Source organism: Chelon labrosus (genome assembly GCF_963514085.1).
Source record: "Chelon labrosus genome assembly, chromosome: 2".
NCBI lineage: Eukaryota > Metazoa > Chordata > Actinopteri > Mugiliformes > Mugilidae > Chelon > Chelon labrosus.
The window spans coordinates 26,427,780-26,488,727 of NC_140338.1; the positions used below are offsets into that span (position 1 = coordinate 26,427,780).

At 41.0% G+C, this 60,948-nt stretch overlaps 4 protein-coding genes across 4 annotated transcripts; 3 read left to right on the forward strand and 1 right to left on the reverse strand.

Moving 5' to 3' along the window:
* Positions 1 to 27,711: 27,711 nt before the first annotated feature.
* On the forward strand, positions 27,712 to 29,260 carry lbx1b (ladybird homeobox 1b; the record flags this gene model as incomplete). The annotated part of the gene is made up of 2 exons (XM_084556485.1): positions 27,712 to 28,039; positions 28,617 to 29,260. The coding sequence occupies 2 exons, from the start codon at positions 27,712 to 27,714 to the stop codon at positions 29,102 to 29,104; spliced, it is 816 nt and encodes a 271-aa protein (XP_084412611.1). The 3' UTR covers positions 29,105 to 29,260.
* A 5,321-nt stretch (positions 29,261 to 34,581) lies between these two features.
* On the forward strand, positions 34,582 to 39,330 carry cenpk (centromere protein K). Its single transcript, XM_084566208.1, has 10 exons — positions 34,582 to 34,981; positions 35,236 to 35,337; positions 35,451 to 35,507; positions 36,326 to 36,389; positions 36,630 to 36,676; positions 36,775 to 36,857; positions 37,008 to 37,106; positions 37,234 to 37,372; positions 37,459 to 37,512; positions 38,860 to 39,330. The coding sequence occupies exons 1-10, from the start codon at positions 34,979 to 34,981 to the stop codon at positions 39,013 to 39,015; spliced, it is 804 nt and encodes a 267-aa protein (XP_084422334.1). The 5' UTR covers positions 34,582 to 34,978; the 3' UTR covers positions 39,016 to 39,330.
* Positions 39,331 to 39,508: 178 nt separating this feature from the next.
* On the forward strand, positions 39,509 to 48,566 carry LOC311502400 (stromal membrane-associated protein 1-like). Its single transcript, XM_084564607.1, has 10 exons — positions 39,509 to 39,775; positions 40,719 to 40,852; positions 41,575 to 41,660; positions 41,744 to 41,819; positions 41,907 to 41,969; positions 42,089 to 42,164; positions 43,949 to 44,076; positions 45,289 to 45,505; positions 46,689 to 47,026; positions 47,785 to 48,566. Exons 1-10 carry the CDS (start codon positions 39,658 to 39,660, stop codon positions 47,917 to 47,919), a joined length of 1,371 nt encoding a protein of 456 aa, XP_084420733.1. The 5' UTR covers positions 39,509 to 39,657; the 3' UTR covers positions 47,920 to 48,566.
* Positions 48,567 to 55,413: 6,847 nt separating this feature from the next.
* Positions 55,414 to 58,635, reverse strand: LOC311503602 (keratin, type I cytoskeletal 19-like). The gene is made up of 8 exons (XM_084566419.1): positions 58,103 to 58,635; positions 57,664 to 57,746; positions 57,392 to 57,548; positions 57,083 to 57,244; positions 56,796 to 56,921; positions 55,925 to 56,145; positions 55,807 to 55,820; positions 55,414 to 55,704 (listed from the first exon to the last, which is right to left on the reverse strand). Exons 1-8 carry the CDS (start codon positions 58,550 to 58,552, stop codon positions 55,655 to 55,657), a joined length of 1,263 nt encoding a protein of 420 aa, XP_084422545.1. The 5' UTR covers positions 58,553 to 58,635; the 3' UTR covers positions 55,414 to 55,654.
* Positions 58,636 to 60,948: the final 2,313 nt, after the last annotated feature.

The window sequence follows — 60,948 nt, forward strand, 5'->3', positions numbered from 1 at the left end:
ACTGTGTGAGTGCTGTACCTCTGTGGGGAGGTTTCATTGTGGAGTCAGCAGATGAAATTGTAAAACACCTCTGTTTATTTGCTTGCGCGTGAGCTATTAAATCCATTTGTCAAGGCTTAAATGTCAGAAGAAGTTTGTTGTTTGTTTTCGAGGGTAAATGTCTTGAAATATATTACAATCAATGTTCTAATTACGCTCCTAACGTCAAGTTAAATACAGAAACAGAGATCAAAGTGCGTTCTTTCCTCAATAACCGCTGCAACAATGCCAGCTAACATCCCCATTGTCAGCCTCTGTTCTTTGGCACTATCACTTTCCTAAAGATGAGGGTAATTTTCTATGCAAATGTGCCGCCATCATTGTCCCCGCCTCGTTAATCTGGGCCTGGGCTCCTTTGACAAACCCCTCTCTGATTGATGAGGCCCTGACAGCTCCAATGTGTGCGTGCATTTTCACAGATTGACATCATCATTAAGGAGCGAGAGCAGGGCCTGAATCACTGCAGATTTACTCCCCCCATCACCGCCCCCTCCTGCGCACGCACACACACACACACACACACATCCAGCCTTAGCATGCACACGCAAATGTACAAGGGTCGTTGGTTGGGTGCATTCAGGAAAACACACACACACACACAAGCAGAAAAAGCAACACACCATCCGTCTAACAGCTGAGGTTTCCCTTCTGTACCCACAGAGTCAGGCAGGCGGCAGAATGCAAAGCCCTCGCTCATTGGCTGCCTGAATCTGTCATGTTGAAGTTAATTGGTGTAGGCTTTAAGCAAATTTCCAGCAGCAACCCCAGTCACCGCACTACTTGATGGGTGAGCCGCTGTCATATGGCACCTATTGATTCACCCAGGGGATGAGATGATTCCCATAAAGCTCGGTATGTCAGTGTCACCCTCTCAGAGAGCGGCCGATAGCCTCTCTCCTCCCTGTCTGCTGATGTAGATCCAAGACAAGAGTATTTTAAATCATGCTTTATTCATATTCATTCAGTCAGCAGGGGATCCGCAGGCTGGGTTTTTAGTGTTTCAATCGGCTAAAGTCCATTTTGGAGTTCATTTGAAAATGGAAAAATCGTTACCTAATCCTATTGCTTTGGCCCCGAGCTACAACATAAGAAACATGGCGTGTGCTGGCAGAGTAGGAAAAAAAAAAAGGAAAAAAAAAAACGACAAGAGACACAAGCTCTGACTGAGTGGAGGCAGCTGCAGATGAGCAAATAAAGCATTCAATATTTATGTCTGAAATTAAAACCAGATAAAGATGTCACATATTACTGTGTGCCCGCCCTCCTCTCCTCCCTCCCAGGCCTCTGGCCCTGACTCCGGTGCTCACAACTCTCTGCTCTCTCTCTCTCAGCGCGAGTGAAAGAGAAGCATTATTCCTTCCCAGCCCAATGTCTTCAAAGACAGTAATGAATGCAATGCAGTGACCCAGAAAATGGACTTTAGAGAAGGAGAGGGAGAAAAAAAAAGCAATCTTGCGTTTGTGGCGGAGTATTATCACTTTACTCCCCTCCCCTTATCCTCTCCCCTCTCAGGCTGGTGTGTGCGCTTATATATAAATGTGTGCGTGTGTGCACCTGCCATTATGTGCGTCTCTGAGGGCCCGTGTGCCTGAGTGCGTTCATGTGAATTTGCGTCTGCATATATATATGTGTGTGTGTGTTTGAGTGTGTGTGTGAGCTGAAGTCTCCATCAAGAGGGAATGGGCGCGGGCTGACAGGCAGGCCCATTGTGGGGTTAATTAAACACTTCAGGTTTAACACCCCGTCTCTGTCGTTAACCCAAACACTGGCTCATCACTCATTCCCGCCACACTTCAGTTAGAGAGCAGGGGGGGGACAGGAAGGGAGGGGGGACAATGGAGATGTCACAGCGGGTGGGGATGTGGTGGTGGAGGTGGTTGCATGACGTGGAGGCTGTAAGAGACGGTGGAGAGGGTGAAAGTTTGTCTGTTTAGCTAGAAATAATAACATGATTCTTTGTAATCATTAGGATATATTACTAACCAGTAGGTAATTCATCTTGTAGAATATCTTTAAGTGTCTTTGCCAGGCCTCCAGAACAGTTTCAGTTCTCTTTGACACAGTCTTTTGATCATTCTTCCTTCATTTGGTGTTTTGATGATGGTGGTGGAGAGCACATGCAACATAGCGTGTTCAATTAAGTAGAAATCTGATGTCGGTGATCCCAGTCAAACCATTCAGTGAGCCCTTGTGTCTTGTAAGGAAACATCTTCATTTCTAAAAGCCCCCAAAAGCCCATTACTCAATCAGGTTCTTCCAATAATTGATTGGGTCCTACGAGGACACACATAATAGTGTTTTTGCATGAGTCATTTGAATAGTTTGAAGCTCAGAAGCTGAAAAGTTTAGCACATGTGCTGATATTTGTTGTTTCCTCTTGAATCATATAACCTCTGGAACGTTTATTGCTGCTTGTTTTATCATAAATATTTCACCTTCATCCTAAAAGTGTCTGCAACTTTTGTATACTGAGTTTTTTCCCTTAAATTTTCTTCTATTGTTTATGTCCGATATGTCTTTAGACTTCAGTCCAGTAAGGAGACAGAGTTGGATTTGGTGCAGCATTCATGTTCTTTTTCTTTACGTGAAAACAGTAATCATTTCTTATTTGTGACATAGATTTTTAAGAAGAGGTGAAATGCCGCTGTCATGGTTGTTTGTTGCAGTTTTCCCGCAAATTTTAGTTCATGTACAACCCACGAGAACGATATCACACTTCCCCGACGACTTCACTGACTCTGGTCATCTGTGAGGGAAACCGTTTCCGCCTGCAGTGCAATGGATCCTCACACCACTAGATAGCAGTAGTTTACACCACTGACAACTTAACCAGTCCACTCGGTTACTGCGGAGCAGCTGATTGAGCCGCTGGATAAATGAATGAGTGAATAAATGAGAAGATAAATGAGTGAAGGGCTTTAAGAGGTCAGCAGCTACCCTTAAATGAATGCAAAATGAATGAGGCAGAATTAGGTTTGGGTCATTTGATGCATTAGGTTGCTTGTATGCAGCAACAATAAAGGTGCACAAACTTTAATTGTCTCTAATGACATGAGCGGTTTAATAAAGCTCATAGATTACAGATTATTAAATTAGTTTGAAATAAGACGTGTGAAATAACATAGGAATTTCCAACTGCCCTTTATTCCGTTAAAAATAAAATGAAAGATGATGAGGAATAAGAGAATTTCTTATAATACATCATTAATAAATGGCTTTTAATTTTTTTTATTTTGTGGCTTTAGCTATAACCATTATCATTTACTAAGATCAGTTGATGATAAAAACTGATTTGACCGCATTGTGAAAAAACTTATTCCATTGTATTAACTATAGAGTTTTCTGACTTTTTAAAAGTCATGAAATGAGAGATTAAAATATCACTAAAGGTCAACTTGATCAGATATTTATCTGTAACTAGGTTACTGAACTGCAACGAGCCAAATGTAGTTTTAATAAATGGCAACCAATCATATTAATGGTTTGTTGTTAATCTATACTACAGCAGTCATTAATATATATTTATATACTGTACTATTTGTCACAGTTTTTGAATCTGTTTTATGCTACTTAAAAGCTATTTAAACTATGTTAAACATATGAATTCTAATCAATGCCAACACTACTACCGTTAGCAAAGATGCATAAGCTAGCTGCTAGCTCCTTTGTACCACTAAATATAGTATAAAACATGCCTTAGCTAACCAGAAGAAGAACTGAGAAAGTAAAGTGAGGACTGTAAACAAGTCAATTCATCAACGAGCCACATGTCGATGTTTTGACATCTTTGCGCGTAATTTAAAATTAGCCAGGCAGATGTTAGCAGAACAGGTTTATACGTCTAACTCTGGTATTCCCATGGATTCATTAATGATAGAGCAGTTTTCGTCGCCATGTTGTGTCTGTGTAATCGTGGAGGTTTGGTGAGCCCACGCCTGTGATGCAAGCTTTCCATTAGCCATTAGCCCATTAGCCCGTTAGCGCTCAGGCTGTTGGAACAGCTTGAATGTGTGATGCTAATGCTTCAGGGATCCAACCCAAACTGGAGGCTTGGCAAAAGGCCAACCAAGAGGAGCGGCGCAACAACTTCCTTTACCTACCCATAGCCCCTTACTCTCTCATATTATCTCCTCACATCTTTTTTCTCATTGTTCTGTCTTGTTTGCCGGCCCCGAATTCTTATTAGATGCAGGTGCTTTAGCATCTTTAAGCTACACTTTTCATTGCAGGAGCAGCTCAGCTTCATCCCTGTGCCATATGTTAGTAAACAAGACTAATGAACATGTCTATCCAAATGTGGTGGAGACATTTTTCTCCTTCAATTCACTCGCCGGTGCCCACTGCAGTTTATCCCTGGTTTGTTTTCCAAGCATTTCTCATAAAAGTGATTTATCAAAAACACTTAATACCGTACTACCGATGTTTCATCCTGAATGATTCCAAAGGCTGCCGAAGCTGGTGGTTTTTATGGCTCGGGCTGAAAAGGGTACCTCTCGGGGGCATGTTGTGTTTTCTTCTTGTAAAGTAGTAAGACTCACAGACACACACACATACACGTACACTCTTAACCCCATTGGTATTGACTGGGGATGGGCGGCAGGGAAATGTCAGGAGGGATAGAGGTCATTGCCTTCCAAAGGGATAAACACACATTCCACATGACTCCCTGCTGTGTTATCATTTACTGCCCTATCGGACACGTTTTGCCGCCTCTGAATGTATTTATATTTATAAACATATTCTTTATTTATTTTCTCCGAGGCCACTGCGCCGAGGAAATGACACTGAAATCTAACATTTGGAGAGCCATCGCGACTGCCAGGATGCAATTTGTGTTCTATCTCCGTGGAAAAAAGGGGGCCGTGATGCCCCGGGGCGGCCATTTCGTTCCCTGCAGTGACATTTTTAACAGGGTGCCTGCAGGACACGGGGACGCAGCCTGAGCCACGCGCTCCTCGTCACGGCAGACGGCCCGCACGCCGTGCCGTGGACACACTGACTGTCTTTCCGAGGCTCTTTGCCCGGCTCAATATGCTGAACCAAGGTTGGCTTCAAAAGGCTACGGACGCAGCTAAGAATGTCTATGAGTGTAAAGGATTTACAGGTCACTCTGGGTGCATTTTGATCAGATTTCTAAGCGCGGTTATCTTGTGAAAAATACAAATTCGGTGCATGTTTTAATCAAACCACTTCAATTAATCCACTGAAAAAAAAGCAAACACCTCATGTGCCCTTTTCTGATGTCCTTCCTTGTGTTTTCCCGTCTCTGAGCTCCGAGAACGGACCTCCATCAGCAGCCAGGAAACTTTAATGGCCGCTTCTTTTCATTAACAATGATATATACCAGTTTTGTGTGAGTTCCCTGTTCCTGCCTATATTTATCAAAGCAACATTAGGGGTGTATCAGCATCAATTTGCCATCATGAAGCATGGAGGCTGCATTCCACTCATGTGTGACCATTATACTAATGAGGTTAATGGTTCAGCTGTGCTTACCATAAGATGGATGCCCCCCAGTGGAACCTGCCCCTTTGTGTGTGTGTGTTTGTGAGCTTTTTGTGTGCGTGTCTCTGCTTTTGTGGTGTACAGAAGGAAGACGTGAAAAAAGTTTGTGTTCCTTTCAAACCGTGCTCTCCGCCGTGACATTTCTTCTCCGTTTCCTCATGCTTAGTCGCAGCTTTATGTACGCCTCTCTCTCTCTCTCACTCTCTACGTCGTCCAGAATTATCTTTGAACTTTACGAACTAATGCGATGAACTGATGACTTCTTGCAGGCTATTACGAGAGGGCGCATTACTGGTGTCTATTTTTTGCTAATTACAAAATGGTAAAACCAGTGAAGCCTTTTATAAGCTAGGATCCTGTTTATGCCCTGCCACATGCTATTCAGTCTAAAAGTGAAACAACCCTCAGGATTGAGATTGCACCATTTCTTTAACAGATGGGATCCCAGAGCCATCTGTATTGTCTTTTTGTTTGTTTTTTCATCCTGGTATTTAAATGTGTTTAGGCTGAGAAATGCAGTCTACCTGCTAACTCTTCTTCTGCAGCCTTAAACTAACAGGGGACTCTCGGAGATATGAACCTCACAATTCAAACAAAGTGAGTGGAAAGCGATTCAGCTAATAAACACCCTTGTTATTGATTCTAACGCCTTGACATGAACAATTATGAGGGTTCAGATTTGTTTGTTTAAGTGCGTTTCTAATTTAAATTTCTACATCCACAATGGTGTCATGGGCCAATACTTGTCTGCGCACAACCCCAAAACCACAGTATTGCTTCTTAATTAGATTTACAGGATATTAAAAACACAGTAGGTGCTCCTAAACGATGATCATTGGAGACAGCGCTGAAATAGCAGGCTATCATACATCTTTTTTATATTGCTAGTCGAACCGTAACAATATCTGTTTTTGTTTTTATAAATGTATTCAATTACCGGCGCCGATCGCCCAAAATATGAAAAAAGTGTCGAATTAAGAGCGCAAATTTGGCAACGCACGCTGCTGACTATTATCAATTTTATCATCTTCAGAATGGCGCTTTAATGAACAAAAAGAAGTTGGCCTCATTTACTGTTAATGCAGTCAAATGCTTTTTCTCAGTGGGTGCTACCCAATAAGCTGAGGAGAGGAAGGGCATTGGGTCTCTGGAGGGGTACAACTTTAATTGGATGATCTGAAAGGCCTTCTTCCCAATTCCAAATGTAAACAAGGAATGTCATGGCACATCTAACACCAAATGAAGAAACCTCCAGAAAATGCCTCTCGGAAGTTATGTTTTTTTTTCTCCCCTCTATTGTGTGTTTTTCTTGCTTTATTTTTCTTTAATAGCATCCAGGCAACACAAGTGCATGTGAAAATGTAATACTGAAAGAGAACAACTTAAGGCAAAGCTCTGACTACACTGAGCTTAATGTGACAATGTTCTCAGCTGTGGGAGTCTTAAACTTTGTCAAATATGACTTTTGTTGTTGTTTTTTTATCTTTTTGGATAAACAAGTTATTGTAGATAATCTGGAACAGAGATGCATCAGATGAATAATTTCTTTCTTGGGTTTCTTCTAGATTTATTTTGTGTTGTCAAAGATAATGGATAATTGTGAAAAAATGACTATTGTGACTCCTGAACTCAAGAATCCACAAAGATATCTATCTTTATATCAACAAATATATCAATAACAATATCTATCTACCGATATATGTATGTATATATATGTAAAGCAGAAAATTCTAACAACACGTTACTTGATAACTTGGTAACAATGATAACAAAAAAATAAGAATAAGGCTTTTCCAGAACAATCACACATAAACGAATATTTATTTTTTTATTTTCTTTACTCTGAGTTAGAGGTATTTGCTTACTCAAACTTTTTATTTATTTATTTTTTTTTTACTAAGAGAAATGTTATTTATTTGTCCACTTATGTGAAGGCAATGCATAAAGGTAATAAAGTATTAATATTGTTATCATCGTTTTTATTATCAAAAATAAATCTGGTGCTCTTTGCGTTGGTGAGGCCTTGCACTGATCCCCATCCCCACGGGGAAGCAAACCGAACCCAACTGTGGAACCAAAACCGCGAACTGAACCGAACCGTAGGGTTGGTGTATTGTTACACTGCTTACAGTGTATAAACATTTTAACATGAAAGCATAATTATTAGATTTCTTAAGAGAGAATAAAATATATATATATATTATTTTTTTTCATATACAGTATAGTTATGTTGGGTTTCCTACTTCCTTCCTATTATTCATCATGTTACACACTATTGTGTGTTAGTTATTTGAGATTTAAAATGACTTTTGCTTATTCTGCAGAGTTAAAAGTAAAATTAATTAGCAACAGAAAATACACAGCCACAGTCTCTCAGTGGTATTCTCCATGGGGTCAAGACATTTTGAGAACTGAGCAAATTTAAATTATCTCTAATTTACATCACAGTTCAAAATTTCCCATCATGTACTTCTAATTTAGAATTTATTCAAATGTGAATTCTACACCTTGACCATTAATGTACAGCAATATTAGGTGTACCACATGGGACACGGCACGTTGGTCCATTTGAAAACGTCTTCCACATTTTACACAGATTCATGATTTGGCGTGACAGGAATCAAAGAGTCAAAGAGGTGACTAAACCAGTGAACGCACATTACTGTCTCTGTGTTGAAATTCAGAGGTCAGGTCTAAAAATAAATAATTGTTTTGTTGTGGGATGATCCAGCCTCGCAGACTCTTCTCTTGCTTCAAGACTCAGTCTGGAAAGATTACACCTGCTGCAGTGGGACAGCAAGGTAATAATAGAGCTCAAATATAAGCATAAATATACCTACCTCAAATACTGAAATACCATTAACTTTACTTGCTGCATTTGCCTAAATGTGTAGACTAATAAAGAAGGAGCAAAATATCTGTTGGTCTGCAGAAAACACTGGTTACACTGAGGATAACAACAAATGTCTCCTGTGCTGTGGTGTTGCTCTGCTTGTCTGCATATGGGTGATAATATTGGGCCTTTAAGTTTGTTTCCCAGTGCCTCAGCGAATGTGTTGAGGAGCCGAGCTAAAGAGTGCTGAGGCAGTGAGTTAGCTTAGCCGACCCTTGGGCCTTTAAAGCTGCTGAGCACAGCACAGCACTTTGCACACACACACACACGCACACACGCGCATTCACAGCCCTGATAGCACATAAAAAGTTTTCAACCCCTGAAAACACTCGTGTATGCACAGCTTTATCTCAGCTGAGTAATTTAACAAGACTTATATCAACGTCTCAAGGATGTGAAATATGCAATCGACAGACAACCAATTGTACAGGAAAAAAAGTGTTCCATAAAGTTCACGCTGGTGCCTGGTTTATTGGCTCTTTTAGGATCAGTGAAACTCATAGCCAATGGGAGCGCTAGAACACAGACGGCATATTAATTCATCGCTATTCGTTAGGACCTCCGCATGTGCTAAAGATGGTAATCTTAAGTAATTTGTTAGTGCTGCATCGGCGCTTTTGACTTTTTAGAGAGCTACTTGACAGCAGCGTTAGCCCCTGGGCTCCCGTCTTGGAAAAAAACGATGCTCCAATTTGCAATTCATACACATTGGGGGAAATGTTTAATTCCATGGCCGTTATTCAACTCAGTTCATTAATTAAAGAAAAAACGCTACAATTCTCTTCTCTGCTTTCCCGCCATCTTTTTGATGAGCTTTCTTCAGGAGTAATTGAGTCCGTTAATTAGACAGAATTAGGCTCTAATTATTCCAAAGGCCCAGGGCCGGGGGAGAGAAGAAACCAAATGTGCCATATTTCACCGCCTTGCCACTCCAACAGCTCTCACTGAATCCCCTTTAACTCTCTTTGATGTCCCCTACACCGCCGGTTTCACAGGAAATGGATTAGATATCAGGCCTCTTAATTCCACCGCTCTGCTCAACAGGAGAGCTCTTTTGACATTTGTGCTCACTTCTGCCTGATTTCAAGCCGGTGCTGCAGTAAATGCATTTCATTACAATGAGGTGTTTTATTTTCTCCAGCTCAGTCTTTATGTTATATTAAAAGGGACGGGCATCCGTCTTGTTTATGTCCTCCCTCAGCCTCTCAGTCAGCGGCAGTCCTTTGCTATATCACATTTTTACGGCCTTACCTTTAAACGTCTCTTTGTCACGCCGAGCCCCGGATTTAAAGACACCGAATTAATCCTCAGCAGCAATATTCAGATTCTGAGCTCTCTCCGCACATTTCCTATCAGTGCTGTTGTAATGCAGTTTTAAACTGGCATTCAGTGGCATACAAATCACACAAAAAAATAATCTTAAAAACAAAAAAATCACATTATTTGCATCTTCTTGCAAATACAAAGACGAGCAGAGATGAATTGTATTAGTTTTACTTTTACACAACGTGTACTAAATATACAGTATACTATACTACCCTTTGCAGGACATTTTTGTGCAGAAACCTTAAAATATGAGCCTCACACTATTGATTCCCAACATCATAAATCGCAAGATACTAGAAAAACAAGACATAGCAATCTCCACTAACTGCCCCCCTCCTTCCTGCCTTCCTCCTGTGTTAATCTAAGCAATGCTTTATTAATGGTGTAATATTGTCTCCAGTCTCTAACCCATTTAGGGGCCACCAAAACAACCAGGATACAGAGAGAGAGAAAGAGAGACAGAGACAGAGAGAGAGAGGAGCAGCCCCGTACACAGCTGCTCAGCCTGAGTCTCTCATGCAGATGTTGAATTGGACAGACCACCCTGAAGCGCCGGGGCATACAGTACCACATCCTCACCGCCGCCAAACCTGCCGTGATGGATCGGCCTGCTCTCATGCCAACTACGAGAGGCGGCTCGCTCTCATTGGTCCAACTCCAAGCGTTAATGGTTGTTCCCAGATTGTAGCATGAAAAGGCCCTTTAGCTGCTCTCATAAATATGGTAAAGAGGTAAAAAAAAAAAAAAAGGGAGGTTTTCATGCACAAGCTCAGAATGAAACAACTGGAGATGTTGAAAGGGGGAAGAATACCGTGATAATAGCCGCGCTTAAACCTTTGTTTTATAGTAACTTCCGTCAAAAAGGGTACAATTCGATGTCCAAGCATCTGTGAAGCTTGTATATCAGCCTGTTATGGCACTTCTCTGATCCGAGCTTTCTCTTGTGTTCAAGGGTAAAACTGTCGCCCGGTATGAAAACAGCCATAAACCAAGCATTGTTCAGAGGTATTTTCCTCTATTTTCAGATGCCAGATGCTGCAGTGTTATATGAAATGCCCCCGCCGTATTTTTCACAGTGACAGCGCCATAGCTTACTCTAAGGGGACTGGGGTTAGTTTATCCTCAACTGGTGTATTACTCTTTGAATGTCTCTGAGTTAAACTGCTGGTGACAGCTTATCAGTCAATGTAATGCACAATGCCTCCATGTGTGCGGAGCGGGAGAGTAATTCAATATCCCTATATGATTCAAGGCAAAAAGAGGGAAAGAGAGATTTATGCCTCCAATGGTGGCGAGGGACATTAACGTTGGTTGAACTTCCCGCAAGAAAAATCCATCCCAGGCATCAGTCTACAGTTTGTAATTTATTCTAATATTAAATTGTGTTTACCAGCAAAGACAAATGGGAAGCTCAAACACATGCAAATCTGGGGGAGAACTGGAATAGGAAAATAAGGGCTGCAAATAATATTAACTTTTTTTCCTTTCTGTGCAGTTCTTTTGTGGGATTTCTTGGTTTGGTGTATTTCAGAGGTGTTCTTTACTGACAGACAGAACATACAGTTTCTTATTTCTTACCCCCCCCCCCAGTTATTCCACTCTGTTTGTCCAGAGTTTCCATTTGGGATTGTCTTTGTTTTTCCACCTCTGTGAGGCCACGCTCTCTCACAAGTGGCCCGATCTCTGCGTTAGCCATGAAATCCCAGCGCCCTGACCTCCGCCCTGCGACTAAGCCCTTTCCCCAGCACCGGCCCTGACAATAAACATGAGTATCAGGGAGCACACCACTGTGTGTGGAGTCCGCGTGTGTGTGTGATGTGTCGGTGCATGCCTGCACAACTTCGGATTTCTTTGTGTGCGTTTTCTCCGTTGTGCTACGTGTAATCCGATTCAGCACTTTGCAAGTGCGTCCACCAAAAACTGACAGCAGACTGAAAATAGCGCGCGGAGGCCGATCGCACATGCTAACACACAGCACGCCAGACTTCTCCCTCTCTCCCAAACGTGAATTTTTGACATATTCTTTGTCCACGGCACCTCAGAGTTTATGGGCTGGGTCAAGATTGTCCGTCTGGCTGGAACGACCCCGTCCCCTCTCACGATTTCTGACTCTCGTTTGAAAAGCTGCACCTGTTCCACCACATGTATGAACATAAAGGCATGATTATCTATTTATACATGCCATGGCTACATTACTGGTATAGTGGTGTGGCATTAGAAAAGGCAACAGGAGAATTTGTTGATCGGCTTTCTATTATTTGTTAATGATAATGTGTTAGATCTCTCTGTTTCAGTTTCTTTGATAATGAATGAATGCGTTTAAGTAATTTACTGTTTACTACTATTATTAAAGTTACTTAAAAATCCTGGGGCTCTATTAATGGTTGAAACAACTAATCTAATAGGGAGACGGTTTCTTTCTTTTGTGGGAACTCCATTAACTATCAGATGGATTATGGAGTGAGTAAGATTAAGTGACCCTTTTTTTAAATCAAATAATAAACAATAAAAACCACCAGCTCTGCCTTTCTAAATTCCATAATTAAACAATAAAGCTGGTGATATTGTATAGTTTTCTTATCTTTTTTAAAAAAAATCCCATGAAAACACCAACTTCATCACAATATTGGGTATAATCTGCTTTTAAAGAATGACACGTCTTATTCATCCACCAGAAGCTATACCACTGACTTTAACTGAAATTATCTGAGTAGATTCCAGTCCTACTTCGTGTTAACGGACAGCAGGAAATAGATTCTACTAAAATTTCTGTTTACTTCGTAATGAGTATTATTCCCACCTATTTAATTTTTTTATTGTAATGACAGCTACATATGGCATTTGGGACAAATTTCTGCTTGGAGCCGTGAGGCACAGGGAAAGTCACCTATAAAGTCGTTGGCACAACATAACATTGAACATAACAGAGTGAGTCAACTATCTGGCTTTTGTTCAGGAGAACGGTCCAGGAGAGTCTCACAGATGGACTTAAAGGGATAGTTTGGTTTTAATGAAGTTCTTATCAATTCAGTTCAATTCAATTTGATTTATACAGCGTCAATAACAATACAAATCCTCTCAAGACGCTTTACAAAAATTGTCAGGATTGTCTGCACAGACTTTTAGCTTCCTAAAACAAGGCCTGCTAATATTATGGCGGCTATACTTCATTAGACAGCCTTTTCCAACAGAAAACTGAACCATTTATATTGTTATCTGCACCCCCTCACGGTCACCAGACTCCACCGACAAAAACTGTCAATGGTCTACCGTTGCCTCGATCATTTAGTTAGTTTGTTTTATTGTGTGATTTTGCTGCGCTGACATGTTCACTTTAGATCCAAATGAACGTGTTAACGCACCAAAGTGTCAGACTAGCGACTCCCGTGTTTGGCGAGGTTAAATTACCGTTTATTACTGCTGACTCCGTCCACAGCGGTTCCCTGCTCGGCCTCCATGCCTGTACTCCTCCCTGCTAGTCAGAATTGGGTGAATGCCAGCCATCGTCCATTGTAAAATAATACAGTGACTATGATAAGTATCTCATACGACTTCAAAGAAACAGAACTATACTTTAAGGAGCACTTTATTTATTCTTGAAAATATAATACTCTCCCAACACAACAGAAAGATAAAGACAGTAGTTTGAAGTGCTCTAGTGATACAACGAGACGCACACACAAACCACCCACCCGCTCCATAAGCATGCAGGTGTTTGTAAGCACAGCAACATAAGCTGTGTGGTTCCTCTCAGCAGCTGATGAAACACAGCCAGCCACCACCATTTAGAGCCAGCAATGAACTCCACATAATCAGATTAGCTAGCTTCACTTATCTAAACATCTACAAGTGTTACCGACCTAACCTAATGCCACCTTATAGCCTGAGAAAAAATCAACACCCAGGCTCATGTTCTTTAAAGTGGTCATTGTCCATTTACAGGCCATTTAAAATAATCGTGGTTAATACACATTGTTTCTAAAGGACCTTCTGGAGAGCATGCCTGGGAGGAAAGCAGATACTCTCTTAATCCAACTGCAACAGGAGCATCATTAATTCCCTTAATGAACCTGTAACCTGAGAGCTGGTAACCTGTGAACTTGTCATCCTGGACACACATTTTGCGGTGAATCACAAAAAGAAAAAAAAAGCGAGGTTATCTCTCATTTGTAAGGAACTGGCAGCAGAGCAGCTTTGTTTTCTGGGGGGATATGAGTGTGGTGCGGTCACGGCCGTTAGTGAAGGCATTAGCAGAGCAGTGCAGCCAGGCTGCTTCCTGCCACGCAGGGTTATGGTGTCACGCCTTGAGCTCTGATTGAGTTACAGTCCAGAGAGAGAAGGTCACGGTGCCTCTCTAGCACGTCTGCCACTCACATTTGCCCGGACTCAAGAGGTACAAACACACACATGTGGAAATATAACACACACCTTGCAAGGAAACCCGAGGTCATTTGAAACTGGTGTATATAAGTTGTTTGTTCGGGGGTGTTTTATAGTCGTGCTGTGTAATATCAGAGTGGGGTGCAGCATTGCTGGGTATAAGACTTCAGTATATTTTGTGCCAAAGCATAAAAAAGCATCTACAACTGTTGAGATTCTAAAGTTAGTAGCAAATATATGATCAGTTTTTTAAATGTAATTATTCTAATCATATGCTATTGTCTGTTGACTTAAAATGTGGCTCTAATAAGTTTGTAGCTCGCTTCTTCTTGTAGTTGTAGTCAGTAACAGCATTTATACTGAAAATCCAGATTGAAAAAAAATAATAATTTTGAAAGAAACTTCTCAAATTTTGTTTGTCTCTGTAATCAGTATCTTAAAACACTCAAGATCTGTTGTTTGAATCCTTCAAATTCAAGCAACAGAGTTAGAGAAACTGATCATGTCTGGTATTTGACTTGTGTAAATGCCAGCTACAATACATCTAAGTAAAATTCAATAATAACACTAATTCACTAGTATTCATTAGTAAACCTCTGTAGACATGTGATTACATTTTTTTTTTGGCTTGACTGAAAGTTTCGGTCATGGAATAACACGTAAAGCCTCACAGTTAGGTATAACAGGATATTTTCCCATTTTATCGACATTGTGTGACTGCAACACAACATACCTACAGCTTCTGTTGGTAGCACGTGATGCTTTTGGCTCTCAGAAGCATTTGCCAACGCTGGTTGTGTGCAGCTGTCCATGCTATGATCCGTGATCATTTACTTAGCTATATTTTTGTGACAGCATATTTGGAACACATCAGTCGTTCAGATTTACATAAGAGACAGCAACTAAACTAAAAGCTTTTAGAGCAACTTTTCAGTTCACAATTTTTTCTAAATATTTGACTGATATTCAAAAAGGTTCTTTTACACCACATTTTACAAATTTGTTTAATTTTCTTGAATAGGGCAAAAGATTTTTACAGAAAAGCTTTTCTCAAACTAAGCAGAACTGAAGAAGAATTACAGTTAAATCACATAAAAGCTGGAGATGGCTACCTGGAGGTGGCTACAGGCTCTGAAAAAAGGTTCAAAATGCAATAACACCAATAGTCAGTATGTGCTGGTGCCAAAAAAATCTCTGACTCCTATTAACTCCCATTCAAAAATAGTCAAATTATCTCAGGAAATACTGAGCTGATGCATTTTTTCCACAAATAATGAGCTTAATTAATTTCCTGTGGCCAGTGGGCTGGTAGCCTTTAGAAAGTGGTTCTATAATGAATTATACAGAAGGCCTCAAACTGAGGTGTATTTGGGGTTATACCATGCAACATGTTGAATCTGGAGCGATTGTCGTTCTAGCTCCTCCCCAGGTTCTCCTCTCATCCAAATATGGTCCCTTCTGGTCCAAAAACAAACTAAACAATAAAAACCAGATTATGGCTAAATGCCAAAACCTGGATGGTCCATAATTATAACCTCGTCCATCTTTTATATACAGTCTGTTGTGTAAAAGGACGCCCTCGGAAGCTCGCCATTGGAAAACAGGGGCAAGTTTTTAGCTAGCTAATTTACTGTGATTTTTACTATGACTGACCACTGGGGTGCGCTCACTGGCTGTAGTTGAACCTTTAATGTAAAGAACTGATGTTGCAGTCATTTATTATACTGTATTAAAGAATAACTATGTAAAAAAAAAAATATTCAAATTAATAAATTATTTTAATTATTATTAATTATTTAGACCAGTGGTTACTTTCATCTGTCGGCTCCTACTGCCAGCCATGGTGAAAATAAAACTTTACGCAAAAAATCCATATTAAATAATTCTTTAAACAAAGACCTAATAACATGGACGTGTTGTAAATGATATGGACTACCATAGAAACACAACCGCTCTCCACAAGCATCTCAACCATAGACTGTCATGGTCAGTATGATGTCACATTTTGTTTAGCATCAAATAACTAAATAAAAACATCTCAGAAAAATAGACACTTGAACATATATCAACATTATATTAACTACCAAAAAAAGACAGAAACCATCCTTGAAAAAAAATATTTGATTTGTACTAGTGATTTAGTTTGGCCCTAGTCCCATCCATTAACATGGAGGAGGTGGAGCCAATGACCTCCTCCTGCAGCCAGCCACCGGGAGCACTCTACTTGCTTTGGCTTCTCTTGAGCTGTTGTGTTGTCCATCTTTATACTATATACAGTCTATGATCTCAACAGAGAAGATTCTCCAGCTTTCTGACTTCAAAATGACAAGGTGTGGTCAATCCCAAGAAGTCATCGTTGTGTCCTTATCTGCGCATGGCGGCGCTAGGTTCCAGTTCAATTGCAAGTTGTAAGCAGTTCGTTCACATGTTTATAGACCTATAAAACCAAATGATTTCCATTAACGGTGCGCTTTAAATGGACACCTTGGGCAGCTAACCAATGGAAAACAGGAGCAAGAGTTTAGCTAGCTAAGTTACTGTGCTTTTTCTGCCTCGAAAGAAGCATCTCTACAGTAGCGCCCCAGAGAATAATGTGTAAAGGAGACTTATTTGATAAAAACATACATAAAATGTTCAGCACAATATAAAAAATAAACATTGTCATTAAAGGCTAAAGGAGCATGATGTGGCTAATTTGTAGAAACTGGGTTGTTGTGCATTGACCAACAAAGCATTGCATTTGACATAATCTTCTTTTAACAATAGCTGCAGTCTTTGCCTAAATTAAGTAAAACAAACTAATCCTAACCAGAACAAAAACCTTATGAATCCTTTCATGGTCAGACTGACAACAAACAACCTAGGCCTACTGTATAATAATATAGCACTGTTATATATGAGGAATTACACGTCAGATACCACCGACAGCAAACAACGCAGTATTCCACTGACAGCCATAGCATAAAGCATCACACTGAAGCGGAGCGCACCAGTTCTCACATGCAAATGCACCTGCACACGCGTACACACAAAAACACAATCAGATGATTGAGTTCTCTTCCTTTAATAAACCACTGATTCAGCATAAGTATAACCATTGATTGGTGACTTAATTCCCAATTCAAATTATCATCCTGGGTTCCTATCCAAGGTTGACATGAGCCTTGAGCTTCGGTGCGACTAAATTATACTCTACTCCCGTTAGCCGCCCCCACCTCGCCTCGCTCTCTCTCTCTTACACACACACACAGACGCACACGCAGACTCCCAGTTCCCCCATCTTTCTCCCCTGTATACCTCTCTCTCAGTGCAGCCCAGGTGCTGATACAAGCAGAAATCCTCCACGCCCCATCGCTCCCAGAACACATATGCACTTGCAGACACACACAAACATGCACGCAAAGTGAGCACACACAAACACACCCACCCACCCACACACCTCCATTCACTACACGTCCACAGAAAAGCCGAGGGGAGGCAGCATTCGTCTCCTCTCTATTTGCTGTGTTAGCATGGATCCGATATGAAACACAGGCTCTGTGTAGTTTTTCTGTTAAGGAACGGCGCTGCAGCACGGCGGCTGCAGTGTGTATGTGGCGATGGCGGGGGGGAGAAAATAAGAGATTATCGCTGTGATGCATTGGCGCCTGTTGTCTTAAGTCACCCAAGGTTGTGGCCCTTCTCCCTCGATGAGGATGTAGTGGCCAATAACAGCACTTTGTCAGTTCAAAGGCAGAGAGAGTTGAAGGAGACAGAGGAGAAAAGACAAGTGGAGGAAGAGTGAAAAGTAGTAAACAAGATAAAGGAGGCAAAGGAGGAAGAGGAGGAGTGGATTGAGTCTGCTATTGTCTCTGCTTCATCAATATCCTCTTATATAAATGTCAGCTGTACCATTTCCCTCATCACTGTTTCACCACCCCACTGGCTTTATCCTCTGGTACAAGGGGAGGGACATCACTCTCTCTCATCTCTCTTTATCGTTTTTCTCCCTCCCCTCTTCTTAAATCGCTTTACTCTTTCTCCTCTATTCTCCCTTCCTTTATTTCTCTCCCTCTCTTTCTCTCTCCCTCTGCACGTGCCTTCTCTCTTCACCATTCTTCAACTCTCCTTCCCCTCCCTCCGTCCTGTCCCTTTGCCTCTCATGGCGATGCGTCACTAGCCTGCCCCCATGAAACAAGTCAATTTTCTGCCAGCTCGGCGGATGAATAAATCTCCCTGGCTCTGCTCAGAGCGATGGGGATATTTATCTAAGTGGAGTGTGTCCTCCTCGGCTCAACGCCACCGACTTCTCATCTGAGCCCCCCCTTCTCCTCCTTTTTTTTTTTTTTTTACAGGAGGAGAAGAAGGCAATGGAGAAAGCAATTACTAAGGAGGAATGTGAATGGTAAAAGAGGTAAATGAAAGCGCAAGAGAAGGGGGAGAAAGAAGTGGAAGTAGCAGGTGAGAGGACAGGAACAAAGGCATCAAGGTGAAGAGAATCAGGAGGGGAAAAAATATGAAGAAGATGGATAGGGACGTGGGGGAAATGAAGGGCCTGCCTCAAACAAAGCCTATAAAGCAGTGTGAGCGAGGCAGGGGCATTAGTCGAGCCTGCTCGGGTTTAAACGGCAGGAACAGGCACAGATCTGGATGAATGGCAGCCCTCCTCCTTCAGGCCACACTCATATGTTAGGGAGAAAGAGAGACGCAGGTTATTGGGCTTGCTGTGAACAATACTGCGTGACACCGAGGCGAAGAAGAAGAAGATGAAACCAGATGAAGAGAGAGAGACAGAGACAGAGACAGAGAGAGAGAGAGAGGATGGAAATGATGATAGATGGGTGAGGATGGTTTCCATTCCATATTAATAAAAAAAAAAGGTGAATGATAGGCAGCTGCAGTAGTACCCAGATGCACTGCTGCACTGTTGATCAGCAGCATAGACTTATATCTCCTTAATTTTTAATGCAGCGTTGTATTTTGCAGTTTAACAAGTCTGAAGATTTAAAAAGCTTTGGGCAGTGGCAGGGGTATTCGCAAGAGGTGGCGGATCTTGCCCGCTTATTTCCACAGCATTAAAGCAAAGTAAATAGCTGTTGTGTCTCATTACCATTTATTTTTAAAGGGGACTGTTAGTATAATAAATGCCTGTGCCATCTTCTCTGGGCCCTCCTCCTCCTTCAATATTAAGAAGACTAATACTATCATGCACGCTAGATAAAATGCAAGAAAATATTTCCTCTGCAATTAAAATGGTCAATTTTGCTTATGCACAACAGGCGCCGTATAACACCGAGTTTTGGACTTAATTACCTACAATAACAGTGTGATATATTGGGTATATGCATCTTTGCTGGGAGAGCATGATCTGAAACAAGACGCTTTTAATAAAGCCATAAACACAAGCCCAGGCCCTGTGGAGCATATAATGTGTGAGCGTGTGTGGGAGTGCGCAGCCTTTCATTTGTTTACACACAAAAAAGACTCGGAGACAGGGACGAGCACACGCAAAAAAAATTAATAAATAAATAAAAAGTCACATTTGTGGCGGTGGAATGAGCTCCTGGTTCTTAACATGATTTTTTAGTGTCACTCTAAAGCAAACCATTCTGAGTTGTGTAACCAACCAACGCGGACATGCTTTTCAATTATATCAGGGTTAAAGGTTGAGAACCCGCCTCACCTCACCGTCGCCTCAGGTTTTCCGTTGTTTATGTTCTCACCGATGGTTATTGCCATTAACACATTTATGGAAGAGGCCATCAAGTCCTTTTTAAACCGGCTGTAAAATTAGTGCTGATTCAGTTAAAGCTGTCATAGAAGTTGCTGAATTAAGCTGTCAGGGTGAAGAAATCTGATTTCTACTCTTTTTGTAACAGCACATTTCCTCTTTATTGATTAAGGTCACACAAATTGCGAAATAAAATTTATTTCTACAAGAATCTTGCCGTAAAAGTATTTTTTGCCTTATTTTTGCAATATATGTGAGATGCTTCTCTTAAATTTCCACTTTAATAGCAATGAAAAGGTGGTATGAGGGCAGTGGAAAAATTTCATTGGTGTAATTATTTATTATTATCTTTTTTATTTTTTTACTGGAACTACTCTTTATCATGTATTTAGTCTGTTGTTGATGGCACCCTTATTGTTGTAATGTAATTTTTCTACATACATCACCTGTATTATCAGAAACACAGATATCTCAAAACCTGAAATCTATCTGCACAGCTACCTCTGTCTCCAACTGAGAAAAGATGCGTTTTCTGATTTTGACAAACTGACCCTTTAATTTTCACACATTAAAGTGAAATTAACTGGCGAACGAACTGGCAACGCATGTGTTTCCCCGCACGCTTTAATGGCGCACGTTGAAGAAGCCTCCATAGGTCGCCATGTGTAATATTTATGTTGTCGCCACATTAGCATGACGAATGCAGACACTTTTCATTAGAGACAAATGAAAGCTATTCTGACACAATTATGGCAAAAACAATAACAGCGCCGTGTGAGCCGCTACATGATTGATAATACTGCAGGGGGGGATTCAGTGGCGTTGGGTTTAACCAGGCTTTCCCTGAGGGGTTCTCCTTTGGCATTAGTCAGACAAATCCCTTTGTCAACCTCTCCCCTCGCCATTTTTATTCATAAGCATTTGGCCCTAAGAAAGACATCAAACCAAGAATACAACGAGAGGTCAACATCATCTTTGCGCAATGTTAACCTCTGCATTGATGAAGCTAATTCACATTTCCTCAGTCCAGCCTACGGGGGTTCAGGAGAGGAGGAGGAGGAGCAGAGGGAGGCACCAGGGTGTGTGTGTTTGTGTGTATGCATGCATGTGTGTGTGTGTGTGTCTGCATGTGCCTCTCTGTGTGTCAGCAGCCACTTTGTAGTGAGACTCCCTCTTGACCCGGGCCCCTCCACATGGGGTTTGTATTGATAGCGTTTGCTGAAAGGAGGCGAAAGTGAATGTTGTCCGAGCTCATTGAAATGACAATGGGGGCATATGGTTGTGTGTGTGTCGGTGTATGGTCATGGCAGCCACCATATTCCTCTGTGTAGGGTTGCCAGGTGCTTCATGAACGGACTCACAGAGAGTCGACAAATCATGCACAAATGCAACAGCCTGGCTCGTGGCTCCTCTTCCCAGTGGGGGGGTGTGGGAGGGTTGTTCTCTCTGTCTCTGATGAAAATCATATCACAAACCACTAACTAATCATTTGAAGCAAAAAAGAAATGACACCAGAGATGAGTGTCAAGCAGAGTCACATTTTCATTATTCTCCTAATCAGAGCCCCCGTTCACTGAATGAAAAAAACAAAACAAAAACAAAACACAGAGAACAAGAGAATAAAGCTAACCTGATGTAGCAGCATCCCCTCCCACACAAAGGCTCTTCTTCTGTCATGAATAGTCAGCTCCACCCTAATGACTATTCAATACAGTCTGCAGGCTGCAGATGAACGGCCAATCCACAGCAGCATCTGCTGCAGGCCTAGCTCGCCAGACGCCAGCCTTGTAAGAGGGCCATTGCAGGCTAATTGAAAGACAGAGGCCATCTCTCAAAGACAGTGTTTGTGTGTTGGGAGGGAGACCTGCCGGAGAGAGATGGGTGAGAAAAAGAAAGAGGAAAATAATTGACAAAGGATGGAGGGAGCGAGGAAGAGGGAGAGTGCAGGAGGAAGAGAGACATTCCTCTCCTCTCAGAAAGAACAGCTGACCTGTCAGCATTTAGTCCCATGCGGCCATATTGAGAAAGCCCCTGTGGGCATTGAATTAACACAACCCAAGCCCACTTTGTGTAATTAGAGTAGCCCCGTGGTCTTATCATATTTTTAAGTACATGTTTGCATTATATAAGCTGCAATATGCTTCAAACAGCAAGGAACTCACTGCTGATAGTCTTTTTTTGACCTGATTAAAGCTTGATCAGATCTCTTCCACGATGAAAAACACTGTGCAGGTAATTGCATAGCGAACAGTAAGTAACAAGTCATAAAATTCCAGTTTGATCTACAATTTTACATGTGAGTAATCAACAGAGGTGCAGCTGGTATTTACACTTGTGAATGTGACAAATTAGATTTTCTGTTGTTTTTCACCTCAAGGTCTCTTTATCCTCCTTTGCATCAAATAAGAATAAAACAGCCTCCACAAACGAAAAACTAAAGGATTGCTGTCATAATTCTCCCCAGTTCTCCTCTGGCAGTTTTTATTACCGAAGGAGTTGAATAATCTTTTCCACCCTGGCCATTCCAAATAACACAATCCCTCAGCATCACTGCTTACACTGTTTTATGGTGAAGTGTGGATGAGAAAGGAGGAACATTCAAATGAAGCACTATCTGCTGCTGCTGCTCACATTCATAGCGCAGTGGAGGGATTCATCAGCAGCCTGCGAACCCAGAAGAGCAAAGGGAAAACGGATGTGTAATTGTAAAACTGGCTGCTTTGAAATAAATCGAGCGGGTTGTTGGAAGGAAGAATTAAAATGAAACGGACAGTTTTTTGCAGAGATGTTTAATGGTCAAAACTGGCGTGGCTCTGACTCATTTGCGACGGCCACATATGTGCAGTTTCTGTAAATTGGGGATGCTTATGTTCAGGCTGCGCCAACAACAAGTGTACAGGCCCCAAACCACACCAGTACGATCAGGGGTGTGCAGCCAGTCTGTTACTGGCTGGCAGAGCGCTGTGAGATGAGCAACTGTTCCACCAGGTAACACACAGTAAACAGATCTTATGGCCGCAGGTACAGTTTTTACTGTCATCATGAGTAGGTCTCTTTACAGTGAAACACTGGATTCAAGACTATTTATTGACTGAGTGGTTCTTTGCAGAGTCCAACAGCACTCAGTGTATTTTGCATTAGTCCAGCCAGAGACCCATGAAAAGGTTCCTTCATGGAGGGAATAACTCTGCATTATGCACTCTGCATGGGGTAACTTCTGCGCTTCTTGTATTTCTTGGGAGACGGTGCACCTGTGTTTTGCTTTCCTCTGCTTGGGGATAATGTCACGACTTGTAGTTTATTGACTGTTGTGTCCGACCCTGTTTTTATGTTTCCGTTTGTTTTATTATTTATTTCTTTGCAGGTTGTGCGGGGCATTGGAAGCAATCAATTTACCCATCTTTTTATTTTTTCCTTTAATTTGTTTTGTATACTTTGATTTGAAAAAATGGAAAAATGACAATAGGTCATTTTTAAAGGGTCAGTTTGCTCAACTAAAAAACACCTAATTCCTAGAGTGAAAAAGTTATTAAGTTCATTTTCTCAGGTGTTATATTTAATATAATTTTGAGGTAATTTATTTGAGCAGTTTGTATTTCCTTCTGCTTCTAGTTCACAGAACATACTCTTTACCTGGCAACTAATTTGCACACTAATATTTTACTAATTAAAATATAATATTACAATATTTAAAAAATAAAAACTTCCATTTTAATATAAATAATATTTAAAATATAAATATATATAAATAACCAAAAATTTCAAAAGAATTCTTTCTGCAAAATTTGTGGTTTTACTACAATTTGCTGATAATATTTCGATGCTTAAATATGATTTTGAATTCAAAATTTAATTTAATTGTCGTGGACCATTCGTACTTTATGATATTTGTAGTGATTCTACTCAAGTTTCATCCTTAATTTGTGTTTTCGCAGCTATGCAGCTAGTTTTTGCGTTGTATCTTCCAAAGTTGGAAACATTTGTGTCTACTTCTGCACACAGTAGAGAGGAGACTAATGGAATTTCTTTAGTTCTGCTCAAAATGTAAAAGCCTTTCAATTTTAAATTTGCAGAAACAACACATTTCTAAGAACATTTTTTTTTCTGTTTATTTTTTTAAATGTTATGTAAAAAAAAGTTTTGTTTGGCCTCACTTATAGAAAACTAGTTGTATCTGTGGCTGTGGCTCCGTGATGAATGTTAAAGTTTATGGTTTAAAAAAAGAAAAAAATATGTAAGACTGTGGAAAACGGAGTGATGACAGAAATATATTTATTGTTTGCTAAGATTAGCCACCCTGAGCTAATGGTACCGGAGCAAGGACGCCATAGGACCAATAAAGTGTATTGATTTAAGCAAACCTTATATTGTTTAACTATATATTTATAAGAGGGCAAATGTGTTATGGGGTTAGGGTTAGGGTTAGGGGCTTCGTGTCTTCTTTCAAACGGGACGTCATCTCAGTGAAAAGTTTTTTTGTTGCACTTCCTTCCTGAATGTGCCACTGTTTTATTTTATTTTTGTGTACCGTACAGTTCAGTTGTGGTGTTGAGTCAATAAAAATCTGTGTCCATGACAGTGGATATCTCAAACTGCGGCACATTAAAATAAGTTTGGGCAAATATCACCAGAGATTTGGACGACCTCATCCTTTTACAACACTCTGGATGAATGTGAATGAGTAAACAGACTCCATCCAGGAGTGGCACAGTGCAGTCCATGTGTATTACAGTGATAATGGTGCCGCTTATGATGTGCTGTTCCAGCAGCACTGGCACTGCACTGCGAGGCAGGAAAAGCCAGGCCATTGGGGATTTGTCAGAGGCCTGTTATTACATCTCTAGTCACATGAAATATGGCCGCCTCTCTAGAGATCCAACTGCCAGATAAATCCACTCTCCTCCAACCAGGCCGGCCCTCGCGATGAAACCATCCAATGGTGTACCTCAGCCACTGACCTCTGGTAATGACATGTGATTTATACAGTACATGTTTTAAACAGAGAGACACATCTGAGCGAGGCTATCTCTCTCTCTCTGCATCTATATCTGGTGTCATGTGAGATAACTGGCAGGCCTTTGGGATAGGGGAGACATGACACCCATCTTTGGGGTCTCACAAAATGGCTACAATGTGGACAGTTTCCCTGCAGCTGTCTAATCGCAGTCTGAGCCTGCAGTGAGCACTGTGTCTCCTCCTGCATGAGGTCACTAACACATATTGCAGGGTGGCACTTTAAGCTACCAGACCGCAGTGTGGACGGCCTAAATCAACACCTGGTTGGGAAGAAACAGAGCTATTGTTTTTCTGCGCGCATTTATGAAAGTCCAAGTAGTCGCAGATTTAAAGACATTATAACTACATTAAACTAACACCACTGGATTATTGTAGACCAGATTTTTTTTAGTGTTTATTACAGATTCAGAGATTCATCCCAGCCCTGTTAAATACAAATAAAAACATTCCCATTGCATCCTGGAAAACACAGGCCCAGGCCAGGCAGTGATGAAGGTTGTGTTGTCCCCTTGCACAATCTAGTAACTTAAGAGATGAAGTTCTGTGGCTAAAGCAGAGCTGAGAGGCAGGCCGTGACCTTGGCGAGCGGGACACAGAGATGATGACACACCACTACAAATATCTGTTTTTAATAAACAGCATGGTGCAGCACTGAACTCCATGATCCTCCACAGCTCGGCAGGCCGCAAACAGAAACGCTTGATGTGGACTGGAGACGTGTTTATTTTACTGGCTCTATCCGAGTGCCAGCTATTTTTTTAAAAAAATAGTTTGGGTAAAAATACAGAATAATAACTTGATTCCGTTTCATGTTATTCATGTGTCTGTTTTTTTTTTTTTTAGAAAAAAAGTTCAGTTTAAATGTGGCCTCTTTTTATAAACCTGTGTGCAATAATCACATAATAATAATCTATTTAAGCATATGTTTACATGTATGAAACCTGCCACCTACCCTTACTTCCATTTTATTGTTTTTATCCATCCATCCATCTTTCTGTTTAAAAACTGTATATTATATTCTGTACATTTAACGGTTAAAAATAAAAGTACAGTTTTTTTTGGAGTGGGCCAGTGTGGACAACTCTTGGCAAACTTGAGAAAGTAGCTGCTTATATTTCACCAAAACATCCAAAGAACAGTTACCACTGAAATCAGATCTCACCCTCCCACCAGCAGCAATATAAACTGTCTGGCAGGCTTGCCCCCCCACCCTACTCCCCTCCCCCTAATAACTTGATAACGTTAAACCCTTTGCAAACTGCCACCAGGTTTTTGTTCATCTATTTTAAAAAATGAAAGTGACATGCTGTGAGCTGATTTAAGTATTAAATATTAAAGGAGGAAGCTAATGGTGATAGCAGGCTGTTCTAACATGTGTTGGCGTCTATTTTTCGTTCTTTTGGGGTTTCTTTTCAACGCTACAGCATATATATAAAACTAAATAAAATGATCTGATATCAGAAGTTATAGTCCAGAATGTTTTAATAAAAGAAACACACTAAAACAAACAAAAATATTAAATTAAAAACCCAACATAGCCAGAGCTGCTCCTATGCATCGTACAGTTTTATTTTAACCGTAAATAAATATTCCTCTGACATTCGTTAAGATAGTAAATTAGTATACAATAATGTTACATATGCACAGGAAAAAAACAGTAATAATATATTTTTAAGATTAAATGAATACTGGCATTTTTATGAAACGAAAAACTTAAATATTCATTTCTGAAACGCATCTATATATCTATATATATATCTATATAGATATATATATAGATATGTTTAAGTATAAATAGAAGACATTTTCCCGCACAGTCTATGCAAATACTTCATCGTCGATTTGTCAGTCCAGCGCCAAAACAAAGCCATCTCGTCAAACCTGCAGGATGCGGGGAGATTTGAGAGGAAATGAAATATTTCTCGGATGATATAAAAGGAGCCCTTTCGTCTGAGTTATGGCCCGGGTTTGGCGTTGCTGAGAGGGATGCATGCTGCTCCTTCTCTCCCGCCCCAGAGGAGGTATCATCAGAGCTGATATATGGCCCCAGCTCTACATTACCTTTACAAACCAAAGGATCATCCACGCTTTGGGTCGAGGAAAACATCCTTCTGACTATAGCTGCGGCATCTAGAGTAACCAGAGGCGCCTTGTCTTTTTGAAACCATCCGGATAATCCAAATACTACACTTTTAAAGACTAGAAACTGCTGCTGAGCTGAAGTTTTGCGCGTAAATACGCTTGAATTGAATACAGATTGTGATTTCTCTCACCCTAGCTCCCTCTTTCTCCCTCCCTCTCTCTCTCTCTCTCTCTTTCTCTGCTTCCCCTCATTTACCCCATATACCTATTCTGGTATCTCACCACACGACTAAATTAGACCAAAGATGATAAGAGCACAAAGCATTATAATTCCGCCGGGCTCCTCCTCCTTCCAGCCATGCGTCCTAATTAATGGGACACCCCCAGTCGCAAAAAGCCCCGCACTGGACTGCAACATAGTCAAAGAGTGAAAGGGAAGAGGGCGAAAGTGCCACTGGAGATAATTGATTACCTACCAATCAATGATAACTTGTTAGTAATCGTCAACTCTGTGGACCTCGCCATTTTCAGGGAGGCATCTCACTCCTGCGGACTTGCTGCTCCCGAGGATCGACTCTTTGAACGCGCCACATTTTGGAATAAGATCTTCTTTTCCTCCCTCTCCCCTCCTTTTATCCTCATTTGTTGTTGGGTTTTTTTTTGAACCTCCAAACTGTTATGTGACTTTTCCCTCCCTCGACAGCCCGGTTTCTAAGCGCTGAATATTTCAACCGAGTACCACAAACTCTGCGTACAACCAATGATGACATCCAAAGAAGTGGCCAAATGTGATGCAGTGGAAAACAGGAGGCGAAGTCCGCTGGACCACTTGCCGCCTCCTGCCAACTCCAACAAGCCGCTGACCCCCTTCAGCATCGAGGACATCTTGAACAAGCCGTCTGTGAAACGAAGTTACACGATTTGCGGAACGGCTCATCTAATTTCGTCCTCCGAGAAGCACCGTCCGTCCAGCATCCCTCTGTCGAGCCGGGCTCTCCTCACCCAAACCTCCCCGCTCTGCGCGCTGGAGGAGCTGGCCAGCAAGACCTTCAAGGGGTTGGAAGTCAGCGTTTTACAGGCCGCGGAAGGTAAAAAAGAAAAAAGAAAAAAAAAAAGAAAAACACATATACACATCATAAACAGGCTATAACGTTTTAATATTACGCGACGAATTCTTATTTATTTATTTATTTATTTATTATCGTAAAGGGCTTCACCAAACAGAATATGACTGTTTAATTGCAGCTTTTATATTAATTCCGTCTTGAAATACACCAATAAATACTGTTTATTTTATAGCCGGAGCTGAAATTGGGATTCATGTTCAAAAATGCACATTTTTCCTTTAAAAAATGTCTCATCGAACAAAGCTGTGTTCATTTTCTGTTCTGCTCCTCAAAGAAACAAATGACCACCGGTTTTCTTTAATTTTATGGCCCTGTGTGTCTGGTGCTCAGTGGCTATTTCCCTGTGGTGTCTGTGTAATATTGTTGTAAGTATCTATCCCCACAGGGTTAAAAGGCAGTTCAGTTTCACATTCAATACCATTTTCATTGTGCTTTGCGTTCTGCTTACTTTTTTCGCACACACTGCAGCCGTGCAGAAGAAGCCCTGCACCTGCACCAATCTGATTTTCACCAAACCTCTTCTCTCTTTCACACCCAGGCCGAGACGGGATGACTTTGTTCGGCCAGAGAACCACCCCGAAGAAGCGTCGGAAGTCTCGGACGGCGTTCACCAATCATCAAATATACGAACTGGAGAAGCGCTTCCTCTACCAGAAGTACCTGTCCCCCGCGGACCGGGACCAGATCGCTCAGCAGCTCGGCCTGACGAACGCGCAGGTCATCACGTGGTTTCAGAACCGAAGGGCCAAGTTAAAACGGGACCTGGAGGAGATGAAGGCCGACGTAGAGTCGGCCAAGGCCATCGGCCAGGTCCCCCTGGACAAGCTCGCCAAGCTGGCGGACCTGGAGAAATGTGCCAATGGCACGCTGGGCCACCCGCGAGGCGAGTCCCCCGCGCGGGGAGGCCAGCAGGAGCACGAGCTCGCTCAGAAACTGCGGACGTCGCCGCTGTCTCCCTTCTCAGACCACACAACTAGTAAGGAGTGCTCGGAGGACGAGGACGTGGAGATAGATGTGGATGACTGATGGCGCGGCCAAGGGGCTGGAAGGTCAAGAAACACATAAAGACTATTTAAAAAAAAAAAAAAAAAACCTACCGAGGACTTGTAACTTACTGATTATATTGTATACCATATCCCAGAACATGTACCAAAATGTAATGACTTTTATATCGGCACAGATACCTATTCATAGTGAAGCATGAACACTGAACACGAAATATGCAGTGGTATTTTACTATGTATTCATTAGCAAACTCTTACTTCTTTCGATCAAAGCAATATGGTCTAAAATACACGACTTATTATTTTTACAGTATACGCCAACACACACACACACACGCACACAAACACACACACACACACATACACCTGTTCTATTGCTTTTCCCATACTCTCCTCACACACCACAATGAAAGTGCTCCAGTTTTCCATATTCTTTGCATGTAAATGCATGATTTGATTTGTTATCATTATCTATTTATTTTTACTTTACTTTCTTTTATTTTTATTTAATTGCTTTTGTATTTTCTGTGAGCCAAAATCGCCACCGAGTCATTTTGTCACTGCCGGCTCTCCTCCTCCTCCACCTCCTCCTCCTCCTCCTCTTCCTCTTCATCATCTATCTGACTGTAACCCCTGACTTCAGCTCATATTTGGTCCCGATGCTGCAGTGCTTGATGATGATGATGATGATGATGATGATGATGATGATGGCGATGATCGAAAAGGGAAACTAACTCGGATGTTCACAGTTGCGCGTTTTGGTAGTTTCTTCTCCTTCGTTCTTTGGGAACGCTGGCGCGATGGCGAGGACCCACAGTATATATTGCGGTGATTTTGACAAGCTGTAGGCTACTTTTTAGATTTATTGTTTGGATACAATAGATTTCCAGTTATAAATTTGTTATGTTTTGTACACCTGTAAGTGCCTTTCTAAAATCAGGACATTATTTGAAGAACCAATGCACAGACTGTATGTATATAGGCTACTATGGGAATAAAATGGCTTTTCTGAATATTTCTTTTATGTTGCAGTTCTTGAATTAATGTCGAGCTTTTTGTTGCGGATATAATAGCCTATTTTTTATTATTTATAATAGACAGAAAAATGAATTCAGAAACGGCTCTGCTCGCCAAATCCAAGCGTGTGAGCCTATCAAAAGCGGCCCATTTAGAGTTATTATAGCCTACTGAATTATTTAGTCCCTTTGTGTCCTTTTCTACTAGGATGCTCTAAACATTTTGTGGCCCGGAATCTCACATCCCCTTTCACGCCCTTAAATGCGTATCGTGGCTTCTTGACCCTCAGACGTGTTTCTCCATTCGTGGCAAAAATTTATGTGAGAAACACAAATCTGGTGCAGGGGGGGAAAAGGACGAGGATGCCACAAAAACACAAAGTTTTGGGCCAGTTTCCCCGGGCCTTTATAGGCCTTTTTTGTTCTGCGGGACTGGGCCGTAATTTCGTGCGCAAAGCATGAAAAGTGGGGACAAATGAGCAGCGTTCCCTGATGGGACGAGCCACAAAGGAGCAGGGCCGGTCCCCCGCAGGCAAGCAATACTGAGACAAGTGTGTCCCACCGCACAAAAAGGACGCAAACGTTTGGAAGCCATATGGTTTTTGAAATTTCCTCACAATTTCAGACAATTTGATGGATTGAGTTAACCCTCCTTTTAAACAGTTTAACTGGGTGCGAACAAAGGCCATAATGCCTACATAGACTCTCCCTTCATGAGGGCATCTGCGGCTATTAATGTCTGGCCCTTTTCTTTCGCCTGGCGTTTTGAACAAGTCAATGAATTACAATGAAACTGCCCCTTTTTTGTGAGCCGCTTGTCTTTCTCCGCTTTTTAGCCGTGGAATAATATGTTTGACTTCTGTCCAAGAACGTTTTCTAAACAAGAAATGGATTTTGTTGAAAGTGTTTTTAATGTTAAGTAGGGAGCCATAAAGAGTTTGGACGGTGACATTTATGCCAAAGTCTGGTTAGGGAGCCCTTTGTTTGTTTTCTTCTCATCTTTTTTTCCCCCGTCTTCTTCTTCTGCCTTTTGGTGTCTTTTGTCTTTAAGGAGTTTAATGAAGCTGAAAACATGGTGATGTGAGAAAGAGAGAGCGTCCAGAAGAGGAGCTCAAAGAGAAAGCTCCCGTTTAACCCTCTTTGTTGGGAGTGACGATAAGTAGAGCTGTCTTCTTGGGAGTTGTTTTATAGTGTTTGCTTTTATTTTTGGAACTTCTTTTTTTTTTTTTTTTTTTTTTTTTTACTTAATCAGGTCAACCTGAATAACTTTACAGGCCTGTATAAGCACTTAATATGACGGGAGTTATTGTAAATTCTTTGCAGGCAAATTAGTCCAGTTAAAATGTTCTCCACTTTAACTCTTTAACTCCCTTCATTTGCATTTATGAGCAGATTATAAGTAGTTGTTATAAGTGTTTATTTATGCATTTGTCAACAACTATAACTCCTCCTGTGCGCACCATATATGGATACAGGCATATAATATATAATTAGGTCTTAAGGAGTAGTTGGTAAATTCTGTTTCATTAAATATGTTTATATCTCCTTACATTATATTGCATTATAAACCATTAATTAAATGTTTATACGCTCATTATAAATGTAATAATAAGGTGGTAAAGTGGTGTACTTTATCATATTTATTAAGGTTTAGAAAGTCAAAGGTAACCCTTCTTTTGAAAGGTACCTGCAAAGAAAACTGAAATCGATTCAATTATTTTGAAAATTGACCTGCAAATACGAACATGTTAGTTTAAAACTTATTTTGTGTGTGTGTGTGTGTGTGTGTGTGTGTGTGTGTGTGTGTGTGTGTATGTGTGGGTGGATGTGAGGGTGTGTGTGAGGGTGTGTGTGTTTTCTGGAGCCTATTCTGAATCAAGCATATTTATGAAGGGAGGGAGTGTTAAGGCAGGCTAAGTTTATGGATTTCACTTGCTTATTTTATGAGGGCTTGTCAGGCGGGCCCGGTGATAAGTAATACTACAGTCTGAGGGACCACTTCGTGGTAATTAATCTGGAGGTCTTAAGTGTATTTCAGTATTTCACTTCAAGATAGAAAAAATCACTACTTCAATCGTCCGGAAAATTGAAGTTTGATGCATGAGTCCCTACTGAAACAATAGTACAGCCTCTCTCTTTTCATCTCTTCCCCTCCCCTTTTTATTCTCCCCCCTCTCACTCTCTCCCTCTCTCCCTCTCTCTCTCTCTCTCTCCCTCCCTTCCTCCCTCTCTCTCTTTTATTATTTGCACCTTGTAGAAAAGTGTCAGGTGCAAAGTGTCGAGTGACAGCAAAAGGAGCATTAAAATTAATTAGTTTAATATTTTCCACCTTGTTATCCTAAAAAAAATAGACAAAAAATATATAAAATAATCTATATCCATAAGCTTCAAATAGTCCCACAGATTGTTATTGCTATTATTATTATTATTATTATTATTATTATTATTGAATAAGTATAAAAAGGAGATCTGTAAATGACTTTATATTTGCCTGGAGTTAAATCACTCCATATATCTAAATAGAGCCGAAATGTAGAGTTTTAATCATAGCCTTCCTGTGGAGCCAGTTAATACTTCAAACTTCAATTTTACGGGCGATTGAACTAAGCATGTTCCTGACAGAATTGATGTATGTATTAATTTCCTTTAACTGTTGATTAATTAGGCTGCGCTGAAGGCTCAAATGGAACGGTTTGTTCAGAAATTTGCATATTAATCAAATTCTAGTTGATCATTCAAATAATCAAGGCTATGTGAGTTTGGGGCTGTGCAGCTAGGAAATATAAAAAGCAGGAGAATATATATTCTCCCCGACCCTGCTCCTGCTGCATGTCCACTGTATTAAAATCAAACACCCAGAAAGAGTCTATTTGGACTAATTTGTTCGTCTAATTTTGTTGCAACAAACACTCTGACTTATATACAACAGCAAAGCAAATTTACAAGAATGTCTGTGAGGGACATTTGCACATTTTGCACTATTTAAATTAGAAACAGACATTTTTTTTTTTTTTGATTTATTTTTTTTTTTTTACAGACTGCCACCAGCCTCATTTCAGGCTTCTTCAGATCACATGTAAAAGGAGTTATAAGACCACGGTTTCCAATTAGACACTGTCAGACAGGTAATCAAAAGTCTGCAGGTATCAAAGCTGAACCATGCATTCTGCCTGAAAATATATTTAAGGGTCACTAAATGACTCCTGAAATGTTAAACTGATCTTGATGATGATGCTGGTTAAGGTCTAAAATGAATATATCCTAAGTGGCACCAATGGTAGGAGCTCAGCATCTTTAAACAGGGATGTAGAGAATGCAAAGGAAATCCCCACATGTTAAAAATAATCCTACACGTCATTAGCAGCATATTAAAGCGTCCTCCCATATTATGGCTGTATAACATTAACAAGAATTAAAGAAGACAGACATGTAATACAATCTGTGGGCTCAGGTGAAGTTATACGCTACATGTAAATGACACATAACAAACATAAGTGACTATACAAAGTGAAACCAGTCCCTGATAGTGACTGGAAGCTCATTCAGCTTTGGCATCCTTTAAATTATGTGTCGCACTAAAATAAACTGGTTATAAAAAGCTGTTGCTGATCAGGAATAACATTAAAAAAGAAAAAAAAATGGCAAAAGTTGAGATAATGACAAGAAACAATTTGCAATCAGCTGCTTGAGACAAACAGAGACACCTGCTGGTGATTCCAGGACAGTGAACTGCAGTGAGCAGTTTGCAAAATGAAATATCTCAATAAAAAAAAGAGTGATATTAAGTTATCCTGCTAATATATTTCATCAGTTTGTTTTCATATTCAGGTTGATTAGGCCGATTGTCCGAGATCTGCAATGTCATATTGTAAGGTGATATAGACAAAAAATGTGTCTTGGTAATTGAGGAATCAACTTAATTGAGTTTGAAGAGCTTGATTGGTTATTGTCTCTTTACACTAACTGCAGATTTCACTGATCATTTCTCTCACTGTGAAAGATGGTAGGATGATAATATTTCTCTCCTGTTATTGTTCAAAACTAACTTACTTCCTGGTGTATCATGGATCCATAATGACACGGCACCTTGACCACATCCTCCATACAAGTACTTGCGGCAAGGTACATGATGAAAAAGAAACATACCTCAGTGATACTCACATTGCTCTGCTGGTATAGTAACAAGTGTGAAGGTTGTGTTTCACTTAGCTTGAAAGGGAAATAACTGATAATCTTCCAAATTCTACTGAAGTGAAAAAATGACCTCTTTAAAAGGGTTATAGTCAATAATTTGAACATACCAGCAGCATTTTAAAAATGTACCACGTTTAGAATAAGCTAAGATAACTTTAGCTGACGGTCGTAGCTATATTGTATTTTGTGTTACAGTTTGACCAAATGCTACTTTATGTAAAACAGTGATCTTCACTAGTGTCTTTAGATCTCAAATAAATTTGATAGAGTGAAAAGAAGAAGAATCATTTCCTCTACAGTATAATTTTCCCACTCTGTCTGAAGAACAGGCACTCAAATCTGCATTTAGGTTTAGTTTTAGTTAAGTTGAGTTTAGTAGATGTGTGCCAGTTTATTTAACGCTTAAAAAAATGATCACAGCTTCCAAACATATTTTAACATCTCCCTAAAGATGGTATTTGCTAAATGTATCGTCATTAGGTGTGACCCTAGTCTACACGACAGATTTTAAAGCCTTACTGTGTGAATCTAATTAATAAAGGCGTTCAGTTTACCTGCGCAGTTGTGCGCAACCGCGGCGCTCCTCAACTCTCTGTGTCGCAGATAATACGTCATCAAAGTTGGCGGTATTTTGAAAAAGAGGCGTCTGTCGGGTTGGAAGAAAAAAAGTTGTGAATTTTATAAATATGGTAAGACTGCACGTCACCCGACTAAACCTGTGACTTATACATGTTCATAATAACAAACCGTGTGATGTTTTCAGATTTATTACACAGACTATCGGCCCTGCTGAGGCCTGCTACTGTTAGTTAACTTTTCAGTTGACTAGTCGATGGCTAACAAATCCTAACACACCGACAGTCCCAGCTTTGCCTCTGGTGTAGTTTGTATTAGAACTTACCCAGATCGACATCTTTTTGGCGTTTATTGTTTCCGTGTTCAGGATGAGGTGAAAGACGGCGGCCAGGCAGCAGCGCCGCTGTCGGAGGCTGCTCGGTCTGAGCTGCTGGAGCTGTGTGAGGACCAGTTTGCTCAGCTGGAAAAGGTAAACTCGTATTTATTTTCCACCTCGTGATCCGGGAATCTCATTTGCCTTTAGCCAGTCAGTGGACGTGCTTTACATGTGCAAACCGCAGACTGCGTGTGTTTGTGTTACAGCTTCAGAATGAGATCATCCTGTGTGAACCGGATTTCTGTGAGAATCCACAAGAACAGGTGAGGTGAATTTACTGGAAATGGTTATTTATAGTAGGCAGTCTCAATGCTTACCTTCTGCTGGAACAGGAACTCGGGCTGGCCTCCAGGCTACAAATATAGACTGAGAGACACCTTTTCTGACTCATCATATCAATGCTACTAACGTGGAAGGTCTTGCTTAAAGACATCTCAAAGAATATAAAACTGTTCACTTACTCAGATATTTTGGTTGCGTGTGATGTGGTGTTTGCACAAACTTTTTAGTCCCAAACACGTCCATCACGTACATGAATAAAGTTTACAAAGCTCTTAGTCTTTATTATAACATTAGATCCCAAAGGTCTTTACGGGAGCAAGTGAAACTATTAAATAGTTAGTGCAGCCATAAGTCAACACCCAGTCCAAGTGAACACACTTGGAGGAGTGTGCAGCCATGCATATCAGCCAGGGAGCCACACGAGGGGGTTTACGTGCTTTCACGAGGTACCTCAGAGGGTACATAGAGTGCATAGAGGGGATCCAACCAGTGACCTCACTGTCCCAAAGCTGCTTCTCTAACCACTAGTAACCACTAGTAACCACCAGTTACACTAGTTACACTAGTTATGGTTAAAGATTCCAGGTGGCAATAACATTTCGGGGTCTTTTCCACACACCCATGCCACACTGCACTCTTAGGTTTGACTTAATCTGCGTTACTTGGACTTACACATCTACTTGGGCCTCTTCACTGTTATACATTGAGAATTGAATTTATTGTTTGCATATTTTCACTGCTTCACATTTTAGAAAAAATCTAATGTTTTCTGTGCATTATGTATATTCTCCTCCAACAGTCGATAAATCGACTGATGGCAACAGAAGCTGAACTGAAGCGGTGGCTGACAGTGGAGCCTAAATGTAAGTCCTCCTTCATACTGTGTTGGAAGCGGTAAGCATTATGTAATACGTCTGAAAAATACAGCTGAAATATTTACAACACCAATCACTACAGCAGTCCCATGTGGCATCACACACAATTTTATTTATTTTTTTACTTCTAGACAAACTGAAATGTATTTAATACAATACATGATGTATGATTTTAAATGTTGACTTCTTTCTCGTGTGTTTTTCCTTTATTTATTTTGGCTCTTTCAGTGCTGGCAGAAAATTCTGAAATTTTACTTCAAGCTGGAAAAGAGGAGGTATGTTTTGATAAAAGGCAACAAGTTCAATACGCTTACTAAAATGCCAAAATTGCATTCAATACTTAGGCAATATTGCCCCACATTGTTTTCCACAGATGCTCAAGCTGTGCTCTGAACTTGAGATGGTTGTTTCTTGCTGTGAAGCCAGAAGAGACAATCTGAGGGAGACTAAAGAACTGTATGTAAACTTTTAGCTACACTGCAGGTGTTCCATAACTTACTGTCTTTCCTCTGAGCTTATAAATAGTTTCCAGGTGTGAACAGGAGGGACATTTCAGGGACGCTCCTTTTGTTTCAAAAGTTCTGTGTTTTTGTTTTTTTTCTTAAGTGAAGAGAAGTGGCTGGAAGAGAAGAAAAAGGTCCTGTTTGCTGCCACTGACCATGCTGAAAGGCTTCAAATGGAAAAGCAGAAATTATCAGACCACAAGTGAGTTGTATTGACAATAGAAAGCCGAAAAACAAACAAAAAGTAACAACCGGAATGTAAACAATTAAACTACTTACTGCATACATGCTCAAATAATTTTCTGTATGTCTGTGCATGTATTCCAAAGTATACTGCAGGATATCAAGGAAAAAATCCTCAAGATAAAGGCCTACCAGGAAAAGGTGATGGAGTCTTTGGGGGAAATCCTGGAGAAACACGCCCCCCTCCCTCAGAATGATTCCATTACAAGCAAGAAGAAGAAGAAGGTCAGTGAGCTGATGTATAGGCAAATCTGTGTTGTTGTGTTGTTACTTCCCCAGTGCACCTTACTACATTTTGTTTTTATTTTCAGAACGCCGCACATGTGATAAATGAAGACCTGATTTCACTCAATGAAATTCTGGAGGTGGGTTTATATTTCTACGAGCTAATGTGTTGCGTCAACACATGCCAATAAGGCTTTGTTGTAATGGAAGGATATTTCCTAATCAACCAATTATACATTTGTTCTTTGAGGACAAGAGTCAGTGCTTAAACATCCAATAAACACCATACATTTTCAACTAGCGGATACATATTTTGTGATATCAGCCCCCAAGACGTTCAGATGAATGGATTTTTGTTTTGGGTGTTCAAAGACTCAATAACAGTTCAATAACTATGGCTTTCTGTGAACAGCATCTCTGCCGCTTGGGATGAACAATAGATTTTAGGAAGACCATTTAAGTATCTTCGGTAGATTAATGGTCGAAGCTCACACACATCTACTGTTTCTTATAGACAAGGGTGTAGGAGGAAATATCCATAGGTCTCTTTTCTCCTATCTACTGTCTTTGTTATTATCTTTTACACCATCTTCATTTCCGGCCTCAACCAATAGCAGGAATCACGACATCTTATAGTAGGTGGATCTCATATCCTTATAGACGTGTTTCTCTTTTGCCCAAAACATGTTGGAATTACAAAATGTCATGGTACAGTTTTTTTAGCCAAACTATCTTGCCATATAACATAACAATTACGGTAACCTCAGTAGGATTGACATATTTAATTAGTGTTGAAACATTTCTTAATGACTGTACTTCACGAAACGGCTAATGACGTGTTGTTTACTCGTTCTGGGGATGCGTCTTCATGGCCCATGCCTTGTGAAAGGTACAGGCTTGTTGGCCTTTTCCTCAGCTGCTGTTTGACATAGAACAGGAGAAGCACACGTCTAATTAATAATATTAATAACCATTGTTCCTTTTATGTCAAAGGTTGCCATCTCCCTCTATAATGTGCTTTATGATAAATAATGAATAAATCCACTCCTATTGTGATGCTGGGATTGCACTGCCCTTTTTCCATCGTATTTGTATTGTATCTGACATAAATGGAGCCATCATACATACATAATTTGCTCTTGAATGCATTTCAATAATTAAAGACATCGAAATTTTAAAGGGGACATTATCTCTTAGCATTGATCAGTTGCATACTGACACCTCAGCTGCCTGCTAAGTTCCTTTTAATAACAGTACAGTACAGTCACACTAACAAAAACAGTACCTGGCTATTATGAAGGTTATTCAGGCATCCAGACATGGAAAGTGGTGGTTTTCAGTCACAAAGTACCTTGATGGCAATTTCTCTTCTGAATGTGGCAGTCTCAGTCCTGTGTGTATGACTAAATAAAGACAAAATACAACTGTGAACTGTTACAGCAGGCGTTCTTGATACCATTCTCCCTTTGTTTTCCGTACACCTGCAGGTGCTCATGAACAAAGTCCTGAACTCACCGCATGACCCCTATGTAACGATAGATGACACATTCTGGCCACCATATGTAGAGATGCTACTCCGCTACGGGATTGCAGTGAGGCATCAGGAAAATAACTTCAAGATCCGCCTGGAAACCTTTTTCTGAGGGTCATTAGACATCCCAAGCATCACCTACAGCATCTACCAGTGTTTCTAAATTGAGTGCTTGTACAGTGTAATCATTAATTATGTTAGCGTATGCCGATTTGAAGGCTAATACTAGGAAAGCAACAAGGCTTACTGTATGTGTGTCACTTTTGTAAAGTCATTCATTTTTAAGGCGCCCCTTTAGGCTTTGGTTTAATTTATATGCTCTTGCCTGTGCTGTTTTCATTTGATCACATGTACATTGCATACTGTACATATATACAGTATTTTTCTGTTTAATAAACTTGAGAACTGAAGTGTTGCCATATTATTAATGTTCAATGGAAAAATCTACGAAAAAAACTAATAGCAGTCTGTGAGTAAACTTTTATTTCAAATAATACATTTTTTATAAAAATGAATTCTTCAGAAACTTCGTGCGTCAGTGAACGTCACAGTCGTCGTCCAATCTGGTTTCGTCGCCGCGTCATCTCCAGCATTCCTGTGGGCGGAGAACAGATTCCGGTTCCGGGTGTTTTCATATCCCACTCGGAGGCGTTCTTCCCTCTGATTATGCTATTTTATCCGAAACTTCTCTCTACTGTCGACTGATTAAAGTGTAATTCTTTGAATTAACAACAGTCCAACTAAAGCTGCGAAAATGACGACCCGCTCGGAGAGAGAGAAGGCTCAGAAACTCAACGAGCAGCACCAGGCCATCCTGTCCAAAATGCTGAGGGAGGAAGACAACAAGTACTGCGCCGACTGCGAGGCGAAAGGTGCGGCGTTCACACTGTCGAACATTTTATCTTTTGTTACTCCACCAAGTTTGCAGTTTCCCTGAGATTACACCTGTAACGCTAACCAACAGTGAGGCATCTGCGTTGGTTAGCCTAGCTAAGCTAACTCGCTAGCGGCTCAGGCTAGTCAGCTGACATCTCTTCCCCTTAAGCTAAACTAAGTGGCTAACCAGCAAGCTAACTTCTCTAAATCTACATAAGCTCCCCACTCGGTTTGCCTCTCACCGCCGCCGACACATTTTAACAGAAGGTGGCATGTCTTTGGGAGAAAGTCGAGTTTTGTCTTCATATTAGGTCATTAGTAAATGCGGCTTTAAAAAAATTAAGTCACAATATGATTCAAGTCGCGTTTACTTCCACTTCTACAATATGTTAATACGCACATACACAAAGGTGTGAAATACTGTTTCCTCTAGTTGCACTCTGCTATATATGTACACATGACACAGACAATAACTGCTTCTACTGCAATAATGACTAGAATACACTCACTTGCCAGTCCATTAGGTACACTAGTGAAAACAAATGCATCACATTACAATCTGACATATGCCTACTGACACAGACAATAACTACTTCTACCTGCGACTGTAGCTACTACTACACTACTTTTACAACTATAACTGCTTTAGTTACAATCTGCTATGACATGGAACACAGACAAATATATAAACATGGTATATAAATACTGTATGTACAGCTGTACAGGATAGCTTTTAACGGAAAGTGCTGAGCAGAGGTGTGGCAGATGCCTATAATTTTGCCAAATGCCAAATTTTATTTATACAACTGTAGAGAAAGTACATTGTTGTACAAAGATGATACTGACGATGTACTGGGGATGCCTGTTGTAGTTGAAAGGGGGCCTGTGCAAAGATTTTCTTCCTCAAATCTTTAAATCTGTTTTTCTTGTCATCGACAGGTCCAAGGTGGGCATCCTGGAATCTGGGAGTGTTTATCTGCATCCGGTGTGCTGGGATTCACAGGAACCTGGGAGTGCACATATCCAGAGTGAAATCAGTCAACCTGGACCAATGGACCTCAGAACAAATCCAGGTGATTTTTCTTTGTTCCTGTAATTATGGAACGTGACACTTAATGTTCAGTATTGAGCTTTTTGTAACCTGTATCCTAAATAATTTTAGTAGGAGGTTGCTATGTAATTCATACTTTTTCTTCCGCATATCTATTCTCCGTCAACAACCAGCTTTCCATTTTAATACCTCAGATTTCTGAGACTGTATTATTTTTATTATTCATCTGCATTGTACTGTTGGTGAACTTGTGAGAGACAAAAGTAAAAAGGTCAAATTCTGTGAATCGGCCAGCACATATACAATGTTCAGTTCTTTGCATGGGCCAAGCTTTTACTTCCCAGTGTGAAGCTTGGTATTATGTCAACAAGCCGCATTCACTTGCAAATTACTATTGACATGAACATCCAAGTCATAATAAAAGGGAAACACTCTTACGAAATTACATCTGTAGATTTTTTCAATGCAGGAGTGCCTGAAAAGACAAAAACTAAAATTGATAGATGTAGAGCAATCATGGTATAGCTGCATCCTTTTTACTCTAACCTGATTCAACTCAATAGCTCCTCACCCCTCCTTTGTAATTCAAGCTCTCTGTCGTAGATAAATCTCATAAACCTGAGTCAAGATAAGATATCATCAGGGTCATTTTCTCGTACATGAGTATACAAACATTTCCGTAGTACCTGTGTAAAATCAGCAGAGTGACCTTGTTAATATTTAATGTGGCTTTTCCTTTTTTAGAGTATACAGGATATGGGTAACACCAGGGCCAGGCGGCTTTATGAGGCCAACCTTCCAGACAACTTCAGAAGACCTCAAACAGACCAGTATCCTTCACTAACGGCACATACACAAACTTACAAGTGCAGTGTTTTGTATTTAGTTATTATTTTCTTAATTTTGACCTCAGAGCAGTGGAATTCTTCATCAGGGATAAATATGAGAAGAAGAAGTACTACAGCAAGAATGTGACCAATGGGAGCAGTGTACGTATTGACCAAAACATCACAGTCTAATAGTGAATTTAGCCGTTAATCATTTTTGTGCTCACTGTGTTTCTCTTTACTCCCCAGCCAAAAGATAGTAATAAGGAGAGGGAGCCAGACAGAGGGAGCAAGGTGTCATCTTACACCAAGGTAAGCCTCTTTCTCACACACTCACTGCTTCATAAATAAATATGAACCTTCTCCTCTGCATTGCATTTGGATATGTGTAGTGTTTGCTCTGATTTTTAAACGTATCATTATGCCTTCAGAGTGAAGAGTCCAGGCCCGTTCCCAAAATCAGCCCTGCTAAGACGTCAGAACCCCCTGTGAACCTACTAGGCCTTGGTGAGTATGAAATGAGCTGACTGACACTGAAGAGGCATACACACAGTGAGAGACTAGCAGAATATTGAATGTTGATGAAATTGAAGGAGTTGTAGCGATGATAGGTGAAAAAAACATAGGAGACGTAAAGTGGGCGGATACCAACATGAACTAAACTCACTTTGAGGCAGCGGGCGCAGTTGATTGACATATAATGCAAACACAGAAGGGAAACACAGTCCATGACTTTGGTTATGCTGATAGTGGACTTGGGAGTGTTAGATGGATCCAGATTGAGCCCCATTGACGGTTTTGGTGCTGGCAATATTTTTTTGTTTTGCTTGTTTTACTCGGAAACATTTATGAGTGGGCAATATACAAGGGTATACCCTGGGTTACCCAGGCGACCAGAGCCTGGGATGTCACTAGGGACACTAGGGACCAACTGTCAGCTATAAAGGCATGGGAGACAAGTGAATCATTTTGCATGTAGCCAGGGTTGAGATGTTTATGGATCTTGAATAAATAATCTGACTTTGGGTGTTTTCTGTTTTATTGTTAGTTCTGCAGCTCTAATAAAACACTGAAGGATTTTGAAGTCTGTATGGGTTTGGACTGCTGTGTAATTCTTCATTACTCGTATCAACGCTCATATTTGTATGGGTACGACACTTAGTAGTCATAGTATATTGGACTGACAGTGTGAAGCAACTGTACTGACTCATTAGTTGTGTCTCCACCCTTTACTGAGTCACCTAGTCACTGTAAACCAAAGGCAAGAAAGTCACGTTTAAAAGAAACAATGTCACCTATCGGTTATTTTGCAGCTCACATGTAACACATGAGTCACTCTGTCTGTCCAGTGCAAGTAACACTTCTGTTACTTGCACTGAACAGACAACTGCCTCATTTCTTCTGCTTCCTACTAGTTCTCACGAAAAACCACTGCAAGGCCTTTTTGTGAAGCAACAAGGGGAAGTTCTAAAGCCGCTGACTCGGTTACCGGACCGACGCACTAGTGACTTCTTGTTTCATTTTAAAAACTGCTGTTTTGGGAGGATCTGTGCTAAATATAAGAATAGGACAAGCAGTAAATTGATGTGCTGTGAGCTGTTTAGAAAGAGGACAGCTGCTCATAGCCCTGCACAGATATGTCAGTCATATGCAAATGAAGCAAGTGGTTGCTGTCGTTGTAGACATTAGGTAGAGTGGTCATACTGGTTGTCAAATACATCTTCTACACTTACAGCGGGCCTTGCAGAAAATGACTCGCGGTTATCTGGATCTGTCTTGATATATAGGTTGTTTTGTTGCGTCCTTTGTTTGTGTTTGTACTTGTCCATTTATCTTTTCATTGGGATAGCAGCTAGCTCAGTGCTTGTTGGTTCATGGGAACCATTTTATTGTAGCTGTTTTATCTGCAGCTTAAAAGAAGGTGTATTTATATTAGTAATTGGCTTGCAGGAGGATTGCATTATTTGGATGGCATGTTTATTGTTATTTTTGTTTTGTGGCCAATGAGCTAAATAGGGTAAACTGATTAATTTTTTATTGTGTGAGCCATTTTGTAGCTGTGGGGTGGGTGTTGCATTTAATACTGTACAAAGCAAGCCCATATTCTCACATTGGCAAGCATCAGTTAGATTGATATTAAACCAGTTTTCGTGGCAGTCAGATATTGTAATAGGATTTTAATTTAAATTTTTCATGCCGGTGGAATATATGTGGCAAACCCTCACTGAGTTATTAGTTCTGTTGTAATGGCGTCTACCTGTAAAACCAGTTTGTCCACCTTTCTGTCACAGACGCACCAGCAGCTGCATCAACTAACAATGGTAGCACGAGCACAAGCCAGAACAGTGACCTGGATATATTCGGCCCCATGGTATCCAACCCCCTCCCCGCTTCCGCATCCGCAGCTCAGTTTTCTCAGGTAAGCAAGAATTCCCCTGTTCAGATTTAATTCTGATTTCGGAGTATTGCTCAGCAGGGCTCGACAGTAACAGTTGCCTGGTTATAAAACTGAAATTAAGTGTGCACTAAAAAATAAAAAGGCAAATGATAACCATCAGCAACAATAGCCCACAAGACGGCAACCCTGATACTGAGAGAAGGGGAACACCAATGAAAAGGAAGCAGAAGCGAACGTCAGGACATGAATGCAGCCAATCAGGAAGTCTTCACTTATCATTTAAAAACATTTCGAATATTTTCATAGGGAGTTAAATTATCGATTAATCATTGTGTTTAAAAATAGTGATAATCATCAAATCATCTTTTGTTTTCTTCATAGTTTTTGCCCTCGTCTGATCAACATAGAACCAAAAATTTATTTACGATGGAATAACAGAGAAGTTTTATACAGACAATGCATATACTTATGTATACTGTACATAATATGTATAGATACTCTCATGCAACTCCCCAGAATTGGAACTACACAATGCAGTAAAACAGAATGCAACAGCTGTAATTGGTCCAAAATGCATCTTTTCGTGCAGTTCTCTCTGTAGCTGGACAAGTACAAAATATTCACCTCCTTCTTCCTCCTGCACACCATCTACTCAGATGTTCTTCTCTGTTTTCTGCGTTGCAGTAATTTCAGTAAAAGTAAATGTTGACCAGCATTTAAACATGAGCCTCTCCAATCTAAGCACCGTATTTCAAAGAGAAACTTAGCAAAGCTGACTAACTGCCAGCTAGTATTTTAGCGTTGTAATTACAGATCGATGCTGACACATCAGCACACAAGTATAAATGCTTATACAACTTAGGCCACTCGAATAGGCTACAATGCAGGGTCTGCGTAGATCTGATGCATAGGCATAATCCTAGCTTAAGACTTCTGCTTCTGCATACCTGCTACAATAGGTCAAGAGGGCACAAAAGGCCATGGCTGAAATATGGGGAATCAATGCAGAAAAGGTCATTGTTATGTTTAGGAATTGCTAAAATGGAAGACATTTAGTCTATTTGTGCCAATCAATAACTCATGGTTGTACTTTCAGGCTGTTTAGATAACTAATTGTGGGACCTGATGGTCCACGTTAAGCAAGTTAAATTTGATTAAATGACCATCAACACATCCTTTAGGTAACATTATGTATTTTTCTTCTAATCCTTAGCATTTCTTTCCTCTCTCCAGGTGAGCTCCAGTAACTCGGCCAGCACTCCGACACAAGCTCCCGCTGCTGGAGCAGTAGGAGGCGGAGCCAGCTCAGGGTCAGTACCAGGAGACCTCGACTTGTTCAGTGACGGCAGTAGCACCACTAAAACCGACGACGCGGCCAAGAAGCCCCTGTCTAAGGACTCCATCCTGTCCCTGTATGGAACCAACAGCATGTCCCAGCAGGCCCCCACTGGTGAGCACCCCGATGCTTAGAAATTTATCAGCACAGACACTGACTGAGTTTACATGGTCTTTAGTATCCCGATTTTGAGGCTTATCCCAGCTTTGAGCATATCCGGGATATGGTGTTTACATGGAACACAGAGAAACCCGGTTATTCATATCCCCGTATACATGATAAATACCAGTAACCCGTTTTCCGATCACTGCATCCTATCTGCGCATGCGTGTTTTACGTCTTGTGCAATGTTTTCCAACGCGACCTAACTTGTTCAACGGAGCGAGGTGGAAAACCAGCGTCACGTAGCTTTTCCGCAACAGACTTGAATACATCAGCATTTCGGTGTTTTCTGCCATCTAAACACGTCGTTATGTTTAGTTCTTTCATTACGTTAAGGGAAAATTCTGTCTCTTCGTTGCTCCAAAAGTGAGAAGTTCTCGTTGCCGCCATGTTGTTTGTATATCTAGTGCATCACTTGGCGTCACTCGCGCCTGCGCAGACAGTGGGCAGCCGTCAGAAATCGGGATAAGGTGTATACATGCTCCAGTATCCCGGCTTCTATCGGAGTACTCCAGGTAGCAAAACCGGGTTTCTTGAAATCGGGAAATGGGCATATCCTAATATACTAAAGACCATGTAAACATGGTCACTGAAAGGTCACCAGGGTCATAACATTAATTTTGGTGCTAAATATTTAGCTTTTAGAAAAATAATTATTCTGTTATTCTGAGAATAATACATATTTCTCCCCAAAACAAAAAAAGGCAAAGCTGAAAGGATCAACGTTATTTAAACAGAAGCAGCTGTACAAGAAGTTTGCTTTTAATTTAAATCAGTCCAATCAAAGAATAAGTAAGAAAACAAATTAGATCAGATATTTCATGCCAGTTTTTAGTACTTGAAATATGTTAATACTCTTTGTCTGCACATCCATCAACATGGATGCTAAAAACTATGTAATCTTTTTGAGACCTGTCAAGTTACGTTGTACTCGCCAAAGAAATGCTGACATCTGTGGATGTTGTGACATCATTGGACCTGAATCCACATAGAGCAAGTAGGAACTTGATTGTATTTCCCAGCTTTCTAACCTACTGTGTCCTGATTAACAAACAAACTCCATAAACACAGCAGTGTTGTAGAAACCATCCTGCACCTCACACTCAGTCTGTTTGGTTTGTTCTCTCCTCCCTAGCTGGCATGTTCATGGGCCCGTCTCAGATGCAGTTTCCTGTCCAGGCCGCTGCTGGTTATCAGGCCTTCCCTGGCATGGGCACAGCCATGCCGCCCACTACTGTAATGGGAGCCATGATGGCTCAGAGCGGGGCAGCGATGATGGGGCCCAGTCCAGGCATGATGGTTGGAATGACAATGCCTAACGGCTTCATGGGGAATGCGCCTGCCGCTGGTATGATGGGCATGGCCCCTAGGATGATGGGACCACAGGCTGGTGCGATGCCTGCAGGCATGGTGCCTGCTCAGGGCATGTACACCATCCAGCCTGGGCAGCAGGCTCAGTGGAACATGGGTCAGGTAAGGAGACCGTGTCAGCATTATAAGATAACAAACGTGACTCCACATTTAAATCCATACCGCTGGATTGTGTTCAAGTGTTTGGCCCAGGCACGGTAATTTGTTTTACATGTGGCCACACCCAGCTAAGATGATGCATTGCAGAACAGTGCATTGTAAAGTGCTGCACTTTACAGAGCATTCATCACCCACTAGATGGCAGCACAAGCATGGTGCCAGAATTGGAGCATTGCCCTAAATCTGCAATACACATACTTCCTAAAGAGATTAGGTGTGTCGTGACACTTGAAAAAAGACAGAATTAGTACTTTTAAGTGTTTGTCATACACACCATTATCCCGCTATGTAATACACAAAGGACAGAGAGGAGCTGCTTACAGATGGATGAAACGATAACTGTTTTAGGAAAATGAAAATTATGAGTCGATTTATAAAGTTTAACAGTGACTTTCTATAGTTTCATTTTTACTGATATCTAGTGGAACGAGTATTTAATAATTTTGATACAACTTGTATAGTTCTTTGTAAACTGCAAAAACAGTGTTATAAAGATTACTGCATAAGGCATAATGTAAACAGTTTGGCTGAAATATGGACACAGCACCAGTGCAGATACTGTCCAGGGCTAATTATTATTGCCATGATTATGTCTCAGTAAACTTTGACATCACGTTTTGCTTATCAGGATAAGGTGTGAGTCAATAGTTGTTTTTTCTTTGCCCCAGTTTTACTCATGCTGACCTCTGTTATGTCCTCAGGTGAACCAGCAGATGTCAGGGTTGACTCTGAATGGTGCGGGTGGCCAGATGGCCTTTGGTCAGCCTCCTTCAGCTATGGGTGGTTGGGCTGCTGCTGGATCTGGCCAGACTCTGAGCACACAGCTATGGAAGTGAGCCTTCAAGCGGGTCGGTGGTCGGGCAGAGTAAGAGTCGAGGTTGCAGAAAGTGCAAAATATATCTTGTGCTTCTCTGTACCTGACTATGAACTGATGTCCATTTTCATCTCGGGCCAGCTTTCAGAATATGAAAATTGTATCTTTTTTTTTTCTTTCCCCTCCCTTTCTGTCTCTCTTTCTCTCTATTGTGTGAGTGAATTGGGAGTTCTACAGGATTACAGCCTGGCAGTTTCTGCCTGTCGTATGGTTTTTGATCATAGCTTTTATTTTCCTTTTTTGGAAAAATGACAAGGAAATAACAGTCCCAACAAAAATGATATCGACATATCGGAAAAGCTGCAGGACCAGTTACACAAGCTTTTATTGTATCACTGTATCATTATAAGATTATAGAACATTTAAATGAATAGTATTTAAAGGGAGAAGATGACTTGATGACTATCAGGTCAGTAAGTACTGCTCCCCAATGTACAGCGCTGTATAACCTTCTTTTAAAGTACTTGTGGTTCCCCTATAAAATTAAAGTGATAAAAACAACTCGGTTTTATGTGTCTTCTGTGATTCAAGTCTTACTTTGTGAAGGTTCAGTATCAAAATAGGGGACATTTTAATCACTGAGGTTTATTGCTAAACCTTTGGAAGGTAATTAAAGGACTTTAGATGACTTCAGTTTTCTAGTTGTTATGTTGTTATTTAAAGGCAGTTGTTTATTTGTATTCATTAGAAGGAGGGAATTACGTTTTTGTTTAATTGCATGTATAATACAAATCTATATGTTGAATGTAAGATAGATGACGACTGTCAGTGCAGCAGTCTGTGGATAATGTAACTGAAACCATTGTGGAATGAAAGACTGGGACTACAGGAAATCTACCTACAGGGGAACACCCGCTTTTATCTTCCCACTCCCAACATTGGATCCAGGTTTCTCCTGAAGCACTGAAACCAAAGAAGACATTAACCTGCGCAGCATTTTGACATGAATTCTTTTCACAACTGATCCTTTGTTAGACATCAACAATGGGCAGGAAGTCTTGTTAGTTCACGTTGGATCAAAACATCTACTGCTGAAACGCAATGAAAAACTGGTCCGATGTTTTTTAGTAACTGCAGAATACACATCGCATTGTTCTATGAACAAGGATTATAGAGGACCAGAAACATTTTTGAGGGCAAGCCAAAAAAATAATACAAATAAGAGATATATCTTCTATCCAAAACTACTTTTTCCATTACATGCCACCAGAAGAGCCTCTTTCAAAAGCCCAGAATAAAATAGTTGTTTCCTTTTGTTCCCTTTAAGATGCAGATAGAAGAACATGTCTTCCTGCTATTGTCCACCAGGTGACAGTGTTGTCATGTTTCCCATCAGACCCAGCCTATACTGCAATCCCACCCAACACAGCAACAGAGACCACAGACGGTCACTGCCGGTGGCGAGTACGAAGCTCTGTAAACCTGTGTTTTTCTCCTGTGAGTCACCCTTCTCTGTAGAGCTCTATCGTTGTTTACCATTCATCATTCAGTTTACATGATGTTAAAATTACATTAACCGGTTTCTGTTAATCACCAAATTGAAGAGAAACTTTTGGCAGTTGCCAGCATATTGGGACATTTTTAGACATGTTGAATTTGTGAGTCACAAGGTGTGGCGTTAAATATAAATCTAGTCAAAGGAGCGTAGAAAGAAGTGACACCCTCATTGTTTAAACATACAGGAAACCAGCCCCTGGTGGCAGTATAATATTTGTTTTTTTGGAAGGGAGTTTCTCTGTTAAGTTAGTAGCTAAAAAGACCTAAATGCTTTCTTACTGTTTAGTGCAAAGCTGCACTGACTCTATTTTTCTGTTTTGTTTTATATTAGTTTGATTTAATTTTCATTCATTCATTCATTTTCTGTAACCACTTGTCCTCTGGAGGGTCGTGATTCACCCTTTAGAATCACCAATTCATCTAACGAGCATGTGGTGGGAGGAAGAACCCACGCAGACACAGGGAAAACATGCAAACTCCACACAGAAAGGCCCCAGATGGAATCGAATCCAGAACCTTCTTGCTGTGAAGCATCAGTGCTAACCACCACTTTCTTTGAGTAATTTATTTTGTTGGTGCTAAGCTTCCCATCTTCCTTATATTGCTTATGGAGTGTTACATGGATAAAAAGTTTCTTAGTGTAGCTTTTTTTGGTAGTAAGCTGGTGTATGAATGCCCTTTTGTTGCAGTTTATTGTGGAGCTCAGGCACACTCACTGACACGCTTTGGAAAATTACAGTCATGCAATGTGTTTACAGTCAGTAGCAGTTTTGTAGGGAAAATGTGCCTCACTCTGTCTCTGAGCCACTTTTATCAGTAGTTTTTCTTTTCACTCAGTAGGTACTCTCTGAGTTCATTTGTATCTAGACAGAGATTTCAGCAAGACTTGTACGTTTTTGTGTCTCCACCCTGCTCATGCTGGGATATGCTCTAGTACACATCCCAGCCTGTGAGAAGCATTAAAAGTGTATCTGTTTTAGTGTAACTGTGGAAACACACTAGAGGATCAGAACTATTATTTACATATGCTCACACTTTCAGTTGGCATTGTGCATAGAATACAGCTTAGTGGTTACAGGCGGCCTTGCCCAGCTTGGTTTGTCTGTGTCTTCATCCCCTTGGAATTCATGTAGGGTGTGGTTCCTCAAATTAGCCCCTACCTGTTCAACTCCTCCTTTTGCCACCCTGCACTGCTAAGCCAGAGCCACATGCTTTCTTACACACCAGGATACCATACTCTATGTTAAAGGAGTGCTTTAACAGAGGTAATGCACTGACAGTGACTATTCTTTCTTTCACAGAAAGAGCAACAGGTACGCAAATAGAAGAAAAATCTCATCTATCTCTTGCTTGGCAGGGCCTGAAAGACCCTGAAATGTTTTTGGTCTTGTTCCACTCCACCTCTCAACTGTGTCTACGCCTCGCTGCAACTCAAGCCTGGTTTGAAAACTTTCACAGTAAGGCCTGAGACCTTTAGCAAAGAGGTTAGGCATTCCTCTCAGCTTGTGTCAAACCTAACACTGCTCCAGAATAGAGTCCGCCATCTGAATGAAGAATGTTCCCACTATCTCCAGCCCCTTTGTGGACTTTATGACCCCAAGACATGTACATTCCTGCTGATTCAGACCTGGGCGTCTGAAAGAGTGGCAGCAGGTCACCAGTAGCTCTGTGATTCTTACCTTTTTAAGTTTTATTAGTGTGTTCCTTCGAATTTGTTTTCTTTTTACTTGTGGTTCTTTAGAGTGTTTTTTTATGTGCAACTAAGCTACCGTGACCAAGCAATTTCCCTTGTGGATCAATAAAGTCTAAGTCTAAGATACAGATGTCAGCCCCTAGTTTAACTGCTGTAGATGTGACTTGACATGTTACCAATATAAAGCTGACTGAAATCTATACAGTGAATATTTCTGATTAGACTTTTCACGCTGGAATAAGTGTTGACAGTTTATCACCCACTCATGTACACTGAGCTTCTGCTTGGCTGGCTTAGCTTAGTTTAGCACATCGGAAACAGCTAGCTTGGTTTCCTCCACCTGATAGCGGCTTACTAGTTAGTCCACCAATTTACATCGCAGAGTCAATCGAAGTTAATTCTTTGGTGGAGTGGAACTAGGTCTGAGACAAATGTTGATAGTCTCAACAACTTTGTCTTTTCATTGTGCCTTTGCATTTCCTACACTGTGTTACCCTGCTCATTAGCTTGGTAAATTGTTAGCCTAGGACTATTATTTGCTTGGAGCACTGAACACAAGGGGTTGGTGTTTTATGTATTAAGAAAACAGGTTATCTGTGTTAATAAGTAAACTTGGGAAGCCTTTTATAACTGTAGAAAGACAGGCTAGCGATTTATGTCTTCACGCTGGACTTAGCCAACTGCCACACCCCCCTCTTGTGGTGTTTGTGACCTTGAAAATTAAAATTATCTGAAAGCTTCAAGTTAAAAAGGTTGTGACATTTTTAAAAATGGTGGAGGCCATGGAAGTAGATTTTGTGATGGCTTTGCATTTCCCACATTAACTTTGTAACCATTTGTTAGCTTGCTATATTGTTAGCCTCTGCGATTGACACATGTCAAACAGCCATGGTCTCACAACTTGTGGCCGATGTTACCATTTGAACGGCAAGCATTTTCATACACAAGTTTGTTGTTGTAATCATAAGCTCATGAGTTCCATCTGAAGACCACATTTGTCCTAAACTACAATAACTGACTGCTAGCAGGAGCATCATATATAATGCTAATCTAACTTTTATTCTATTTATTGAACAGATCTGAGATTCTGAGGTATCATCTTCTCATGTTGCTCTTGGCAAGACAGAAAGCATCCAAGTATCCAAACCCTGGCATTCATTTTGAATTCGTCATTAGTTAAACTGAAGTGAACTTTTGTTAAATGTCAAGTATTTCATGACATCAAGCATGTAACATCTTATCTTCCTCTCCCATTATCTCACTCTCTGAAGGCCCCAGGCTAGTCTTGAATGGCATGCAGCCACAAAAAAAAAGAAAAAATTGCAAAAATGACTGTCGGCAAATAGACACACTCCTTTAATCCAGCCACACGCAGACAGCCAATTCATGTCGTAAATAATAACTGTTGCCAATTCTGATGTCTTGTTTGACAAGACTTATTTGCCAACATTCACCTACATTTCCTCACAGTTTTTTATGATGACAGCTTTTTGTTATGGCAAGGTGAGGTTTGTCTACAAACTGAAACAAAACATCCAGCCGTTCCCACTTCCAGTTATGTGGGTAAGTTGGTGGTTTAAGTCATTCATAAAGTGACAGTAAATCTGAACACACTCATGTTGTTCCCATAAAATGACAAATGACTGACAGCGCAGTCCTGGTGATGTAAAATGCAGCTCCTTCTCTTTGTCCTTTTTATTAAGCAATGGGACGTCACCACTCAACAAATTAGTCATTAGGGTGATTAAAAAGTAGTAAATCATCCACTGTAGTTCTGTAGTTTGTTTTCACAAGGCCACATTTTTATGTCTGTGTGCTGTCTCAACTGTGGCTACAAATTTGCTTTTATAGAAGCATAATTAAAGCAAGAGTTAAATTATGGAGATTGATAAAACTCATGTCTATACCAGCACCTCATTGCCAGTAATATGCTACACCTTGTATCTTTAATCAATTTTTAAAAATGCAGTTTGTGTACAGCAACAACATTCTAAACACTTAAGTAGTTGAACTGTAGAAGTGAGAGATAGCCTTTGCACCTTTAGACAAGATCAGGAGAGTTGTTTTCCTCTACAGTCTTCATACTAGGCTACACTAGCCACCACGCCCTCCCCTCCCCCACTGAGGTGATTGCATTTACCTCTTTGATTGTTATTTAGTGAACTCTGGTATTCAAAGCTTGGTAAGTTAAAACAAATAGTGACTTACACCTCGATACTAAGAATACTGTTGGCTGCATCAAATGTATCATGCACAAAAGGGAGAGGTGTCAGCGTTGCCGGATATAGTTGATGTATTCCTGCTCAAAAACTGTTCAAAAACCGACCAAAACATTAGACTGATATTTTCTGTAGTACTTAAATCACCCAGATTTTTTACGCTAGTGCAGTCTATCATAAAGGGCAATGCAGTAGAACCATAGAAGTCATACAGCAACAAATCACAGCAGCCAACCACCACAACTACTCATATCTAGCTACTATGAAGCCATTTGCTGACGTCATGTAGTTCACTGATAGGCCTATTCTTTAAAAAGCAGCAGCTCAAACAACTCCACCAAACCCTTTTTTTCATGAGAAGACATGTTCCCAAGCCAGCCCAAATATTTTTACTCAAAACATAAATTTAAAACCATCTAATATGGCAACACTGAGTGGTATCGAGCTTTTGTTCTAGCTTCTGACAAGAAATCAAATAAGCCTTGTGCCGATATTCATAATTTTGCTTTAATCGTCAGGCAATTCTTTATTGGATGCCAAATCAAAAGTTTTTTTTGTTTGTTTGTTTTTTTCAAATGCTTTCACCTTCTGTTCAGCATTGTATAATCACAATCACTATTTGGTGCGAATTTGCCATCAGATCTATGCACCATATTCTGTGGTTTAATTAAAAGGTTGTAGTCTAATTGGGAACTGAATTGTTGTGCTTTAGCAACTGTACTGTATCTCTCTGAAACAAACAGCAGTCACAGAACCTCATGAATGAGATAGTAAACCACCCCACCATTGTACCTCCCTTGAGGCAAATTTGTGATAATGGGAGATATAATTCAAATTGACTTGACTTGTCAGAAAAGTAATGAAAAAAGAAGACATCACAGAAGATTTTAAACATGGGAAAAGACCAGAAAAGCTCATCAAACAAATAGTCATACGTGTTCAGTTATGGCTCTGCACAGTTGGCTTTCGACAAGCCCACGGGGTTAAATACTAATGTGGAGAAAATGGTCTGATGTTGGTGCAACATCTTTTTATGACCTCTGCTTTGGATTTTCATATCAAATTGCAAGCGTAACTGGAAGGGCTTTGTCATCAGCTATCATTACAACAACGAGGAAGAGACGCTGATGTGCAACAAAATGGGTCCAAATATGGTGAGTGAAGCTCTTCGGAGGGGGTTAGAAATTGCAATTGGATCCCCTCTGTAATCTTTCCCCTCTTGCCAACCCACATTACACCATCATTTGAGAATTGCAAAGTCTCAACAGGATTTCTTTGTAATTTCGAAGGCTGTTGCTGCTGACCTGTACAGAGTGCAAAGACTTAAATGGTACTTTCTTTGCCTTTATCCACACATGCAAACACAGGAACATAACACTCCTCCCTCTCACATGAAACATACTGCATAAAGTCGAGAAGCCGAATAGCCCCACCCTTAAATATACTTTATCAGAAGAGCTGATTGGCCATTATCAGAGTTCATAAAAGTGGGTCGTACTGAGCGCACCTGCTTCCACAAGGACTCTCTTTGTTCAGTTAGTCACTGTTTGCATTTACACTCAGTATTTCTGTCCTGAGCAGTGTGTGTGCGTGCGTGCGTGTGTGTGTTTCTTGTTTCTAGGTGACCGGAGTTTGCGCAACACTGCTGAAAAGCCTCCAGGGCAAAGATTAGTCAACCATTTGGGTGCGTCTTGTTTGAAAAGGGTCTTTGGACAAACTCTCAGGTCATTGGCTTTATTCGGTCACATAATTTTCGTTTTTTTTCAGATTTTTCTCGTTGCGTTTATATTTTGAGAGCATCAAGTTCAGCCTTTCTGAGTAGATTTTCCTCTAAATCCTAGCGCTTTCCACACTGGACCTGTAAACCATTGTTCACCCTTTCCTGACAACTGCCCTATTACGTAACACAGATTTCCGCTACCCCCACGTCCCACCTCCCAGAATGTAATGCGGTTACCATGGCAACTGCATAAACAGAGCGATGTTATGGAAAAAAAAGATGCATTTTTCTCAAAGGCCAGTAAAGTCATAAAAAACAACACAGCTCTTTATTCACCAGCAGTTTTATTTTTCAGACAGGTCACGCACACACAAACACACACAGTACATCAGGAATTTCTTCTTTTGACTTGCAAATACTTTTCACTTTAGCACGGGTTTCATTTTCAACTTATTTCAGGTCTTTCCAGTACAGTTCCACTCATCTCCTGTAACAGTTTTATCGGTCAGAGTATGTGTGTGCATGTGTGTGTGTGTCTGAGAACAGCTTGTCCTGCCAGTTGGGCGTCCTAGTTGGAAGAGCGCACAGTGGTGGTTGTGACTGTGGTCTTTGAGCCTCCTGTAAAAAGGGAGAAAAAAAAATCATGACGACAATGCTTCAGGATTTTACTACACAGGCACATATGTTATTATGTAACGTCTTAAAGTGGATGTAACTTACCTGTAACGTGTGGTCTAAAAATGGATAAGAGAAAAGTAGAGAAAAACAGTGAGTGATGATTTCCAGTGCATTATTGTCAAAACAAAATGGTGGCTTCCGGTCTAAAAGCTGTATCTACCTGCACTCCTCTGTCTCCAGCAGGCTCCTGTAGGTTGCGATCTCTTGCTCCAGCCTTGTCTTGATGTCCAGCAGCATCCTGTAGTCATGGCCCTGTTGCTCGATGCTGGCGCGCACGTTGCTTAGCTCTGATTCAAGCATGTTGATTGTGTCCTGGAAGCCGCCCAGCATGGCGCTGTAACGAGCCTCTGTCTCTGCTAACGTGTTCTCCAGAGCCCCTTTCTGTTATAGAGCGGGAGGAAAGAGTAGCTGAGTTCATGCGCATATACATTGTCATTCATACTAGCAAACCAGTTTACTATAATTAGTCTTTTGTGACAATTTAAAGCTAACAGCCACACCCTATTCAATATGTCAGACACAAAAGCATGTCTGTGTTTGCAAAGATTTTTGCTTGGGAATAAAAGGCAGATGTGCTTGGAGAAATTTCAACTGCGCATATCTCTCTGCCTCTCCTTTACTGTTGCACAGGAGCAGTGTGTGCTGGTTGCAGGGAGTGTTGAATGATTAACTCCAGCTGGGTACAGAAAATCCACAGGAGTATTGACTTTTGGGTTGTCCAGTCCAGCATTCCTGCAGCTTTTTTCAAGCTCTTTTATGTCTTGCAGAATTTGAACAGATGTCTGTGAAATGTTTGCCTGAGCAGGAGGCCCTTCCTCCCTTCTCTGCAGCTCCCGTTATTCTTATCTCTCTCCCCCTCCCTTCATGCCTCCCTTCTACTCTTTACCCTCTAACCCTATCTGTTACTCCATTTCTCCCTAACAAGATGTGATCCTGGAATTTTGCTCATATAAGGCAAGATCAGTGAGATGTGAACAGCTGGTTTTCGGTTTCAGGGTTGCTGTTTCTTCTTCTTTTTTTTTTTTCCTCACCATGCTGAGCTGAGACTGCAGCTCAATCTCCAGGCCCTGAAGTGTTCGCCGCAGGTCATTGATCTCTGTCTTGGACGTCTGGATTGTTTCTGTGCTGATCTGCACCTCCTTGGACAGGGTTGTCGACTAGAGCGAGAAAGAAAGACAGCGTTAGACGTCTTGGTAATTACTTGTCTTAGTTTCACACAAGATTATGTTTAATCACAGGCTAGGCTGCTGAGGGACTAAACCCAGTCGTTTGCGACGCGTGGGATTTGACGCCTCTGTTTATGTGAAAATCTTTTCACCTTCTCGTTGAACCAGGCCTCCTGATCGCGACGATGTTTGTCAGTGATGGCTTCGTACTGTGAGCGGATCTCCTCGAGCACTCTGTTCAGGTCTTGCTGAGGTGCAGCATCCACCTCCACGTTGATTGTGCCAGTGAGCTGAGAACGCATTGCTGCCAGCTCCTGAAAAACCATTAGGGGAAAAAAAAGTCAGCATTAAGACTTGTTTGCAAAGTTTTAACCAGCTATACCAGTGTGATGGAGTAGCACGTGTTTTCATAGTAATCACAACAGAACTGATCACTAGTACGTAATATGTGCATTAATCACCTCTGCGTGGTTCTTCTTGAGGTAGGCCAGCTCATCCTGCAGGCCTTCGATCTGCATCTCCAGGTCAGCCTTTGTCAGGGTGGTCTGGTCAAGCAGGCGGCGGAGGTTGGCAATGTCAGCCTCAACGGACTGGCGCATCATCTGCTCATGCTCGAATCTAATTGGTTTGGAAAGTAGAGAACAATCAAATGAGACAAATATCACATTTAAGCTGTCTTAATTTACCACTCCAGCATGAACTCTTCCACGGAAGTGTGATGATTTGTGCTTACTTGGTTCTGAAGTCATCAGCAGCCAGTTTGGAGTTGTCAATCTGGAGCAGGATGTTGGCATTTCCAACGGTGGCATTATGGATCTGCAGAGAGAGCATCAGCAGAGTTGATCTCAGTTACATGACATAGTTCTTTGTTGCCAAAAAGGCATATTGGTAACATGGAGTTCTTATTTGAAGCATCACCGGTTGACATTCTGCAACTACTTTACATTTTATTGGACAACAAGCTCAAACTTTACAATTTTATCTTGTTCAATTTGAGCTTTTACACATTCTAAATAATTGTCCATTAAACACCAGTTATATAGCAGCACAGCAGTTCAGGCACAGTCTCATTGTAACTATAATGTCTCTACACTTTTAAAGCCCTCCCTTGATAATGATTAACACAGCTATAAATATTTCAGTTCTCTAGTGTAAATGTTGGCACACTATACCTTGTCCTTCAGGTCATTGATAATGGCCCAGTAGTTGCTGTAGTCCCTCTCTGCTGCAGGTCCCTTCTTCTCGTAGTACTCTCTGATCTGCAACTCCAGCTTGGAGTTGGCCGCCTCCAGGGAGCGGACCTTGTCAAGATAGGAGGCCAGACGGTCGTTCAGGTTCTGCATGGTGGCCTTCTCATTCAGGTGCACAGAGGTGTGGTCCAGAGCGTTGGACAGGTCGAAGCCCCCACCCATCCCCATCCCCATACCCATACCCATACCCATACCCAGGCCACCTCCATATCCAGAGGAGACCGTGCGAACGGAGGAGGAAGAGATGCGAGGGCTCTGCCTGAAGCTGAGCCCTGACACGCTGTGAGCCTTGTGGGGAGCAGCACTTGATGTGTAGCTGCGGCTCTGTCTGATGATGGCAGGACCGCTGGAGATGCTCTGGCTGTAAAACATGATGGCTGTCTGCTGGTCAAGAGAGGACACGAGGAGAGAGGACCGTTACACAGCTGAAGACTATGACAGGAGTGTGGAGTTTGATAGAGGGAGGCAGGCTGTTGATATAGTGCTGGAGCTGGGGCGGGCCTGGCTGGGAGGAGGGAGGCGGAGAGGGAAGAGGGAGTTTTCCTCTCCAGTTCAGCGCTGGGCTTGGCAGAACCTCCATTTGTTTTCCTTTAAGGATTGGGGTTCGGTTTCTTTTCACTTCGGTGAGGAAACTGCTGTGGAATGTGGGTGTATGGGTGTTGTGTCGGTTTGTGGAGAGCTCTCTGAGTGTCTATGTGCGCTTGTATACGTGTGTGCATATACCCGCTTGTACAGCGCTGATCAGGCCACTCATTTGGTATATGAGTGCAAGTAGAAAAGGCGTAGATTTATTGTTTTAGTGTCCCGCCATAAGTCAACATTCACATTACGTAAAGAATAGCCCTCATCTGTGTTCGTTTGTTGGAACTTACCCATCATGATAAGATCAAGTTACAGTAGAGTTCAACCAAATGAAGCATTCAACTTGCGCAGTATTTAACTTGTAAAATAAACGATAAGATCTTTTCTTGGTAAAACATATGCATATGCAAGTTTTTAAACACCTTAATATGCAAAACGGAATATTAAGGGATAATAGACCATTTAATTTACAACATTTGGTCTTCGACTGCATGTTAATTTTATGATTTTGTGATAGAAGATAAAAATTGAGTTAATTAACCTTGTTACTGATCGCTAACCTTAAGCCACAAACCAACATTGTTCCCAGTCAAGGGAACTTATCAACACCCCATTGTTCAGCATATCACGGACAACATCCCCCCTCTGTCCTGCATCCTGTGTGTGTGTGTGTGCGCGCGTGCGTGTGTGTCGCAGGTCAAGAGAGGGACGAGACAGAGCATCTCGAGCGATTGTGCAGTTAGTGTGGGTGGTTGGGTGTGCAGGCATGTGCGTTTCGGTGTGTGCGTCGTCATTATCTCAGTGTTGGACTCTGGCCAGTTTCTGTCGTCTTGTAAGCGTAACATCTGGTGTCAGCTGTGTGTGTGTGTGTGTGCGTGTGGGGGGGCAGGGAGGCACTTGGGGGTCACCTCGCAGTCAGAGGGAGAAGTGAGTCATGCTTCTTTTGTACTGTTTTGCTGGAGCATGGTTTGGTCACTCTATACTGAACCGCATTACACAATCTACCTAAAACAGTGGATTTTGATTATAGGTACTTGTGGACAAAAGGTTTACAGTTAATTCCAAAACCTCATCTTGGCCTTCAAATTAAAAGCCAATGTTCTCAACCTTTATTTAGTTTAACTGTGCTTATACCTATCACTCTGCATGCTGAGTTCAGTTATATTTGGAAGAACAAAAAACCTAAAATCCTTGTAAATAGACTTAATATAAACTCCATACTGATGTTGAGGCCTGTGAGGTGAGGGTCACATGATTGAGAGAAGGACCTCCAGTAGCGAGTTAACCTACAAGCATGTCTACTGCCTATTGACCACTATCAGCTGTATAATGTTATAGCGATACAATAGGCTTATTGTTGTCTCAAGTCATTATTGCAGTAGCTTGAAGCAGTGTTTTCATTGCTATCTATCTAGACACAGGGCTGCATTAAGTGTTTTGCAAAGCCATGCATGAACATATCAAGTATCTGTGGCGTCCCAGTAGCTCACCTGGTTCAGTGGACCTCTATGGATATATTGTATCAAGTTTGTTTTTTCAAAAGTAAGTTGACAGGTTTTCAAGTGACTTCACCAGTCACATCATGCACACGCAGGCATGTGGTAGGAAAAATGGCCCTAAAATAACAGAGAGCTTATAAGGAGATAAAGTTGTTTTTGGCTTTGTGTAAATTGTGTGAAGTAGGAAGAAGACTGTGTCAATTGTGCCTAAGAGTGGAAATTTAGTTGTTGGCTGAATCCGATCAGAGTCATGGATTTTATGAATAGTTTTGCTCTGGACTTCCAGGTTCTTAGTTTTTGTAGTTGCAAGGCAACGGCAAGGTGTTTTTACTGCGGTATGATAAAAGATTAGGTAATCAGTAACGAATGATGAAAGAGCAGACTGTCGGCTCCACAAAGAACGAGTTGTAGATTTCATGGTCCTGTGCGGTTGATCAGTGGCAGTTTGCCTGGAGGAAGTCTGTAAATTAGTCTGTAAGTTTATCAAGTGCCAGTTCTGGTGGTTTTGGCATCGCTGTGATGTTGCCGGCAAGTTGATGTGTTCACAGATAAGCTAAGCAGATGACTGAGTGTATCATAAATTTAGGTGGTCTGAAAATACTCAAAGTATAATTGTAGTGCTGCAGGAAGAGCTAAATCATTATTATTATTATTATCAAATTATCAAAGCACACTTTATAAAGGGAA

Excerpts from the sequence above, each read along its gene's own strand:
- cenpk (XM_084566208.1), top strand. Across the intron at positions 36,858-37,007 it reads CTGAGGGAGACTAAAGAACT|TGAAGAGAAGTGGCTGGAAG; the intron begins GTATGTAAACTT and ends TTTTTTCTTAAG. Across the intron at positions 37,373-37,458 it reads CAAGCAAGAAGAAGAAGAAG|AACGCCGCACATGTGATAAA; the intron begins GTCAGTGAGCTG and ends TTTTATTTTCAG.
- LOC311502400 (XM_084564607.1), top strand. The coding sequence starts at position 39,658 with ATGACGACCCGCTCGGAGAGAGAGAAGGCTCAGAAACTCAACGAGCAG. Across the intron at positions 44,077-45,288 it reads CCGCAGCTCAGTTTTCTCAG|GTGAGCTCCAGTAACTCGGC; the intron begins GTAAGCAAGAAT and ends TCCTCTCTCCAG. Across the intron at positions 45,506-46,688 it reads GTCCCAGCAGGCCCCCACTG|CTGGCATGTTCATGGGCCCG; the intron begins GTGAGCACCCCG and ends TCTCCTCCCTAG.
- LOC311503602 (XM_084566419.1), bottom strand. The coding sequence starts at position 58,552 with ATGTTTTACAGCCAGAGCATCTCCAGCGGTCCTGCCATCATCAGACAG. Across the intron at positions 57,747-58,102 it reads TCAATGACCTGAAGGACAAG|ATCCATAATGCCACCGTTGG; the intron begins GTATAGTGTGCC and ends CTCTCTCTGCAG. Across the intron at positions 56,146-56,795 it reads TGCAGTCTCAGCTCAGCATG|AAAGGGGCTCTGGAGAACAC; the intron begins GTGAGGAAAAAA and ends GCTCTATAACAG.